This window comes from Perna viridis, chromosome 12, assembly GCF_037379345.1.
Source record: "Perna viridis isolate PV_CMFRI_1.1 ecotype Kerala chromosome 12, ASM3737934v1, whole genome shotgun sequence".
NCBI lineage: Eukaryota > Metazoa > Mollusca > Bivalvia > Mytilida > Mytilidae > Perna > Perna viridis.
This window is the reverse complement of record NC_142456.1, coordinates 5,222,209-5,294,297: the sequence shown is the minus strand read 5'-3', so window position 1 is coordinate 5,294,297 and position 72,089 is coordinate 5,222,209. Positions and strand designations below refer to the sequence as shown.

The window sequence follows — 72,089 nt, the reverse complement described above, 5'->3', positions numbered from 1 at the left end:
TACACGTACTTCTAATGCATTTCAAATTGCTTACTGAGACTGAGATTAAAAACTTTTGAAATAAAATTTTGAATGCCTTTATTAATTTGCATACTGATATAATTAATTAACTAATTTTGGACCCTGGTTTAGGGCCCGACTTGTAAATATCTCGATCTTATTAGTTAGTTCACCACCAAATTTTCAGGGTGTGCATATGAACCGTTTTCCAAAAATAGAAAAGTTGTCATACGGTGATAATTTGATAGGTCATTTAGAATTCAGAGTTTCTGACAGTTGTCCAAATAATAACTTCAACTACAGAGCTCAAACAAAACTCATTCAATTTTCTGCTTGCTCCACATGTCTGCTACATACACATTTTTAAGAGGAACTATATTCGAGTCAAATCGAGGCTCAGTCATCTCACGAACAATCCCCGAATTTTATTTATTGATATAAACAATAAAACATCAAAATTACATGTAATCAAATTAAAGATGAAGACCCCTACATGACGTTTTTTCCCAAATTTGAATTCCATATTTGGTAGAACGGTTCATATGCACACCCTGAAAATTTAGTGGTGAAATAACCGGTATGGTGACTAACCAACCCTGAAAGGTCTGTAAAAGCTTTGCCGTAGGAACTTTTTTATGATACCTTAAAGAGGGTCCCCTACATGACGTTTTTTGCCCAAATTGAATTCCATGTTTGGGAGAACGGTTCATATGCATACGCTGGAAATTTAGTGGTGAACTAACCGATATGGTGACTAACTAACCCTGAATGGCCTGTAGAAGCTTTGCCGTAGGAACTTTTTTTATGACACTTTGAAGAGGGGTCCCCTACATGATGTTTTGGCCAAATTTGAATTTCATGTTTGGGTGAACGGTTCATCTGCACACCCGGAAAATTGGGTGGTGAACTACTATGCTAATTGTGGTTAGGTAGCCTCTCACGGTTAGTTCACCTCTAAATTTCTAGCATCCAGATACGAACAGTCCTGAAGACGTCTCGTTTACAATTTGATAGTTTATGTTACTCAGGGGACCCTTTTTGATGTAGCTATAAATATTTCGTAGCCTTAAGCTTTTGTGGACAAACATGGGCTGAGTTTTCAATATTTTTGGCTAGTTAACCGCCCAATTTCTAGGATGTGCATATAGATCGTTCCCCCAAAATCGGGACCCCCCCAACACACACCTTGTTTTTCTCATTCTTGTCATGAATTAACTATTTATAGAAATGTTTTTGAGGTGTGAACTTTAAGAGTGACGGGTAATTATTTGTTTTTATGTTGGTTATTTTTTTTTCTATTTTTTTCTGTTTATGTTTTTGTTTCAGTGTTTTGACAAAAAAGGGGTGGAATTTATTTTTGTATCTATATATTTTGTAACTATACACATGTAGAAGTGGAATTGCTAATTTTCAACATTATTCTTCCTTTGTGTAACTGATTTGCATTTTAACATTAAAGTTAACGGAGTTATCAATCTCAGAGTAACAAATGAGGGCACTAACCCAGTGTCCAAAATAAAATGTATCAGTATGAAAACTACTTTCTAACGCCTACCTAGGAAAAGCTAAATAACGAATGAATTCAATTTTTCAATCTGTTTATACATGGAAAATAACACATTTAAAAATATCAATTAGTAGACTCGACATTCTGTCGCCTTTAGATTGAAAGTTTTTAATCTCAATCTTAATAAACCAATTTGAAACGCATTTGAAGTACGTGTATAAAATAGTAAAGTCAAAAATTTTATTACGAAGTTATCCAAATGACACGTTAATGACACAGTCCGTTGTGGGTTTGTTATGTTCTATGGTTTTTAGGTATTGAAGTTTTCCTGCGCTTCCTTATTGTTCGCTGCGTTATTGTTCGCTAGCATTATCTACCTTATTACTCGCTGGCTTATTGTTCGCTAGCTTGAGCTTGGTACCTCCATGTCGAAATTATCTATCAAATTATTCATACTTAAGCCACAATCATAGAAATGAATACATGTCCCTCTCAACTATCAACATTCCTCAGTTGATAAGCGATATATCTTTATAGCTCAAGTGCTACATTATCGCATAGACAATTTCTTAGGTACCCAGTTCCTTGAAGAGGGGTCCCCTACATGACATTAGTCGGTCACTTGAGTGCAAAGTATGTATTTTTAACACGAAAACGACAATTACACCCAAGTATAGAAACAGTCAGTTGACCGCCAGCGTCACTCATATCGTGCGTTTGATTCGTTAACACTGCCTTACGAAATAATATTTGGTGGATTTTTGTGATTTATATCCACAAAGACTGCAACATTCTCGAAGCTATGTTGTCTTAGCTTTATAAAGAACGAAATGAAGGGTGTAACGGATATACGAAAAGTTCTATCTTTTTTCAAAATTTATTGTTATAGTGTCATTTAAAAATGAAAACAAATATTTTACTTAAACCTAGAGCTTTTAGATTTTGAATTCCATACAAAACATAAAAAATAATTTTAATTTTAATTTCTAATTTTAATTTGGTATTATATAGTTTCATACTTTCGGCTTAAACCATTGGTACATGTATTTACGATGTAACACAGGAATGCAACATCAACTCATAAAAAAATCCGAGAGAACCAACGACAAAATAAGCTAGGCGCTGATCTAGAGATTCAGGAAAAAGGATGAGTATGATATCCCCAAGAAGAAACGAAATTAACAAAATGTTCAAACAAAAAGGGTTTTCCTACCAATGTGCTGCTCATATCAAGTCCTGTTGTTTTTAAAAGAGCACCACGTCAATGTAGAAATTAATGTTATCGTCACTGGGTTGATATGAAGCTTCATATCGTCCACTGCAGACCATTTAAAATGCACGTATTTCTATTATAATACTAAACAAACCTCTCATTGTACACATTCAAGACGGGAAAGGAGTCATGGCCATCACCACTATACGTCACCTAAGTTACATGATGTCTCCATTGATGGTCTCCTTCCTTTCATACAAAAACCTCTTGGACTTCATCACATTAGAATCAAACTTTATTCTATACCTCTCACTCTACTACACTCCTTTACAAAACAACTCTTGACACTCCTGTTTCTGACCCCACCTCATCATTATACAGACTTGTTGCCAACATTTTGGATATTGGTTTCCACAGACTCTTTAAACCAGTCTTTGCGAAAAGTCAAGATGAAGAAAGACGATGATTTCTCCCACTACCGTTTGTCAACAAAGGTATAGATGCAATTAATTTGGCTAACATCCTCCATCACAAAAACGTTACCAACAAATTCCCACATATTTCAAAGACAAATCCATACCAATTATTTCATATTCCTATACTTCACCCATTGCATCCGAAATTTTCAATTATAAAAGGCTATTGCAGAACATCGAGATTGAGGACTTCAAGGCTAAATCACCTGACTGTTCTTCCAAAACCTCTCCATTCAAATATGGTCCTTCTGGTCACGTCGTTACGGGAGATTTAACCATTATCGAAAACGAATCTCTGTGTAATATCCTTTCTAAAGGTCCCAAGTAACGTGAACCACGCTCCATAAATTGGAATTATAATTTTAAAGTTCTTATGGATGCCGTCGAGGACTATGCAAGAAAATGGATAAAACGAGAACAAGAAGACATTGATTCTCTGTCAGGGTGGTTAAAGGCCGTGAGGTCTTTAATTTTGAAACGAATGAAAATTTTAAGTAGGTCAATGAGTGCCAAGGCTACATCAGTTTTCAAAGACTCGATGTAGCAAAACATTGCCTACTATACATGACAAATATGTTGTCGTACCAGCAGACAAAGCCCAAAACAACATTGATTGTTTTTGTCTGCTAAACGTTTTATGTCCAATGTTTATTATCAAAGGTAGACGTAGAAAATAATAGCAGTGATAAGACCTATACTGCTACCACTCTCTCCAAAGAAGAGATTGTGGAAAACCATAAATCTGTGCTATCCTCTTTTGGTCTCTCTACCAAAGACGATGATTGTAATTTACCGTCTATGTACTGGATTCCTAAACTTCACAAGAATCCATACAAACAACGTTTCATAGCTGGATCTGCAAAATGTACCACCAAACCTCTTTCAAAACTTCTATACTTACAACTGTCAAAGAGGATCTGCAGTCCTACCACAACACTTGTTACTCCCGTAGTGGTATTAATTCAATGTGGATCCTGAAAAATTCGAAAGATTTTTTGGAGACAATCAGTTCAAGACTATTATCTGAATATAATAGCATTAAAACCTATGATTTTTCAACAATGTATATTTCTATTCCCCATACTCAGTTAAAATCCCGACTTAAAAACATACATCGTTGTTTTTTTCTTCAAAAAAGATGGTACACTTAGATACAAATATATAGTTCTTGGTAGAGATTCCTCATACTTTGTAAGAAATAATTCCAAATCATCCTCCAAATATACAGAGGAAGATGTTTACAAATTGCTAAAATTTTTAATCGACAACATATTTGTCCAGTGTGGTAGACGTGTTTTTCAACAAACGGTCGGCATTCCAATGGGAACAAATTGTGCTCCTTTACTTGCTGACCTATTTCTTCACTCTTATGAGGCTGACTTTATAGCTGATCTGATCAGAAAGAAAGAATATCGTTTAGCTAGATCCTTCAATCTCAGTTTCCGCTATATAGATGACGTATTATCTTTAAACAATCCTAATTTCGGGGATTTGATACATCGCATCTACCCAAAAAAATTTGGGATAAAGGATACTACAGACACTGTGAAGTCAGCCTCATATCTTGACCTACACATAGAAATCGATGGTAAAGGAAAACTATTGACCAAACTTTACAGTAAAACGTGATGACTTTTCTTTCAGAATTGTCAACTTTCCTTTCATCTGTGGCAACATCCCTTCGGCTCCTGTGTATGGAGTGTTCATATCACAACTCATACGTTATGCCAGAGCTTGCCGAAACTACGCAGACTTTTTGTATCGCGCTAGAACTCTAACAAATAGGCTTCTGGAACAGGGTTATGTTGCTAAAAGATTGAAGTCATCACTACAGAAGTTTTATGGTCGTCATCATGAACTCGTGGATCGTTATGGTGTATCTATCAGCACCATGAAAACTGATTTATTCAACGGGTCATAGTTTTCCGTTCCTCGTTTGTCTACCCCGGACTTGACTTTTTATGAGCAACTCGGTGGGTGTTTCTAGAAAAGCAGAGGACGCTTACCCTACCGGTGCACCTGGTCCATGCTCCAAGGTTTTAGTGGAGTCCGAGTTGCTCATTTACTTTTGTTACTTTGTATGTATGATTTTAGTTACTTTATGTTCTTTGTTGTGTATGTCTGTTTTCCATGTCTGGTCTTTGTCCCTTGATTACATTCTTTTGATTACCGCTATAACCTTGGTTCCCTTAATTACTCTTTAAGTACCGTTATAACCTTGGTTCCCTTGATTACTCTTTGATTACCGCTATAACCTTGGTTCCCTTGGTTACTCATTCACCAAATAAGATGTTCACTGTAATAGTGCTTTAATGTGTTATTCCTTCAAACTCAAGATTAAGATAAGAGAGTAATAGTTCAGACAATTCCTAATTGCAGTTCCTTGTTGCGGCTTTTGAATTTAATAATCGTAGATGAAAAGCCAAACCTCGTGAAATGTTTAAGAAATGTCTTAATTAGTAAGAAACTTGATGCTAAAAGAATACAAAAGTTCGTATCTTAACTGCAGTAATGTGCTATCGTCATCATCCCGTATGTTGTATCTGACGTAACTGTTATAGGCACAGAAAGAGAGTGGGTGGGTGGGATGTTTTGTTGAATTAGAAATATTTCACTAAAATAGTATTTTTTTCGATTTATCCAACAGCACGGGTTAAAACTTTAAATCATTTTTTAACATTGATGAGTAAATTTCTTTTGCCAAAATTTATCGTTTACCTGTTGACCCATTTACGAATTTTGCTCATCAACCATTTTGATGCAGACCATTCTTTTTTTAGAACTGATTATGAATAAGAAGTTTTTAAAACATTAATTTTTATCAGCAGCAGCCTCCTCTCATTAATATAATGGTTAGTGGATTAATTGATGTGACGATGTTATGAAAGAACCACAATTTGCACCGAACGCCGTGGTAAACAATGCTCCCTGAGTAATGAATTGCAGATTGAGTATGGACACTATAGAGGTACATGTGCAATGTAAAAAGTCAACGGTTTCACTGGCAGATCAATAACTCGTCTATCTTTCAAATCTCTGAAAGGATTCACCACTAGGCAAAAAAACAAGTCACAGTGTTACGGATTTTAGAACCACACGAAGCTTACTTCCGTTTATTCAAAGAAAACTGAAAAAAAACCGTCAATATTTGCATCTTTAAGGAGTGCATCAAATAAAAGATTACCGATAAAATTCCATAAATAGCAATTTCTTTGTTTTTGTTAACAGTTTAATCAGCTGGGTGTTGATTGGTTTTTACAGAAAAAACGCCTCTTTCAGTTATATATCATTAATTTGTTCTAAGGTTTCAACAGGAAAAACTCAATTTGTTGAAATGATGTTTCTGACTAATTCATTTTTTTTCTCGTTATGGGGCAATATTCATTGATTTTCTCAGCTTTTAGCAACGGTAGTATGGTGCATGTTATATAGAACAGATAGCGGATAGCACGAATAGCATAAAGAATTTACAAGGGCAATTTTACAAGAAATACCTCGCAAGAACAAGATATACATGTTCGTTATGAGTTCAAATAAAAAGATGTTAAAATCTATACTGCGTTGAAAAGGGTAAAATCATTTTGACAGTTATCTTTGATTTATTTGTACAAATTATAGTTTTGCTAAAATTGTTGAAATACCAACAAAATTGTTCTTCAAGACACGACAGAAATTCTTGACATCCGTTGTAACATGCTATATTTCCTATCAAATGAATTTCAAGCCTCAGACTCAATTGGATAAAATTTCATGAAAATCTGAATCGAGAATTCTAATTATTATTTTCATTAATTTCTTCTCTAAATTAATCTCTAATTCTAAACAATTGAATTAGAATTGATCAAGCTTTGGGTTCAGGAAAGATAAGACAATACCTGTAAGATAACTGAAAAAATGAAGGTTTATAATAAAATTACCGAACTGATCACATATTGGCAGTAGTCAAAAGAATAGTCCGTATTAAAAAATGGCAATATCAGGGTAAAAACCGGAAGTTGCAAACCACCGCAACGGTCCTGAGTTCAGCGGGATATACTTATACCAAAATTTCGGGGGATACTAATATCATGTTATTCCATTACCTCGACGGAAGGGTCTAGTATCCGCAGAAATTGGTACAATTATTGGACTTGTATGTCAAATCATTTCAAAACTCATAAAAACCGTCCAGATTCTCTAACCCTACTGGTACACGACAGGAAAGGCTACCGTAGGTTAGGTTAAAGTAAAGCTGCTTAATCACCTTGTTTCTTTTTTCTTTGCTTAATGTTTCTAAATTCCCAGGATTCTTTTCAGAAAGGCGCTTCCAGGCTTTTATTGGACAAATTCCTTGGCAAAATTTTGCACGAAATTACTGGATCGCCATAGATGTACAGTTCCTAGTTTTTTTTTGTAATTAGTATCGTTTGCAATGTAATTTTCGTAAAATCCACTTATAGACTTACGACTAACTTTGATGACTGGAAGAGCAGGTTTTAACTGTCATTCGATCTGCAAATCTTCACCTCAATTTTTTCCCAATATAACAATCATAATTATCAATCTATATCAACATTAAGTTCATTGCGTCTACAGTTCCGCGTATCGTTGGTAATATTCCGCATTTCCTGATATCATAGTGCGAGGAAGAAAGACGAGCCCCATGCAAACATTTGAATATTGTCTGAACTATTGGAATTACATTGTAGAAGGGTCTATAATAAAAGGATTAGACGGTATTGATATTGATAAGGCAAAAAATAGAACAGTATGCAGTCATTAAGATTCATGCATAGCGATCTTAAAACAGGATTAACTCAATTCTTACAGTACCATTCACTCTAAAGATCATGCACGTAGCGGCCGCAAAGTCGAACAGTAGAAATACTTCAGTTACCTAGTAATGAACTGTCTGAAGCAAGATGATTTTATAACGATTTGATGAGAGGAATTAGATTTTACTTACTAATTTAATGCTTCAAGATATAATGTTGGCAGGATTGAAGATGCCTCAAAAAGAGATTATCCGTATCCTAACATACTGACCTAAGGTACCGATAGCTCGTTATCAACATGACACAGCCTACATCTCGACTTACTTTATAATCGTTTAATTTTTAATTGTACAATTATGATGCGATTAAAATACCAATGAAACCACAAAACCCGACAAACCTCATATAAAGTCCGACTCATGTCAACTAAGCTGTCCAATATGGTCGAGATGTCAAATTCGTGTACCTTGTGCTGCTGAAAAAAAAATCACGTACGACTAACTATAAATCTCGTTTGTCGAATGAGCAAAACAGGACAACTTAGTACATTTCAATCTCGGTACATCAATGCCATTGACTTCATTTAGACTCGTAAAAATACTTGCTGGTAATAGAGTAGCGATTTTCTCAAATTAGGACAAAACGATTGATATGTATGATAAGTACATGGAAGATGGCTTTATGTCTTTTTGTATGTTAGAAGAAAAGTAGGGTGATTGTGATTCTTGGTAGAATTTATCACCAATTGTTGAAATGTGTAATACGGTGCATAAAGTTCTACTTGAAGAGTTATGAGTTTTTTTTTTTACAAATGTGTCAAAATGTTATGTATGTATATCTAATAAAAAATCATTGATCATCCATTACCGATCCTTAATAAACTAAGTTGATATGATTACACGTTAAGTTAGTTAAGCGGTTAAAACCGTACCATACCATTGAAGAATATGCATGAGATTTAGATTGACTTGTACTTCAATTGGAGGCAAATGAACCTTCTGGACGAATTTCAAAAATGATTTTTTAGCCAAATACTGTAGCGTTAGAATTATATATTTAGTCTTGAAAGGTTGCATCGATCTATCTAGTGAGAAGCTGAAAGTTTCACAACTAGCCCAGACGAAACGAAATAGATACGCGATCATTTATTTTTGCTGGCATTTAGTATTCAGCAGGAAAGATCGGAAATCGTATTATATCATTAAGTATTTCGTACTTTTTAATACAGCTTATCCGTGATGTTTCCTTAACACTTATGTTTAAACTAACATGACTGTACTATTTTTATATCCTTTTAAAAATTGCTTTTTGCTCTTTTTAAAAATTCGTTGGCAATTCTTCTGTAATACGAATTTAAAATGAAAACTTCTGTAAATACATAGTATAAGCATCTCACTGTAATATTTGCGGTTTTTCATGCATGACAAGATCATGATTTCAAATGCCATATCATGACCCGGTCTGATATCGGTTGATGCTGCTCTGATATAGAATTACTGTAAAACAAATAATATCGGCCACCGGTCTGATACGGATTTATGAGGGCCTGCTACGAATTGACATTGTACCTCAAGAAATCCGCAACTGCCTTTTTGTAAATATGTAATATATTTATATCTTTCACATTTTTTAAAAATTTTCCCATAGAAATGATGGCATAAGACGGAGCCTATTAGTACCCATAGCTGTGACATTTATTTGTAAATAATGGTCTCCATTAAAAATAAAGACGTTCTTTTTTAAACCATCGTGACCAAAGTGACTAGGCAGTCAGTAGGTGGAATTTTGACCTCCCTAGAATCCCATACTTCTCTACAAGTCTCAATATCTTCCTTTTAGACATAAAGGTCAGATTTAAAATAAAATGCCCCAGCGAACTTCATAATAACCAAACCTATCGTCTCTCAGTGAAGATATTAACTATGATTAAAATCTCCCTGTTCAAACAACTCTTTTCTTCGAATAATAAGCTATTTTGTACTGTGATTACCTTAATTATTTGGTATTATTGTATGATTAAGTAGAATATGAAATTACAAGGTTGGTATTAGATGAAATAATAATATACGTCATTTATTATCAAGGTAAAGAAGCTATATTAGCTATGTGTCTTTCTTGAATATCAAAAAATTGTCAAATACATACCAAATAACAACCTGGAACAAACACACGAAAAGGTAAACACGATCATATTTCTTGTTCAGAGAACAGAGCTAAATACTGGACGAAATTTTAATCAGTAGATGATACAAAGAAAAAGAACTTTGTAACAGTAACCAGAAAAGTCCTGCACTTATAGTTTTGAGTACTTTTGCCTGAAATAAATGATTACAATTACAGGAAAGTGGTTCATTTTGAAAAAAAAAATCAAGTACTATTATTACATGAAGATCAATGGAGGACATGGAAAAATTATTTCAAGATTGAATAGCAAAGAGCAACGAAAATCGAAACCGCAAAGATAACAAATCACAAAAGGTCTTTAAAAACACATGGGTGCATTAAGGAATTAAAAAAAGTACTCGATTAAATCTTTAAACCGAAGTCATATTTCACCAATCAGAAACCTCCTGTCCCGTCTATTTTTCTCAGCACACAACAAAACATACTCTGAGAAGAGAAAATTGTCTTTCCCCAGGCAGCTAGTGACATATATATAGAGCTCTGCGGTGTGGTGTAATTGTTTTATTTCGGAGTGGCGTCATGATCGAGACATTCAAAGATGTTGTGTATGGAAGAAAAACGTGAGCACGTGGCAAACTCGGTAGATTGTTGAATCCATGAGTAAAACTTGAATCAAAATAACCATACAGGTCCTTATATTCTGAGCATGCTCAGTTGGCACTTCCGCAAGGTCGGTGCCACACTTACAGAAAAGTGTAGCGTTTAATACAGAAGTACCTAATGAGCTTGCTTAGATAATTACTACGAAATTGTCTCTTCAAGAGATCTTGTACATGTATGCGACTTGACATGTTTTATGCAAAGCCGCTATATTTATATAATGCCGTACGTACGATGCTAAAAAGATTACCAATAATATATATGGCAAATTTCGGTATGTTGAACACGTGTTTGAAAGAGCAACCTCTAACAGTAGCATTGAAACTAAATACTAAGGAAGTTCACTATTTGAAAAATGAAATATATAAAAGAAGTATTCAAAAGCAAAAGTATCGAAATGAGAAGGCAAATTTAGCGCCGAATTAAGGACTTATTTACTAGTATGCTTACGTTGTTGGCCAGGACAAACTCGTTTGAAAGAAACACCGCTGCTTGTAGCATACAATAAGCAAGAACATTTACCCCAGAAACCAATGATACACTGGCGCAATAGCCTTCTTAGTTGCAACTTGAAACATGCAAACCCAACTAAATGTACTTCATAGTTATATAACAGTATTCAGGGACAGCAGAGTTTGATGACAAATTCTTCTTCCATTATGGAACTATCACAATATCGTAGAGATTCTGTTTGTGTTTTGTTTGTATATTCGTTCGTTCGTTTGTACACTGTAAGTCACAGCAAAGAATATTTACCATTCATTTTATTGTTAAAAGCAAAGAACCAACCGATTCTGTATTGTACAACCGGTGAACTGTACTGTAAGCTAAAAGGAACCAAAATAATTTGAATAATTTATGAAAATGGACGTACTCTAGCCTATTTAATCATTACTTTGTACTTTCATATGTATAATTTAAGTGTAAATCGTATGACATAGTTCTTTTCAGTGTGCACTGTTTCCATTTCCGTTGGCGGTAGTTTGTCACTGGTAGCAACTTATTTCATTGACCTTAATGCTTTGGTAATAATGTAATCAAAGTCATATTGAAAATGATATAAATGCAAACATTTTTGTCATATTATAGTATGATGACTTTTTCATTTCATGAACTTTTGCCAAAAATTAATGTAAAAGACCAAACTGGCTTCTAAAAGTAGGCAAGAAAATTAATGAAAACATAACAAGTTTAGTAGTTATGAATAACAATGTAACAAAAGAATAAATAAAACAGCTATCTATGTAACGGATACTGTTTGCAGAGTTTTGGGCTGTCCTGAAAATACTTAATTGCTTTTACATATGGACAACAGCGCCGTATGAAACGAACGTAAACCTTTCTAAAATCTCTCATAAATAAAGGATAAATAATTGGATTAATGAAACTATTACAATATCCAAGCCACACGAAGGAAATAAAAACCTTTCCTGGAACACACTCACAAATGGCTTCAGTAATATTCGTCACGAAAAATGGCGCCCACGTAAGAACGTAAGCTACAACTATAATTCCTAATGTCACTGTTGCTTTGTGGGTAAATGGCTCCCGTATCGTTTTTGATGTCATGTTTTTACCTAATAAAACGTTCGTGGTTACCATCAATGTCCCAACAAATAGAGCCTGTCTTTTTGCCTCTTTGGAAACTCTGTAATACAGGACTAATGCTATTATGATTGGTATTAATATAGTTATCGTTGATGCGGCGAATGCGTACGGTAAACTGACCACGAAAATGCACTGTGGTCTATCACTAATTAATGTCAAATTCTCCAGGGTTAAAAGAGACGGATTGTGAAGTCCATTTTCGATTGGAACGAAGGAAGAGAAAATTGCTATTCCCCAGGCAGCCAGTAACATATATAGGGCTCGGCGGTGTGTTATAATTGTTTTATATCGGAGCGGAGTCATGATCGAGACATACCGATCAATACTTATTAAACAGACATTTAAGACGGATGCACTAGTAAGCATTACATCAAATGAAACCCAAATTGAACAGAATGCATGGTGTAAGATCCATTCACCGAAAATTTCGTTCATGGCAGCAGGAATCATCACAACGGTTCCAACAAACAAGTCAGTCAGACTTAACGACAAAATAAACATGTTAGAAACTGTTCGTAATTTTTTGTTCGATATCACAGCTATTAGTACAACGACGTTCCCAACTATAGTAATTGTAATTATAAAAAATAAAACGCATCCTATTCCAATATTTGCAGACGGAATTACTGTTTTTACTGCGGTACTAATTCCAACGTTCACTCCGTAATTACTTCCGCTTGTGAAAGACTTCCGGTTTTCGAGTAAACACATTCTATTGCTACATGAAACGTTATGATGATCCAGCGTTCTGTTGAACACAATTTCGTCTATGTGTGAAAAACTAGTATTTTCTTCCATTCTAATTATAGCAAACGATTGGGCACAAATACATCAAATCTGTCACGGGATTGGTCCTAACGAAATACATTCTACATCACTGCAAAAGATAATAATACAAAAAAGTTAGTGAACATATGCGCTGAATGTGTTGTTGCTTAAAGAATTATTTCAAACAAAATCACCACCTGCATCCAATTTCATCACAAATTGAATAGAATCAAGTGCATATAGCATTATTATTCACAAAGAAAGGACACTGAACTTGGTGCTTGAGCATTTTTGGTTTCAGGCAATTAAATCCTATTTTTAATGTAAAGGATAAGAGGAAACATTCCTTTACAAAGTCTTCCTAAGACATTGAGAAAACATTCTTAAAGTTATAATATTCTTAACCTTGTCGACGTTAAAGTACTGACTTGCATAAGAATCGTGAAAATTAAGAAAAAAAAAGAAAATGATCAGAAAGACAAACTACATGTTAAATATTTCAGAAGTCTCATTTATAACAAAATATAAAAATGGGCTGTATTTTCAAGGTTAAGAATATATACAAAATAGTCACAACAGTAAAGTATAACTGAAAAAAATAATTTTTCACACGAGATTTCACTATGTATAGTTATACAACTATTTTTATTTGTTTCGACTTCTCAACCTTCATTACTACACATACTTCTAAATGTTCTCAAATCATTAATGAGACATGCATCTAACTGATGTATATACACAATTTTACAATATTAAGTAAGTTGAAAAAAAACATGGCTTTTATCATACATGATTCTTAGGTAAAACTGTAATCAAATTTCTTGATGTATTTTTATGTCGAGTGATAAAAGACGAAACAGCTTATGAGACCAAGAGATATTTCGATTTGATTTCGTATGATGAAAATAAGAAAGTCTCTTCCAACTTTTATCTTAGTCGGTTAGTCTCAGTTCCTGTAAGATAAGTGCATGCACACTAAGAAAAAAAATGTCTTGTTTTTCTGGATGATATATTGAAGTTAATTTTCTCTTAGTTTGCAATATGTTTTCAGGTTTTCATTATTCAGAACAACAAATCGCAATTTTTAACTTACCTTTTAGGATATAATATTGAAAATTCATTTCTACGCTACTAGTGATCCTGATAATTCTATAGCTTTTTAACTGTTAATGTGAGAAGAGTGTAGTTATAGAGATGTCAATTTTGTCGTATAATTCGTTAAACTCCTTCTTTTATGGCATTTTCAGAAGTTCAGGCAATAAAACATTAGGAAAATGTAGAATGAATTCAAAAATACTTGGAATAAAACAAATAATTTTTTTTTCTAATTTTTATAAATGTTTATTGCTTTAGGGGTTAGGCCAAAAAATAAGTCATCTAAGGAGGCACGTTATTACGAATAACTTCATTGATTGAAGTTTATGATGAAAGCAGTAAATTTCTCGTCAAGCGTTGATTATCTGCTTAGTTATTCTTTTTGATGTCACGTATCGCCTCAGTTAGAAAACTGGCAAAGTTCCATGCACCAAAAAAAAAAAAAAAAAATCTAAACTACATGTAGAGTGAACGTCGATTCAAAAACAAATCATGTTTTTTTTTAAAGTCTATTGAGTACAACATGAAGATCACTTCGCTAGGTCCTGACGTTGTAAAAATTGCTATAGCTATAAATTACTCTACAAATATGTTGTTGTCCATGAAAACAAGGCACCAAATAACATTGTTTAAAAGTCAATAAGTTGTTTCATAAGGAAACTGGGAATTTAACTACATACAGCAATAAAATGTATACTGTTTTAGCGCTTTCGAAGAACGACATAATAGATAATCAGAAATTGATGTTATCTTCCTTTGTTTTTTGTTCACGAAAGACAAAGTTTGAGATCTCCCCTTTTTTATACTTAATATCTCAACTTCATGAGTGTTCATACTGCGAAACAACAAATCTCTTTCGACTTCTTAGCAACTATACAAAATGGCTACCAAAAGTATTATGCTACTTGATATACAAGAAGTGGCATTAATCAGATCTTTAGTTTTACAAAATCCTAAGAACTTCTTAGATCAAAACTTAATTCTCTATGTAGTAGTATACAACATGATTTAAAAAAAAGATGATGTTGCAGTTATTTGTAGCCCAATAAAATCCCATATATTTGGTGATTTTTCATACATTTCGTAACATATACCGTTTTGAATTTGTGTTAAGATAATAATTTAGATGAAAAGAAACAATGAATTTTTCACCCGATTACTGGGACTCTTGTTGAATTCACGAAACAGCGTAATCTGAATAATTACCGTTATATTTCTCAATCCTACCATAATAAATTTTAATTTTTTTATTATTGATCAGAGTCAATGTAGCATTAGTTGTCTGTGATGTATGATTCAGAAAAGTGATATTGCATAATTTGAGATTATTCTCAAAATGACTATAAACCATATCATATATGTTTAAAGGTTAAATTTACAATGTTTGTTCTCTTTTTTTTTTAAAATCCTTTTCCATAAGTTATTCCTAAATGCAACAGTTTTGTATGTCAGGGATCGCTTTTACTAACACACACACACACACACACACACACACACACACACACACACATATATGAACTCAAAGATATCAAAGCATCAAAAATGAGTTTAAATGGGCTTTGAGACATTTAATAAAAATACCTGTATCACTAAAAAGAAAGAACATTTCAAATATTCATCGATCTCAGGTACAGAGATTTGGAAATGACATCTTAAAAAGGGAGGAGTTTCACATGATATTGTTTGTATCCTCTAAACACACGGAATTAACAAAATTTTCCAACCTCCCAAGTACTCCTGGTTCCGTAAATTGACCTTCGAATTATTGTTCTAGATATAAATTACATATTCTAAACACATGTGATGATAACCACCGTGCAACTGATAGTTTAAACATCTATAATATTCTGAATTGAATTGATTCTATATTGAATAGAGGAAGTTACTTCAGCAGTTGACCTGAAGGAGATTATATTTATATGAAACTAAACATTACTATGATGCTTTTAAAATTCTTATTGAAGTGTTTAAGAATACCTTGATGGCAACAATAACAACTGTATTTGTTGATGAAGTGATGAAAAGCAAAGGTATACAATATTTCGAACACCAAATAAAACTGAGTTGATGCCAATAATGTTCAGCTCAGCACACTCTGCCATTAATGACAAGCTAAACTGATTCTAGTTATAAAAATGAAACGAAGCATATGCAAAAATAAAGAATTTCTATATATCGAAAGGAGTAGAAATAAACATTGAACTTAGTATCAAAAACAACAAAAAACAATAGTTTGGATGTGCTTTGTAATATAAGGTGCATTTCAAGAATCGTCTATTTCAAAAGTATATCATCGAACTTGTACTAAGTAAACAAATGCACCCCCCCAAAAAAAAACAAACAAACAAACAAACAAACACACACACAAAAACACAAAAAACAAACAAACAAATTATTGAGGATTATGCAGATCTTAATGGTGTTTAACAAATAAAAATAAGTTAACGAACTGATTGTGGGAAAATACAATTTAAATTACATTCTTGTAAATTAATGCAGACAATACTCATTTTGATATTATTGAAATAAGTAATACACGACTGCCTTTTTTCCTCATGAAATTTTGCATCATATCAGTTTGTACTAATGGAAATGTCAATTGTAACAAAGTCCGACTTGATATCAATCCTAAGATAAAATTTGAGGCGCAAAAACAACGCAAAAAAGCGCAAATTCGTAGCAACGACAAAACAGCAAAACCCATATGAAAAACAATCAAAATTAGAAGTTCATAAGTTATTCCACAAGAAAAAAAAACATTTTATATTGATTGAATATTATATTTCTAATATAAAATGTCTTACCTTTACTGAGAGACCATTGATAACAATTGATATACCTTTCTAAAGGTGGCAAGATTTGTCACTAACAGTGTTGTCATTTTCAAGTATTTACGGAACTGACTGAATTCAGACCACTCTATAAGGACTCAATATTACAAATTATCATCTATTGGTAATTAATTTTCACTTGTTGTATAGGGTATTCCTGACCACAATCATAAAGTCCTATGGCGTAATCGTTAAGGCATCTTTCGCTTACTTCGATTTTTCTTCTATAGATTTTACAGTTGTGATGACACTAGCTTGCCAGCCAATAACGAATCAGATTCCTGAAAAATAAATCATAAAATTTAGCTGAGACAGAGGCATGAGAGAGTAGGAACGATATATTAGAACTTATGTTACATAATAGAATTTCTCTAGAATTAATGTATTTTCAATAAAAACAGATTTGTCTCTCGCAAATTCAATTATAGTTGGGCATTAGGTTCTGTCTGGAAATAGAGAAAGAAATAGAATGTGGAGTAACGCATCAAGACAACGCGTTTGACGAATTTAATATCACATCAAAAAGTTCAAAAGAGTAACTCGACGGGTGTTTTTAGGGAAAAAAAGAGAGAACGCTTACTCCTGGTTCACGCTCTTATGCGGAGTTCTATTTGTTCATATACTTTTGTTTCTTTGTGTTTTGATTATTCTTGTTCATTGTTGCGTGTGTCTGTTTTCCCTGTCTAGTCTTTATTTTTGGATTATATTCATGGATTGGATTTTCATTCGAACCTCGATTACTATGTACGTTATGTCGAAGAAAATTTTACTTTTGAACAATATTTAATGTACTGTTATTTATCGTGTCCTTTTTAATTTTTTTTTTTTTTTGCAATTAATAGCCTAACAATCTAGTTAATCGCTACTGCTTGCGGCCAATTATCTAAAACCAGTGTCACTGTCATCAAACAGTGTATTTAAACTACTATTTTGTACAATTATCTTGCAATAATGACATACAAGTTATAGTGCAAACCGGAACACAGCGATATGCACTTTTAAACGTTACAAAATTAAATTGTATTTAGAATGACAAGATACAAAAAAACATTATAACAAGAATTATATTTTAATCTTGCAGTTACCGATACCAATGAGATAGAATGTATTGTTTCCTCTTATTTTAATAAAAAAATAATAGTTATATCATTGGCATTATATGTGTATTTAATGCATATCATGGATCAAGATAGAATTGTATAAAGGGAGATGTAATGGACGTATAAACAGTGATTTAAAACTTCAAAGTGTTGTTTGTTTTTTTCTGTTGATGTGATTTCCAAATATAATTCATTTTCACAATACTAATTACAATCCAATATTTTCACATTAAGTAGACGTGAGAACCTTCATCTTCTTCGATTACTTGTCTGTAAAATTTGCATAAATACATAATTCAGATCAATTAATTACATATGACATTGGCTACATTTAACATGTCAATGAAAAATGGCCAAATAGTCGGAATTGAAGTTTTGTCTAGTATCTATCTTAGAAATACACCGTCTCATAGACAATTACAATTCGTTTTTTAATTTAAATGTTAGAGGTCGACATAATTGATGAATCGATAAGAACTTGAACAATCTTGCAACGTGCTTGCTCCGACAAACTGAAATTAAACGACCTACTGAAAACCGGCTGACCTTCACGGATACTCGTGCTTGCTTTTCGAGATGTCAATGCGACTGACACTTGCTCCACTGCGAATATAATAAATGGACTTATTTGCGACGAACTAGCTTAGTTTTTCTTGCCCGCGAAATAAGTGGGGTAAAATGCTCGTGAAAATGAGTTGATTAACAGTATGTATGATTGACTTACACTATTTGCAAATTCTTTGGACAATTTTATTTTAATGGTAGATCTAAATAAAATACATCCTAAATGTCAACGTATAGCGTGTTCTCTTCTGTTTAACCTTCATAATCATTTTAACGCAGAAATCGATACTTTTAAAGTTAATTGTAATAAAATTAGCAGCCGTTAGACACGCAATGATAAGAAACAAACCTGGAATGAAATTGAGGAACTCAAGTTTTATATCTGCTATTGAAGTCGACGATGATACTATCTAATACAAATGATTCGTGACAATTATTGTCACTAATACCGAATTTAACGACTTAGACACGATCATGTACATCAAAACGCTTTCTAAGAAAAAAAAATCATGTTTTGTGGAGGTATTTTTTATGGTTATTGGAAAGTCAAAATAATTCTGTGAATAAAATCTAATGCTTCCACAATACCTAAATTGTTTTTTTTTCTATGAATAAAGGCTGCAATCTGACTAATTCAGTTATTATAATACTGGTCATCCCACTAGTACCTTACCCTATGAAAGACCAAGCAATTTATAGAACGTACTGTACCTAAAATTGCAAAATATTGTTTATTCATTATGCTAATCACCTAAAGTTCAAACTCATTACTACCTCATTTACGTTACTAAGTAATAACCGCCTTTTCCTAGTCAGCTAAAATAATCGGAATACGTTTCACGGAGGATGAAAAAGGAATTTAATTCGGCTTAAAATTGCTTTTCAACAATTTTCACGCCAGTCGTTATAGGATTTCACCGTACAAAGCATTTATGACATCTTTCTTTTTGCTTTGATCAACAACAATAGAGAATTTATCATTTAAACATTTTCATGATATTTGTAAATCGTCCACATATTTCTGCGCTATTTTAAGACATTCTAAGTTAGTGTAGCATTTTTATTTTTTTAATCAGAATATAATGTCTAGATTTTAAAGTATATGTACTTAATAACGGCTGTGATCAGAAACCTCAGAAACGACTACAAGTATCATTGAAATCATATATACATATATTGTGAAGTTTTATTGTAGGTTCATTCACCTCAAATATCTAAAACTGGACGAAATAATTAGTCAGCCGTGTCATGCGAATTTTTTTATTTCTGAATAAAAAATTGTCATAAGCGAAGTACGACAAGTAATTCATCTTTTAATACTGGCAGAAACAGCCAGCCTTTTTATTCACTCAGTTTTGATACAAATTCTTCTTTTCTTGAAGGTAACGTAATATATTCCCGAATTTTACGTTATCAAATGACCATGCGACGCTTTCTCAATTCGGAATGGTTACAGATCTTTTTTAAAAAATGAGGAAATACCTTACGCAATTTGATACGTCTGTATTAGAAACATTCAGCTAATATATCCTGTCTGGATGTAAGTAGGCTTTTATATCGGTGTATCATTGTGAGTTTCACTTTTAAAATGCCCCTTTTGAATTGTAGTTTATCGTTTTCCCACATGATTATTCGATCTGCAGTAGAAAGACCCTTATTAATGATTATAATTGATATATGATTAACGAGAGATTTAGCTTGATCCGGTTGCAAATTAACCTTTGATTCAGTTCAAACTAATTTCTAAATCTTACATCTTCATTTAATGTTTGTTAGATGTTATTGTTGTAGGCTCGAATAGAACGATCAACAGGAGAAGTAAAAGTATCAAATGAGTTGCATAACGGCTTTTACTGATATTCTATTGATCTTAGATGCAAAAATTAAAAGTGGAAAAAAAGAGAATTTGAAAATGTTCCAGCTTTATTACAAACAAAAGAAACAAAAACAAGAACAAAAGAGAAAAAACAAACAAACGCAAAAAATAAAACAAATCAAAACAAAAACAAAAACAAAACAAAAACAAATAATAAAAAAAAACAACACGACAGTTTTGCCTCAACCTCACTGTAACCGATACCTTAAGGGTTAACAGTAAATACTGTGTTTTTTATACATCAGACAACTTCTTTCACAATCTTCATCTGCACCATGAAAACTGATTTATTCAACGGGTCATAGTTTTCCTTTCCTCGTTTGTCTACCCCGGACTTGACCTTTTATGAGCAATTCTGTGGGTGTTTCTAGAAAAGCAGAAGACGTTTCCCTACCGGCGCACCTGGTCCGTGCTCCCAGTTTTTAGTGGAGTCCGAGTTGCTCATTCATGCTTTTGTTACTTTGTATGTATGATTTTAGTTACTTCATGTTCTTTGTTGTGTATGTCTGTTTTCCACGTCTGGTCTTTGTCCTTGGATTACAGTCTTTGATTACCGCTATAACCTTGGTTCCCTTGATTACTCTATGATTACCGCTATAACCTTGGATCCCTTGATTACTCCTTCATAATTACACTCAATTAATTTAAGTTGATTTAAAATATTGAGAAACAATTAACAACGATTAACTTTGTACAAACCTGTTTACTTTAGTCAAGTAATATGATATCATTCTCTGCTAATTTAAATTTCAGAAAAACTGAAGTATCTAATAACGCTGGGTACATCTAGTCATTCAGATGATAAGACTAAACTTATTCAATTTCTGATTGGCAACAATATTACTTATACAACATCATCTTTTCGAAATCAATTTCAACACCAATTATCTTAACTATCCTAAATCTAACACTATTTAGTATCAATAACAACACTTATTTCAAAACCTTTGAAAATTATAGCGTCATTGCGAAGATCAAAATAGCAACGAACGTAGACGTTATCAATCACTGAATCCTCCCCCAACAACAACGGTGATTTGTACAATAATCCAGGAGTATTGATGGAAAGCCTCTTATGAGAGTGTGGTAATCCCTAATGGCCTGATGTAAAGTTGATGACATCTAATGATGACTTTTCATTTATCTACGTAGGCAAATGCTTGTATTGTTTTAATGTCGTGAATGCCATACTGCCAATATCTCATAATCTTTTGACCCACGCTAAGATGCAACGTTAATTATTGATGTTATCACGAGTGTGAAATTAGAAAATGATATTATTCTTAACGGTACAACGCTCAGCCGTTTTGGTAATTTAAGTACAACCCCCATCACAGCTTGCCTCACCCGAACTTATTTCTTTTTTTAAATATTTTGAGAGGTACTGAACATTATCAAGTCGCAATTTCTTAAATTGCCTATGGCAAATACATAATATTGTGGGAATCTTGACAGCTTCTCTTTATCTGTGAAACAATTTCACTTTCTACCTATTATTCGTACAAACGCATTCGTCATCAAAGATAATTGCACAAACAGACCTTACATCAATATGTTGATTTAATTCTTCCTCTCTGAAATTAATTAATTAATTAGGAAATAATCAAAATATCAAGTTTCTACAACTGCTAGTACAACTCTTAAACCTACCCCTCTCTCTATCTTTCTTTGTATTCACAATTAGTTTTTAAATGTATTACATGTTGTAGCCCTTACCTTGAATTGAGCGCACATGTACTTAGTTTTTTCGTTAAACAGTGTTTTCTTTTCGAACCATGGATATTCCACTTATCATTAGTAGTAAAGTTATTATCTGAATAAATAGAATGTGCTGACAGAGACAAAAAAGAAACAGTATAGTATAATTTTCGTACGGAATATGTGTTTATTCTTTTTGAATAAAAAAAGGAAAATCAGAAGATGCAATAAACATTAATGGAACATATAATGAAAACAAATTTTCCAAATTTTCCAAATCATGGTAGATGCTTAGATGCTGACATAAATTGAAACTGGATTACAACAGCTGTTTACAATATATTGCCGCTTTTGCTATCTTATAACCCAACCTTTAAGTGCTGTTGCACCATCAACACTAGTGTAAAGCAAATGGAACACAATTACAAGCGTTCATATGCAATTGGTTAAAAAAAAATCATTAAAGATGTATTGTAGTACAGCGACAGAGAAACACACTATCCAATGTTATAAACCATTATATTTGTTTAAATGAATGAGTAAAGAAAAAGTTGGTCCATTATGGTAAAATATAACTACGTCTTTTGTTTAGAATACATACAACGTAGACATAAACTACAAACGACAAACACAATACAAAACATTATTAATAGATTATGACCAACCCGGATTTAAAATGTAATTGAGGGGAAGAGGTTACCATAAAACTTGTGCACTTGGCTTGGGTATTCTTCCAGACTTTATACATGTATGTCTCGAAGAAGAACGTGGTTTTGGTATCATCATCAATTTACAAGTCTATCTTGTAAACAATCGTATCACGCAAATGTGTTATTTTTATACCAACTTCTTATAAGGCCGTGTATATTAAATGCAAAAATACATATAAAAGTGATTAGCGTAACCATTGCAAACACATTATAAACCTTCCTGTATCATGACGATCATGTAAATGTGCACGTAAAATAAAGTTTTACTTTCCTATCATTTAAAGTTCACCGAGAATATTTATGTTGATGAACAACAAATGGCACACTACCTTGGACTTATAGATGACAGCCTCTCCCATTAAATGGCTTTATCATTTAAAAGTATAAGAAATGCCTTCATAGAAGATTAATGTAATAGCTATGAAGACTAATCTTACCTTTACAATAAAATATATAATTAAATAGATCCACATTAGATGATAATTGATATAAAGTTCAAAACAAAGGAATTCCTACAATCGGCTATATTGTATTCATGTAATACCAAGGTTTTACAAAACACTTTTATATCACTAAACGCAAAGTGTCAATATCCAAACTAATCAAAATCTCCTTTGCATACATAAGCCTTATTTATATTCATGTTTCAGGAGCAATTTACATTGTTAACAACAAATGGGTTTCCAATTTTTGTAGAGAGAATATAATTCAAGACAGACTTCACGATGTTTCATTTTATGCATACATTTAGGCTATATTATTTAACAACGAGCCCGCTAATTACTACGTAACATATATGCATGCTGCTTTAAACATTAGGGTAGATATTATTCACTTGTGTTAATGAAAGAAAAAGCAGCATATATAAGCTTTCCCTGTGGGACAGAAGCTGTTTTTAAAATAATATGTATGATCACTATATATTCTCTGCTAGTTTTTCTATCTTAAAATAACGGAAATGACTTATACCATCAAGATCGTACCAAAACCTTCAACATTCCCTTCCCAACAAAATGCAAAAAGTAACGCATTATATTCGGCTCAGATAAAAGCGATATTTTACCCCTGAATAGTACTTCCTCGTTTATTCACTACATACAATAAAGTTGTACCAATATATAACTTATAACTTAAAATAGTAAGATAGTTCCACCGGTCGTCTTAATATTTTAGAAAAAATTAAATAGCACTCCTGCTAAGAATCATGCAAAATGTGATTCATGGTTGGAAAACCTATATATTTTTATTTTTGATATTTTGTTTAATTGTTAAAGTAAATAGACGGTAACATGTGGCTTTTCAAATAACCCGTGTTCATAAGAGATACCAATTATACATAATGTAAAGTAGAATTCAAAATAAAGGAAGACAACTCTGTAAATGACACTACAATACAATTGAAACTGTTGGATTTTCAATGTGAATTATCTCTTGCATTTTCTGGGAGGGCTGGCTGCAGCGTGTAGGGTGAATTTCGAACGTCAGACGCTGTTCGGAGCTTGTTATATTGTGTAATGGTTCGTGTTCAGAACTGAGTCTGATATGTACAAAATAGTACAGAGACGGCAAAAAAGTGAATTTTTTGTACTCACCGTAAACGATTGTCATAAGACGCTTATCTAAATAATGTTCTAGAATTTTGCAAGACTTGTTTAAAATGGTTTGCAGGGTAGGAAACGCATATTGTAGCTTGGTAGTGATTAACAGAATAATTTGCCATATTATGTTTAAAATATAAATCTTCAAAAACTGAAATGAAAATTGTTGTATAGAATGTTATTGATGTAAGTACTTTAAATTTTCATACTTACAAATAATTTGAAACCTGAGACATTATTTCTTTCATAGTTTGACGTATGATTATTGTTGAAGTTTTAGACAGTTGTGTAGGCGTGACTGATATTCAATTTTGTTCTCAATTTCTTTGAATTTCCGTCAAGCCAATGACTTATTTGTTGTAATAAATGCATTTTTCTGTGATAAATTGTAGATCAAGTGAACTAGCTGAAAAGTTTACTTGTAGAGATAAATTCCTATGAGATGACTACTGCATTAGATGAACAATAAAGTAAACCCACAAAGACAGCAAATATAACAAACACCACAATGTGGAATATATACATGCGAAACAATCAAGACCACATCAACGAAGGGGAAACTGTGTCGGGTTTCTTTGTCGGAAAACGCAATGATTGAAAGAAGCTAAAACATCATATGTAGAACTATTATATACATAAAGTGTTCGAATGTAAACGGAACTATTAATATCAGTCACCTATTCGAAAAGGGTTCTTCTTAGTTCGAAATAAATTGGCTACAACATGGACAATACTTGAAATTATGTACTAAATATAATGTTATATAAATTCGCGGTGTATTGAATTGACAAAACTTTGAAAATATATTATTTACTATAATTGTTACATGTATTTTCATTTTTTTTCCTGGAATACCCCCCGTTTTGTGTGCGGTATAACGTTATCATTAACACTATCCGCCCGTCCTTTCATTCGTTCGTCAACACTTGTTTGTGTCCAGTAGTTGTCACAGCCACTCGATATTCAAACAGAACTAATTTATACATATGCCATATCATGGGATTTGATTTCATTCTGAATCAAAATTAAATTCACGTAGTTGTAGTGTTTTTTTTTGTGATCATTGTCTTTTGCGAAATGCCTATGAAACACAACTTTCTTGTTTCCGTAATTTGAACGTCATTATATTAGACTATATTCGCATATCATTACAATTACATAGAATTAAGTTTAGATAAACTTGTTTCCATGGAAATTATTATTAATCAAAATTAAAATTATTTGCATGCATCCTTCGATAAAGCCGGTTTATTAATTTCTGAAAAATTAATATGATGTTCCTTTGACACTTTTTCGTCCCAGTTGAAGATATAACGTCAGAAAAAGATCTAGCTGACAGAAGTTATCTTCTTATATTAATGAATAACTGGCACGTTGATGAACAATGTTCGTGCTTGATAAACCTTTTAATGGAGTTTTGTTCACGGATTATAATAAATAAATTCCCTTTATCGACTTTGTACTGAAACGTAGACAAAACCGTGCAATGCCCTATGCGATAAAATGCAATATGGAGAGTTTAGCCTTCTGTATGTTTAATACTCATATATTTTTTTTATTTTCACGATTATTTGTCAAAACTGTATGAAATGACGAAGTGGCTTAAAGTCTATTCTGGAAAACATTACCGTTTTTCAAAACCTAGACAATTGTTGAGGGAATAGAACCTTTCAAGCCATGAAATTTAATTATATTCAATCGCTTTTCCCTACCTTATAAAATAAGATAGAACTGTTATGTCGGCGACACCCCCTTTTTAATCATACGGTTCGTAGACTTTATAATGAAGAACCCATTGGCTTTGACAACGAATTAGGGATTTCGAAATAGAAGAAAAAAAATAATCTGACTTAAAAGCATATACCGATAAAATCATATATTTTATATGAGTTATATGTGTTATATATATATACACATAGTTGCCATATATTCAGACAACGCAGACAAATTTGCCTAAATCGATTTTATCGGTATATGCTTTTAAGTCAGATTATATATATAACGTGTTTCGATATTATTGATGCTATATTTTCTTTGCTCTATGCTCCCAGTTTTAGTGGACTCCGAGCTGCTAACTTATTTATGATACTTTGTAAGTATTTTTAATTATTTTACGTCTCTTTTGGGTGTTTTTGTTAACGATATATGATATTTGTTCCTTGTTCTTTGCTTGCATTTTTAGTTCTTTTGATTACTGCACCATGAAAACTGATTTATTCAACGGGTCATAGTTTTCATTTCCTCGTTTGTCTACCCCAGACTTGACTTTTTATGAGCTACTCGGCCGGTGTTTCTATAGCAGATGACGCTTACCCTACCGATGCACCTGGCCCATGCGCCTAGTTTTAAGTGGCGTCCGAGTTTCTCATTTGCTTTTGTTGCTTTGTATATATGATTTTAGTTACTTTGTGTTCTTTGTTGTATATGTCTGTTTTCCGTGTCAGGTCTTTGTCCCTGGATTGTATTCTTTTGATTACCGCTATAACTTTGGTTCCCTTGATTACTCTTTAACAACTAAGGCTATCGAAAGTGATGAGGCAACATGATTTAGACTGACAGGGATAAAAACACGCGTTCTTGTAACTATTGCTAATAATAAATTGTGATATTTATGTAATTTTCAAGGTGTAGTTTATCAGTAATAGTTATTTTAACATTTATAAGATCAATTACATTCATTATTAGCTAACAAATATGTTTTTGCTGAAGATATGCGTATACTATATATGACCCAAACCTCCATCAGTTGTTTATTATGCGTTTGTGTTCATTTGTACAAGATGTTTCTTTCTATTTGTAAAAATATTTAATATCTGCTGTAAGTTTTGCAATTTCATTTGAAACTAAAATCGAGCGGAATATGTGTGACTTCGTGCAAATGTCGAAAATATAAACCTGGTGAAAATTCGTTACATTTTACAGTGTATTTTCAGGATAAATATAGTACTACGTTTTGGGGTGTAATGGTCAAATTAAAAAAAAGTTTCGAATCAAACCCTTAACAGGAGTGTAACGGACATTTAAACAGGAAATTCGAAAAAATGCGGAAGGGTAGCCATTAGTCAATGACGTTAATCAATTTTACAAACATTTCGTAAGTGTAAAATCAGTCGTAAGTTATGACGTCACAATATTATGATCTTTTTGACATCATACCTTACGACTAGGACTGCTGTATATGCGTGGAATATTGAGTACTTCTCCCTCTAAGAATCATGCAAAATGTGTATAAGGTGTGGCACATGAAGAAAAAAACAGAGATTTTATTGCATTAACAAAGTATTTATACCTGATTACCCCCAGAAGAAACCTTCAAAGTGCTTGTAAAAGTATCCTTTTTAAAACATTGATAGGTGAAATTTAGTTGAAATGCACTATGGAAAAATGGCGGGAAATTTTTTCCGCATTTGTTCTGATAAAACCAATCAAAAAATATCTACGTCACAGATGCTTAAGGGTAAATTTAAATAGCTTTTCAGTTGTTTTCTAGATTATATATATATTTGAGGCAAAATAGACCAAATTGAGAATCATGATGTGCCACTGATTGCCTGACTCTTACACAGAATGGTATTTAATAGGTCAGCAAGTGTTAGAAATAGTAATAATATGAAAAACAAGAACATATCAATCATTTTGAGTATGTTTTGCTGGTCACTTCACCCTGCTCGAGTTTTTAGATTAACAAGGTTTGATGAAGGAGAACTTAAACAATATACCGCCATCAAATAGAAAATAATAAATAACGATTGTCCGGGAAATTAATGATTATATCATGATACAATGTCGTCTGTAAAAAGTTAATTACATTGAGCAAGGATCACATTGGCAAGAATCCCTTTGCATGATATATTACCAAAAGAGTGCTTGATTAGCATTTTTCGTGTTTCACCAGATTCGCTTGATGTATTTTACTCATGTAACAACTCATCATGCTCCCTCCACAGAAATGGAATGTCCGGACATACTAGGAGGAAAAATAAACTTCATTAAGAGTAATCAAGGGAACCAAGATTATAGCGGTAATCAAAAGAATGCAATCCAGGGACAAAGACCAGACATGGAAAACAGACATACTCAACAAAGAACATAAAGTAACTAAAATCATACATACAAAGTAACAAAACAAGTGAGCAACTCAGACTCCACTAAAAAACTGAGCATGGACCAGGTGCACCGGTAGGGTAAACGTCCTATTGCTGACCTATTAAGTTTGTACTTTTGTCTATTAACAAATGAAAACAGCAATAACAATGACTCTATCAGTTATGTTTTACTATTAATCAGGTTACTATCACTCGGGTACCTATTACTCAGGTAACAATGGTTGCCCCACTTTATTTATGATATGACATGTATAAATGTAGCCCAGAAATAAATTGCCTCAATCAATGGTATTCGATAAAAGAAATGGGAAACATGTTTCATACTAAAAGGAAACCACGATATTCATAAAAAATGGAAATAAAATTGTAATAGTTTTCACATAAAAAGACATTCAAAAAGAGATAGGGGTTCAAACCAAGTTTTGAACTATTATGTGATATTATAATGCAGCATTTAACAAGCAGTGGGAATTCAATATAAATGGGAGAATTTATTGACCGAAGTAAGGTTTTTGGGACTTGGGATGGTATATGTTGTGAGGAAATTCATTCCATTAAAGAGCTGTCAGATGATACGTTTGTCCTTGATTGAACGTAGAATTGGTATTTTTAAGGAACGAATTTATGAGGTATGGTACCAAAATGTTTATAAACTTTCGCGGATTCAAATAGTTGCAGTCTACAGCGGCACTTAGGAAACTCGTCGATTATCTCGAGGTTATAAAGAAATAGATGCGTTGAAATTATTTTTTTACGATTTAAATATTTGTCGTCTCTTCTTAAAGGTACAATTATGCAAAAATCAGATTGTCGTGAATAATAATTTGGTTTTCACGGTAGGCAATTTAGTTTTGATGGGTATCATTTTTGTGATGTTTATTGATTGGATTTAAAATCTATAACAAAATGTTCAAAGAAATCATGTTCTTCAAATTTGAGTGTATACTAATTAAATACAAATGTAATAATATTTAGGCATATATCATCTAGTACGAATCATTAATTAACTGACGATAACGCATTTTTAAGCTTTGACGTTTGAGAAGATCTTCTTTTAAAACCATTAAATGATAATATTTCAGAACTTTTTCAACAGCAAACGTGTGAAGTAAAGAACATTAAAATAACCAAAAAATTATGTAACGAACATGATTTTAAAGATATCAGCGCGTAATAATGATAAATACCATATTTTTGAAACGAACAAATATTTTAAGAACAATTGATCTTCCTTAACGATCTTTCTTGATGTATTTCACATAGATTTATTACACACCCTTACAGCAAAAAATAACATTTATCTCTATCACATAAGATATGAGAGCCTTCAAAAACGAAATTGAGTTGTTTCCTGGCGTTTGTTTGAAGACAATGAAAAATGTCGACTAAACATCTTTGATATTGTTAGATTTACGGAAAACCCGTAACATAGAGCAAATGACTTAATTTCGCATTTCATTACAAAAATGTACCGTTATTAAACGTGAGAGCAATTCATCTTAGTATTACTGAATACATAAGTCTTCTATTTTGATTCAACGAACAGATGTACATGTATGATCCAAAACCAATACAAAAAAAACCCAGAGTTTGCAGTGTCAGAGAGTTGCGTTTTGTTGCTATAATATTACTTGATTACACTCACTTGTTATATGACGGGTACCACTAATAGAGCAGGATATGATACCTCACATCACTTCCGGTTTTTTTTGTGGGATTTTATGTTGCTAGTGCTTTAGTGTGTTACGTATATATTGTTTTATATTAAGTTTTTTTTGTTATCTATTTTGTTTTGCTACATTTTATAATAAGATCATCTTGGATTCCTGTTTTTACGTTCATGAAATGTTTTTTTTTTTTTAATTTTAATTGTCTCATTGTTCACACTTTGGTATTTATGACGATCGTTTTAGTACTTTAAACCGAAAGTAAACTTTGTATACATTTTTACTGTTACATGAAATATTTATACGCATCCATGCAAATTATTTCTTGAAACAAAACCTATTGAATGATACTTATGAAGCAGCTAAATTGTTATTTCAGAGAACATTTTGGAGATTTGTGTTTAAGCATTCTCAATTTTGTTGAAAGGTTTAAATGCTAGTGTCTCAATCCATATGCATTTCTCCCAGTAGCACCAGATATCAGAATCCCTTAGGCTATCTTTTATACAATGTGCATTACGTTCAAAATTGACATTATACAGTTTTGCGTCCCTCAACTTTACATTTTAATGTTGAATAATGCTTTAAATGTTGATGATAAAGCAGATGCAGGCGTTCAAAGGACAGGAAAAATAACTATGCTACCTTAACCATAGTGTTGTTAAAGTGCAAAAGTTAGAATCGAAGTAGGGCACCCCGATATATTCATGATTCATGACATTATTTACAGCCATTAATATATTGCTACTTCAACGTTCGAACTCTTCAAATGCTCGTTTTAAATTCTAGTTATATTAAATAAATAAGCAATATACAGTATTCATGCGGTATTTTATTCCACTTATAGTAGAATTTGTTTTATTAAATACCGATTGTAAAAGACAATTACATCAGAATATTGCGAACGGATACCTATTTTGTTGGTGGGTCAAATTAAAAAATAGTAAATCGTTCGATAGTCTGCATCGAATTACATTTAAAATCAAATTAGTTACATATTGTGTGACCAAACGTTCATTTAAAGTGTTTATTGTATGGGATAAAGATATTTGACAGCGAACATACTTGTCCTATAGCTGTAGTCAACGGCAACACGTTACTACATTTAAACACTCTGATAGTAGTTTATGCTTTTTATATTGATTTTGACTTTACAAAAATACAAAATAAAAACATATAAGGCGGTGATCCCTCCATACAAAAGTCTCATATTAACGTGATTGTAAGTGTAAAGGAGTAATCAAGGGAACCAAGGTTATAGCGGTAATTAAAAGAATGCAATCCAGGGACGAAGACCAGACATGGAAAACAGACATACACAACAAAGAACACAAAGTAACAAAAACCACACGTACAAAGTAACAAAAGCAAATGAGGAACTCGGACTCCACTAAATACGGGGAGCATGGACCAGGTGCACCGATAGGGTAAGTGTCCTCTGCTTTTCCAGAAACACCCGCCGATTGCAAGGGTAAAACTGCTTCATAATGATATTTCATGGAAATGTTATCTATCAAATACACTAAAGGGTAAAAGGCTTAGAAAGTATTTAAAATCTCATTATTTACAACGGTTGTATTTCAATGACAATAATGTAGCGACTTGTTCACGGTGTTAATATAGCAATATATAGACAGGTTGATATCCACAAAAACATTATCTGACCGAAGCGTAGCTGAGGTCTATAATATATTTTGGGGGGCGACCAACCGTTCTAAAAATTATAATTAGACCAGAAGTATCATGACCTATTCGCTTTTTTGTTCGTTCCAAATTTAATTTAGGACATAGTCACAATATGAATATGGTTCCATTTTTGTATTTGGTGTTTGGTGAGTCCAAATTTACAAATGTCCAAAAAAGCACGAAAATTTAATGTATCTTAATGTAAATTAAAGTTGTTATAAAGAGCAAAAAGCAGAGGAAGTAAACTTAGATTTATCAATATACCAATTTACGTCGTTTCCGAATTGTAGACATCAAACATTTTGCGATTTTCTTCAAGAAGTTCATTATGAAAAATACAATTTATCGTCCTTATTCATAGTAAGAAGTTCATTGTTCAACGGTCGGCATTCCAATGGGAACAAATTGTGCTCCTTTACTTACTGACCTATTCCTTCACTCTTATGAGGCTGACTTTATAGCTGATCTGATTCGAAAGAAAGAATATCGTTAAGATTGATCCTTTAATCTCCGTTTCCGCTATATAGATGACGAATCCTAATTTCGGGGATTTGATACGTCGCATCTACCCCAAAGAACTTGAGATAAAGGATACTACAGACACTGTGAAGTCAGTCTCATATCTTGACCTACACTTACAAATCGATGGTAAAGGAAAGCTATTGACCAAACTTTACGACAAAGGTAATTACTTTTCCTGTCATCTGTGGAAACATCCCTTCAGCACCTGCGTATGGAGTGTTCATATCCATAAAAACTGATTTATTCAACGGGTCATAGTTTTCCTTTCCTCGTTTATCTACCCCGGACTTGACTTTTTATGAGTAACTCGGCGGGTTTTTCTAGAAAAACAGAGGACGCTTACCCTACCGGTGCACCTGCTCTAAGCTTCCAGTTTTCAGTGGAGTCCGAGTTGCTCATTTGCTTTTGTTACTTTGTATTATGATTTTAGTTACTTTATGTTCTTTGTTGTGTATACCCGTTGACAAAAAATCAGCGAAAAAAGTGTCTCTCAGTTCACGAACATAACGTCATATAAATAACCAGGTCACTACACTATAATTAGTAACAATTACTAGACATAAAACCACGACAAAGCGGCTTTTCAAAAGATAAAGTATAGCAAGTGATAAAATGCATGTTACGTGTATTGGTGTCAAAAAGTTCCAAGACGTTTTGCTCGAAAAATGGAACATTCGTAGTAAATTTAATCGTGAGTACACGAACATAACGTCAAGGAACCGTATAAATCGGAAGCACATCGCATCAAAAGTTGACAAAATACGGCACATGTATAATACATGTGTAATACATAATTTGCTGTATTTGATACTTAGTGTAACAACATTCTATTACTCAAGATGAAAAATACAAATAATACCAATTATATAAAAGTTGCTACTTTCATACGTTGAACACGTGTTTCAAACGTACCGTCAACAGCATTATAATCTATATTAAAAATGAAATATATACAAGAAGTAATCAAAGCCAAATATATACAAAAAAAATGCAAAATCCTTCACCGATGAGTTCTACAAAATTATTTCAAAGGAAGTACAAAATGGTAGCATGTTTCAAACAATGAATGAAGTTTCAATATTTTGAATTTTGTACTGTTACAATAGCAAGCAAATGTTTTTTAATCACCACTGGTATATTCTTGTCGCAATGGAAGAAGAGGTTTAAGCGGCTGTAAAATCTATATTTAACCCACCATTTTGTTTGAAATGCCTGTAAAACGTCAGGACCATTGCAGAACCAGCTGCTCCGATGGAGTAATATCTATTTTACTAGATTTATTTAGGACTTAACAGTGGATCGAATTAAAGTTCAATAATTTTGTTGTTACCCTTTTCAAAAGATAATTTAACGTTGCATTATCATTAACATTTTCCTATAAAACCAACGAAATATGTTTAATTCCATCTGATCTGATTGATCAATGTGTCAATTATCTCCAATGGAAAAAAAATCAAACTGTTTTACATAGTTTGTTCGTGGCATCACATTTCCAATGCTCCTTTTCAATGAGATATTTTTTTAGCAACAAGACTTTTGCATTTTCATTACTTATAAATCCCGTGTCCGTATGATTAAAAAATGTGGCGATTTCATGTACAGCCTTGTTGTAACATCCGGGTTAATTTCCATTTTGTTAATGAAAGTTTTGTTTTTCAGAACTGTTCTTGCTGTGACAAAATTACTTCCTTATTGCTTCCCATATCCCCAGATGCGTACGAACAGAAAGACATGTAAAGTTGTGGTGCTTAGTGGAAGAGTAAACAAGGGAACAAAGGTTATAGCGGTAATAAAAAGAATGCAATCCAGGGACAAAGACCAGACATGGAAAACAGACATACACAACAAAGAACATAAAGTAACTAAAATAATACAGTAACAGTGTATTGACTTGAAATAAAACAATAAACGGATGACGCTAAGAATCAGAGAAACACAAAAGCCCAGTGATTTTTTTTTCTTTTGATTCGTGCCAAAATACATATCGTTTTATTGTAGTCAATACAATGTTATTTTTTTATTGCAATCCTACATAATGACTTTTGTTTCCAAGTCTAATTTAAATCAAACGAGTTTATAACTTTTCTGCCCATTGTTGACTATGATAGTAAAACACGTATTTCGTGAAAAAGTTGGAAGAATTAACCAAGGAAACCAAGATTCTAGCGGAAATCAAAATGTAATCCAGGGACAGAGACCATAAAGGGAAACAGACGCACACAACAAAGAAACATAAAATAACCAAAATAATATGTACAAAGCAACAAAAGTAAATGAACAACTCGGACTCTGCTGAAAAATGGGAGCATATATTAGGTGCACCGGTAGGGTAAGTGTCTTTTGCTTTTCTAGAAAGACCCGCGAGTTACGCATAAAAAGTTAAACCCGGTGTAGACGAAGGAAGAAAACTATGACAAATTGAACAAATCGATTCTCATGGTGCAGTTGGATCCACTAGTTCATTATGACGACTGTAAAATCTTCTGTAGTGATGACTTCAATCTTGTAGTAATAAAACCCTGTTCCAGAAGCCTATTTGTCAGAAGTCTAGGGCGGTACAAAAAATTCTACATAGTTACAGCAAGCACTGGCATAACGTATGAGTATGCGATACAAGAACTCCATACGTAGGTGCTGAAGGGATGTTGCCACGATGAATGGAAAGTCATCGTGTTAGTTGAAAAGTTTTGTCGATAGTTTTCTCTTTATCATCGATCCCTAAGTGCAGAATAAGATATGAGGCTGACCTCACATTGTCTGCAGAATCCTTCATCTCAAGTTCTTAGGCGTAGATGCGATGTATAAAATCCACGAAACTAGGATTTTATAAGGATACTAAATAGCACACTTTGTTCCCATTCGAACGCCGACCATTTGTTGAAAAACGCGTTCACCGCACTGGAAAAATATAAATAGATTAGAACTTCCAACCCGATTTCAAAGTTGTACCTCATAATAACAAAATCTTCAGAAGTTTCATCTACCAAATTATCTTACAAAACGTATGACCATATGAGTGTTTTCAGTTCAAAACAATCCGTGTTGCCTTTTGTTAATGAAGCTATTTTTACGACACTTCTACACAGCAGTAACTAAAAATTTATGCCAAGTCATCCGCGTTACAAATCTACTACATAAATATTATTACACATGAATACATGACATTCGTCTCCTATCGCATGTCTACACTTACAACATTATCTATTTACCCACCTAATAGTCGAGGTTATGGTATTGTCCTGTGTCAAAAGAAAGGATATGGTAAATAGCAACATATACACTAGCGTAAAACGTGAATTAAAACCAATAATTACCTTTTATTTACATTGATATCAAACATTTATTCGAACATATTCTTGCCATTTTTCGTTTTAACGAACTATAAAAACAAATACAAACATCGAGATATTATACCTTTACAAGATCTCAATGACATAAAGGTGGGTGAAAAGATTTCCTTAACTTTTTATATGACAGTTGTTACTGTGTCGTTATGTTTTTTGTTATTTATCTGTTACTTGAATTAAGATTAAGAAATACTGTGAATTCTTGACGAAAAACGACCACTATTTTATTCATAATATCGTCACGAAAAACAATGACACATTTCACTGTCTGCACTAAAAAAGAAACATGACTTCCACTGTATTTCAAATTGAATAACATGATACGTGATTAAGTAGCAGTATTTGTAAGAATCTTGCAAATTCTGTTAATTGTGATACACCCCAAAAAGGCTACATATTTTAATTTTTCTTATTAAGTCTCTGTGAAAGCCTCTATGATGAAATGTGTAATTATTTATTCCATTTTGTCTGTTATTAGGAGATAATTCATATCTAAATTCTAACCGTTTTTATTGTATTTCAGTGCCCTTTATAGAGTTACCTCCCTTAATTTTAAATTCTACAGTTCATTCTTTACCATTTATATCTCTTATGAACAAGGGAATTATGAAAAGATATATGTTATTGTCTGTCAACTTGAGCATTTTAAACAAAATATCAAAAATAAAAATATGTAGGCGTTCAAACCATATAACACATTTTGCTTGATTCTTAGCTAGAATACTACTTAAAAGTTTAATTTTTGCTTTGGTTTCAACATGATCTGAATTTACACATAAATGGGAATTTGATGTTTATAGACAAATTACCGTTGCAGTACTCCAGTTTTGTTTTTATTAAAGTGAGAAACCGGCACAAACTTCTTTAAGTTGACAAATGGCATTGTATTTTATCCTGAAAATACCATTACGCGTTGGTAGAAATTTAAATAGTCTAATCACTCTATCTTGTACATATAATAGGAAATTTATATAGAGACAATGTTTATGAAGAAAGTTTATGAAGAAGGTCGTCAGCATTACCTTTTATGAATGGTTACAGCTATATCAAATGCAAGTGGCCCCGTGCAGGTCCTGGTGTTAAAAGAATAGGCCTGCAGCAGCGCTAAGCTTGTAGTAAAAGGCGACTAAATAGTGCTCAGAACCTTAGCCGGGGGCTAGGGCGCTCCGCCCACAGAGCAACTGGGATGTGTGCCCCAGGTGGTGGAATGGGGTACCCCTGGTGTGTTACATGCTTGGGTTGTCAGGCTATAATACGGAAAACCTGACCGCAAACCATAGTGGTGCACCGTGTTGGGAAAGATGCCACGTTCCTCGCACGTTAAAGAACACTACTGTGGTATTCTCCCGGAGTAGGAACCATAGGGCTCCGCCACAAGAGGCTAAATTGCCCGACCCTACCCACCTCTCCCTATTTCCAGTGGCAAACAAAATTTGTCGATCCCATTGTCCTTGTGTCCCATCCCTTTTTCATTTCATCATCATTTCATGTTCATTTTGTCATCAATTTCATGTTCATCGTCTGAATATAGCTGAAATATTGCTGCTCGGACGTTAAAACCCAGCAAACAAACAAATGCAAGTAGATTTTAAGACGCCTAAAGACTGGCATTATCACCATTAAAAGAAAATCAGCCATCATTGACTTGTCGACTTATGTATTCCTAGCATAAAAAATACCACTCGCTTCAAATGCGGGAGATCAAAGGTTTGAACTTCGAAGACATAAAAGAGACCAAATTTACAAGTCCCTGTTTCTTCTATTATCGGAAGGAATAAAGGAAATAGTGGTTGATACGAAGTCAAATGTGTTCGACTGAGGGAACGTGCTTATCCACAATCTGTTGTTTCAATGGGCTGACACGGCATGTTGGACTACTACAGTAAACCTGTCCTAATGAACCCTGAATAACCTGAAAAGTTGTCTAAACCAGACACATTTAAAATCCCGTTATATCAAGGTGTTCAGCTTAGAAACACTTTACAGTTTAAGCAAAGTTTTTTCGGTTGAACAAACGTTCTCGAACTGCATTATATATCTGCGATACGACTTTATCCACAACCAATTTACCATTTTCAAGTAAGTATCGTCCTATATGTAACCTCATTATTTTTGTACACTATTGTACCTTAAATTGAAATTGGTGTATCACAAAATGCTAACCCTAGTACAAGAAAGACACTTGATGTTTGATTCATTTACTTTCTCATTTGGTTCTCGTGTGCCGTTTTTTGTCTTAGTTCCGAAATGCAGAAATGTAGAAATGCATTTTTACGGCAGAAATTTTTAAACGATATATGAAAAAATCTATATAAAATAGGTGTTATAAAAGCTAGTTGGTACTTTTTTCAAATTTGGTTATAAAAGATTTAGATGCTTAGGTTTATATTTTCAAACGCATTTATTAAATCGAGTTGACTTTTTGAAAAAGTGTTCATTTTTAGTCAGCGAAAACTTTTTTCTGCAACGATAAACTTTTTCTTGAATTAAGAGGAAGAAGTTGCAAAGCTCGAAATCAATTCATAAGAATTGGAGTTTGAAATGGTTTTTTTTTACGTGGATAAATAGATAGAAAAATGTTATCAATCCTTACTTGGAGACATGTTTAATTAAATTGCTCTTTCAAATTACAACTAAATAAAGCCATTTTCTGCAAGCTATCATGTAATATTGGTTTTATTGAATGACAGGTTTAAAACTTCCCAATTCAGCATTTAATTGAGTTTTTGTGTTTGAATGACAAGCGGAAACCTCACAATGCCCTAGCTGGTGTTTCATTATCGGCTTTGTTCTAGTATGGGGTTACTGAAACTACCTGCTCCGCTGTGTTTTTTTTTCTTTTGTTTTCGTGCCGATTACTCGTAGCGAGCGTTGCTTTAATAAAGGGGGTTCCATGATTATAATATTTCAACTGAACCGGAATTATATTATGCATTTTTGTCGATAATATTATGCGTAAATGTAGGAAGATTGTCCGCTGAATGAATTATTGCTGAAATGTACTTTAAGCTAAAAATTTCTTATTTACAATTACCAACTGTTTCAATGAATTTGTCTTCTGTGATAGTTATTCAAGTGTTCAAGATAGAAAAGTCGATAGTCCCTCCATATTCATGTAGATGAAAAGTAAAATCAAGAAAATGATAAGTTTTGTCCCGATTTTATATCAAAAGACTACTTCAAATGAAGACGGAAAATTAGATTTTTGATAAAGCTGGTTGACGTAGCAGTTTTGATGAAAATCAAACAGGAGGCGATTCATGCATTTCAAAATCCCACTGAACTTTCTTTTATTTCTCATTCAAAAACAGTTACAAACCAAACAACCAGTCTTTACATTCGGTTGATGTATTTTTGAGATAAAAATATATAAATTGTGTATGAAATTTGCACGCTGCAAGAGCCATCGTCCCTAATTTCGTATGTCTGGTTTGACCAATACTAATATTGAATGTGTGTTTTTTCCCAGTCAGAATACAGAAAGATTTATCGTTCCGTGTATAGACAGAACACGCTTCGTTTGTGCGGTTGGTTTTTCTACACATTGAACCACATCTACCATACGGCGTGTCTACATTTTATATTGACTAGTACTTAATGCTCAACTTTGTAAACTCAGTCGTAATCTTTGGTCATGATTGCTTATGACTGAACCAAGAATTCGGCAACCACTTGAACAACTTCTATGATAACGCGAAAAATGTTATACAATTTTGTTTCATATTACAAAACAAAGCAACCGTCCCAAATATTAAAAAAAATTATTCAAGATGTAATTCAAATTAAGTTTGTAAAAAGTTCGAAAACATTGTCAATTAATTGTATGGGTTTTTGTCTTTCTAAATATAACGAAATATGTAAAAGAGACAATCCCCACCGGGATGAAGAAGGCCGTTCTTCAATGAACGACGAGGAAATCCTCACACAACCGGACAGACTGTAGCTGACCCCAAAAACAACATTATAAACAGGTACAACGAAATAGTTGTCCCCATTATATTCCAGGAATATATTACAAGTTGCTAAATGTGACAAATTAATTATTTGTTCCCTAACAAAACTAATTGCTTCTGTAACATTTAACAAAAACAATTTTTGCATCATTCTTGAAGATAAATAATAGTGTGTCTTATAACAGATACAATTAAATCAAGGAAGTTTTTATGACTCAAATCTTGTTTCAAATTACATCATGTCTTGCATCCGCAAAATTATGTATAATCTAATTACTTGAATTAACGGATCTCCCAATACTGCATCAAGTACATATGAACTTCTTTGAATTGACAAATATCATGATAGACTGATAGAATGATATTCGCAACTATTAGTACAAATATAAGTACATACAAACCAATTCAGTAATTATTATTTAATTGTGACCCCCCCCCCCCCAAAAAAAAAAATAAATACATAAATACATAAACACCATATCTTCTTTTGCACTTATTGATATTTTAATCACGACATCAATAGTCAGAAGAAAAAGAACATAGCTATGTTATTTTGTGTTTAAAATAAGAAAAAGATCTCGAGGCAGAGTCCTACTTATTACTGCTCCATATAACCATGATATGACATATAATTTAAGTACCAATCTATGTCTAATACAGACAGCCATTTGTAGAAGTCATCCACATTGTAGAAAAACTCGCCAAACAAATGATGCTTTTCTAATCCTTATAGCCACATTTTTTTGTAACAATCCTTACTGTATACAATGTCATATCTGTATTTCGTAAAAAATTATTTAACAAAAAAAAAAAACAAAACAAAACCTCAACTATATATATTCATTTCCCCGTTTAATAAAAAAAGGAAAATTATGAATGATAAATCTTGTAAAGAGTACAAATGCATGTACATGTACAATCTAATCTAAACTTAAATATACAGCAACCGATTGAAAAACTAAGTAAATCAAAGAGAATCCAATTATTAAACACAACATTGTAATTATATGACAATGTCTATTAAAATAGTTAAAACAAACTACATTGTCATTTTATGGAGATTGCCAATTACTAATGACAATATATGTCAAGGAATAATCAAAGGAACCAAGAATCAGTGGAAATCAGACACACAAAACAAAGCAAATATATTTAAAAAGTAATACGTACTAAGCAACAAAAGAAAATGAGCTCGCTAAAAACTAGGAGCATGGACCAGGTGCGTTGTTAAGGTAAGCAATTTCGATTTTTCTAGAAACATCCACCGAGTTGCCCATAAAAAACTCAAGTCCGGGGTAGACAAAAGAGGGAAGAAAAATTATGACAAATCGGTTCCCATTTTGCAAATGGATACAACATAACGATCCACAGTTCATGACGACCACAAAAATTTCTGTACTGATCACTTCAATTATGTATCAACATAACCTTTTTCAAGAGGCCTAATTGTATGAAGTCAAACGGGGTACAAAATATCTTTACGTCAAGCTCTCGCATATCGTATGACTTCTAATATGAAAACTCCAAACGCAGGTGCTGAAAGGATGTTGCCACAGATGAAAGGAAAGTTGACAATACGGGATGAAAAGTCATCGCGTTTGTCAGAGTGTTTGGTCGATAGTTTTCCTTCTCATCGATCTCTAAGTGTATGTTATGATATGAGGCTGGATTCACGGTGTCTGTAGTATCCTTTTTCTTTAGTTCTTTTGGGTAGGTGCGATGTATAAAATCCTCAAAACTAGGATTCTTGAACGATAATACATCATCAGTATAGCGGAAACTGATATCAAAGAATCTGGTAAAGGCTGTTTTTCCTTTGGATCAGAACAACAATAAAGTCAGGCTGTTTTATAAATGACATAAACAGCCAATATCTCTACTATGATTTAGTATTCATCCATCGAGATAGTACTATATTTGTATTAAAGAGTAAATCAAGGGAACCAAGGTTATAGCGGTAATCAAAAGAATGTAATCCAGGGACAAAGACCAGACATGGAAAACAGACATACACAACAAAGAACATAAGTAACTAAAATCATACATACAAAGTAACAAAAGTAAATGAGCAACTCGGACTCCACTAAAAACTGGGAGCATGGACCAGGTGCACCGGTAGGGTAAGCGTCCTCTGCTTTTCTAGAAACACCCGCTGAGTTGCTCATAAAAAGTCAAGTCCGGGATAGACAACCGAGGAAAGGAAAACTATGACCCGTTGAATAAATCAGTTTTCATGGTGCTGATAAATACAGCATAATTTGAATTACAATGTCTATTATCAGATTGGTTGTGAAGATTTATATATGGCACCAACTTTACATTTAACGCGTCTGAGTATGACATGCTGTTGATATCAATCGTCAAGTTCCATAGAACGAAGCTAATGGATGATAAATCAAAGAACGGGTTGTTGATAGCGGTTTTCTTGTCTTGAGGAAGATATCCGTGCCTATCAGGACGGACGAGAAAGTTTAATCAATCGAGCAGACCCCGCTTTGGGCTTGTCCGATACAGTGAACCGTGGAACTCGCAGGTAGGTTAGTCACCACACCAGAATATATTATTCTGACTCTTAGCCAACAATTCGTTATTTACTCTACTTTGCTATGTTTGTGGGGAAGAAACTATAGTTTCCAATTTAAAAGTCTCAGAACGGAAGAAAGCTTATGATTAATTAGAAATATTACTTTGGAATAACAATGAGAATTAAAGATGTGGGTATTTGATTACTCCGATCCAGGGGCGATCTCTATATTTTGATAAGGAAACGTGGATTTTTCAGGGGGTACCTGTTGAGTCTTAATTGTATACTTATTTCATAATAAAACAAAATAGTTTGCTATTACATTTACTTGAAGATCATGAAGTCGAATGATATGGTTCTTCCTTTGAAGATGGGTTAAGGTTATTTATTATGATACCGTCCCACATATACAGACATATTTTTGTTAGAAAGAGGTACGATGCATTACCGGTCGCATTGGCGTTCTTAGATCTTAAATGAATATTTATGCCAAAACTGATAACCTATAATATTGTTGGCACCACTCATTACAATATGAATAATGATAAGGTACAATTAAACGTTTATAATTTCTATTATTTAAAATGGTTTTCCTACTTCCTGATGAGTAAAACTATTTTTTATCATTGTAAAAATATCAGGTTGTATTTAGCTACTAATCACATCTATTTTATTTTACTAAAATTTAAATGTAAGTTTTAAACGTACTCTACCGTAAACCTGATTTACTTTAAAAGTACTTTGTAGAAACGTTTTTCGTAAGTCACCTTGGTGAGGGGAATCGTACTGATTTTGTGATGGATTGCTTCCTTGGAACGATGGTAAAAAAGTAAAAAAATATTGATTTAATGTGACAAATAAGTAATTAATTAACGCAACAAGAAAACAATCATTCAAAGTGGTATAAACAGGAAAACACCTTTTCTATTGCTATACTTTACAGAAGTACCGCACTTTAATAAACTTTCCAACAAAAACGTGGTAAACCCGAAAACGGCGAAAAGGGACACAGTGCTGAATGATAAATGTTTGCGTGGACAGGATATTACAAAATTATATGGCAAATCGCCAATTAAATATATGACAAAATTCGTGCTCTACTGTACCAGACGAGGCAGATATCCTCCCAGGGATGCACACTTGGATTTCTAGTAGGGTATAAGCACAATGACTTCCCAGAACTTTTACCCAGTATAAATAAATGTTTTTACCATTTATTTAAATTGCTTACCTGTTAGCGTAAAATATGTTACTTCAAGCTGAAATAAGTTTTCATACTTTTACGGTCGCAAATATGTTCATCGTTATCAACGAAAAAATCAAACAAAGCAGCGACAATATTAAAAAAAATGATTAGCTTACCTTTGTTTTCCACGAGGTACTTAATATTGCGATCAACTGAGAAAAATACCGGTGGCAATATAAAAGATTCACACATAAATATGGAGATATCTTACATACTTGATAGTCTCATATTTATTCCATTTAAATTATAATAAAAGGTCAATAAGAATGACCATCGTTAATTACAGAGCAAAATCTATGTTTTTATTAGTATTTGTACTAAATCCTCAAACGTCTAACGTCACCAACAGATCAATAGCCCAGTCGAGTCAAGTCCAAATCATAATTAAAAAATTGCTTCAGGTGGACAAACCAGTAATGACAACAATCGGAAAAAAACCACCTATGTTGTTTTTATAAATTAAGACATATGTCTCTGGCTTTTAATATGATTACTTTTTACTAGTCATGGAATGGGATAGTTTAAAAGAATAAATAAAAATTCTTATATTATATAACATTGATTTATCTTATGGCTTTGCCAATATCTGGTCAAAGTTTTTGTGTTTGAGTTGAAGATTGAAACTTAATAATCAGTTAAAACGTACATGTAACACCTATAAGCTGAACTCCCATTTGGAAACTTTTGATGAATAAGCAATTGTAATTTAACGTTATGCATAAATTCATTATAAATAACCTCGTATTAGGTCATCCGACTGGCATTTACTAGCAACTGAAAGTTTTAACGTTACATATTGTTTTAGTAAGGATTTAAAGTGTTTGTTTTCTGGTTAATACAGATTAAATTTGGTATAAAAATATCCACTTGTTTATATGTATAGTTAAAATGAAATACGATTACACAACAAAACATCCTCGATATGTCTAATTATAAAACTACTGAAATAATCTTTTAAATACAATTTATTTACGATGAATTGTGATACAACATTTACAATGGTTGTGATAAGATTTAGTTAAGTGTCTATTGTAGGCCGTTAAGTCGTTTTATAAAGTCATTCTTCTGAGGTTACAAACTGTTGAACCAACTGAGAATCATCCTCAATACTAAGTATAAGAATATCCATTTACTTATTTATTATTATTGTTAAGATAATAATAGGATTACAAAACAAATATACTCGAAAGATTAAAATTAAGAACTACGAAAAATAACATTGATTTGCGATGAATTGTAATACAACATGTATATATAAGTCAATGACAAAAAAAAATAGATTTCGTAACATGTCTATTTTTGTGCAAAAAAGTCGTAAGAAATCGTCCTTCTGACGTTCCAAACATTAAAACAGTTAAGAGGCATCCTTGATAACCAAAACCATTACTCGAACGAGATTTATTGAGTCGAGAAGCGCAATATTACAAAGTCCCATTTTAGATCAAAATTAGACATTACCTATGGTAGAGGTGATTCATTATTCAAACGATGCTTTTTTCGATCTACATATGAAACATTCTTTTGATAACGGTAGTCATATCTGTACTGGCGAACAAAAAAATCATTTATTTATATAGATCAAACCAAATTAAACCATATCAAGTACGATGAGGCCCTTGCAAAATACCAATTTTATACACAATTTGTAATTTTTTTTCCACTCAAAAGTGCAACAAGCAAGTGTCAAACTATGAGTATTCTGAATAAGAAAAAATAGTAAATTTGGTGAGTTTTTGACAACCACGAACCATCTCCTGTCTGATTTTCATTAAGACTGATACTTAACTATTCATGTAAATCATGGCTATTTCGTCATCAATTTAAATTTGTATCATTGTCCAAAACTAATAACCCGATGAACATGGCAAAAGTCACAAAAAAAACAGTGCTTGTGGTGCATAAAAAATTACTTCTTTAAATGAATATTAAAGGTTTAGATTAAATAAGTATGAAGAGAATAGAGGTAAAACACATTACTTTATTGTACAGATTTCCGTATACATATCCCCGATTACTAGAAATTACATGCCATAAATAACATTTCTGTGAATGAAAAGATCAGACGCAGTTGCTACATCTATTTCAAAGTATTGTGGCATACATCAAAAATAAAATGTAACGTCACTTTTTCAATCTATTTATGGTTTTCACTTACAGCCCAATGATATTTAGGGCTAATGAACAAAATGTATTGGTTTCAATGATATCGAGTGATCCATATTACTTTTGCCACCAATGACCCCAGTCGAATCATATCGGGAATGGCTACTTGCAACGTTGTCCGTCTTGGCCAAAAGGAAATTGAATTAATTTTCAAGTTCGTGTGTCAACAGTATCCACAAAGACTACGTACCAACGAATATTGGTATCCAGCGATTATTACTTCCAATACTGTACATTAATTACAAGCCATATTAAAGTGCAAAATATATTGATTTTATGTTTATTTATGGACATCCCGTGCTATTTAAATAACCTTTATCTTTCAGTGGCCAGTGTCTCGTTTCATCAGGTTCGCATACTTCACTTTTTAAAGTGAGGGTTATAATCTTACACATAAAAATCATAAAGTGAATGGTCTGTGTCGTCACAAAGAGTAACAAAATTAACGAAAACAAATGCAAAACCTCCAAATTTGAAAATAAGCCGCAGTGGTCTTGCCTTTGTACAGGCTTTCCCTGCAAACTTCCTGCTTTCATTTGTTACATGTTTCCTGTATACTGGTGAACAGAAAGTGCAAAGTAGCCATGGACCCTTTTGTGGTAAGTTGGTGAGAATGCTCAATATATACTTCCGGGAGGTAGGGCTTGGGTAGAACAAAATAATTTTCCTCGCGGAAGTATACATTGAGCATGCTCTACCCATGCTCATCGACTACCCCACTGTTAGCACAAAAGGGCCTATTGAACAAAGCAGGTTCTATCAGTAATTATAACATTACAGAAGCCACTATATAGATATAATACAAACATCTTCTATAACTAAATTGTCAGGAAAAAAAGTGTATTTCTGAAAAAAAGAATAAAATAACTCATTTAAGACTTTTGAAAATATAACCCTATAGTACAAAGTAGAACACAACCAATTCTGTTATCTTGTATTTCAATATGAACTATTATGTTACATTCATATATTGATTATCAAATTTTAATTTTATCTTCATATACCCCTGCTCCAAATAAAGAAATTCGAAATATATTTGTTATAACATTTAGTTGTTATTATCGCCGACCCCACCGTATACTTCGTTTAGTTACACGGTCAAACTTTAGACTATGAATTTTAAGCCTTAGATAGTTGTTATTAATCCAGCCTTAAATGTTTCAGTAAAATTGCAGTTTTTTTTTTTTTGCATATATAATTCTTCATTTTTAAAATTGTTTAGAAACAATATCAGTAAATACCATGCAAAGCAGTCAAGATATGAAACAAACAGGTCTAAGTCCATTATCAACTTCAAAATTCCATTTACATGTACATGCATGAGATGCATTGTGGCTGCATGTACATCTACATGTATTGTAGGTAATGACCCTTCAATCCTTTTCATTGTCACTTTGTTGAGAACTTCAACGTCGATACCAGTGTAGTATGTAGACAATTACTTCTGTAAGTAGTACCTGTTCAGACCACATATTAGACATACATTGAAGCCATGTGCTTAAGATGGAGTTTAAACCTGTTTGTCCAAATTGAATGTTTAAAGGGTATTGTTTCCTTTGTTGCGATTTGCGTGATAAGTTCAAATAAAAGTACGCTAAGGACTTTAGACTCCATTGTTATGAAATATTTTTTAATAAGCTTAAATAAGGATATGTTGCGAAATATTTATTAACTGCCTGCATAAGATGTTTATTGCATCAAGAAAATAAATCAGTTAACGCCTTATTTCTTTTAAATTCAAGATGAATTTCATTTCACTACATTTGAAAACACCAATAAGCCCTTGATACATGAGCATGGGTAATTTGACATTCTTGCCCTATTCCGAGAACGATTGATTCAAGATAAACTGCCTACACAACACGATATAATGAAATAAATACATCTGAACTGTCCAGAGGTTTTAGCTATAATAAGCCTATATTGGACGTTTTTAAGTCACTAATTAGTCTATAATACTAAATCACATTTCATCAGCATTCCGTCATTGATTCGGAAATTAGATAAGTTGTCCTGTCAAGCCACGCGGATATGGATTTTTTGCAAGTGAAATTTTCCTAAAATAGCAATATTAAAAGACATTCGTACTAAATATGTGATATTAGCTTATTAAGACTGATAAATTAGTTTCAAGGGAATAATAAATCGATCCCAGACAAAAGCAACGCACGGGTAAAGTGGGAATGTTTGTGTAAATACGAACAACTGTCATTGTATTCGAATCTTTAATTCACATTGGAGCATATTGTCTTCTGTAAGCCCTACAAACTGTTTTAATTGTGTTAACTATTACATGAAAGTTATCTTTAAACACAAAACACCATTGGCATACATAAATCATTGTTTGTCCTTACGCATTCCCTGTTTTGGAATTGTACCCAGAAGAACGTCTTTTACGGGACAAGTGAATTCATCTTAGCGATGAACAGTTATAATCCATAATAATTTTTAGATATCGTATGAATTGGATTGTTTACGCAATCATCCCTTATATAAAACATCTCGATTCTATCCATTTTGACATGCATCGTCTATGCATATATGAAATAATATAATTGTTGTAGCCGTATTTGTGTTATGTGTGTCGCGCTTAATATTTTAAGATACAAATTGTGTAATGATACTCAAATAACCGTTTAAAGTATTAACGCAGTCGCTACCAAAAAACCCACTTTTCATTGTAAAGTTAACATCTGAAAATATTATACATTTTTTAACACAAAAATCACATATATCTTTTTTTGTAAGTATGTTATTTTGGTCTATTCCACTTGCTTAGCCCCTTAAAATGATTTGTAGTCACGACATATCACCCTCATCACGATATATAATTCCGTCTTGACCGGAAATGTCTTTCCTTGTCTATATGCGCATCTTTTTCGTTTTCATTTTAGATGACTTTAAATAGAAAAATGAATAGTGGAAGTGTTCAGTTTTGTTATTTTACTACTGTTGATTTATTTAAATGTTAAAATACTTGGAAGTTTCATTCCAGTTAGACATTCGTCTGAGGTATTGCAACAATAACACATGAGTTTCTTAAAGGTTAAGGACATGTGCATAAAAGTGTGATGTATCAAAAAGGGTATTCAGTATAATATCAAGAGTAACACACTCGGAAAATATATTATGCTCGACTACGTCTCGGGTGACATATCTACCTCGTGAGTTACTTCGACCTATCACCCTCTACTGCAGGCTATATGTGCATGATATCAACACATTCATTAACCTAATTATGGGACGCATTTTTATCTGTAGTGATAGCTCATCATCCTTTTCCCCAAGGGTAGACTGAGGCGTACTGTGATGTGATAGAAGGATGCCTGTTATACCTTATATAGCCATTTAAAAGATTTAAGATCCACGGAATGCCGAACAACCTTTCTAGCATCTCCGACATAAATATTTTATAGAATGGTAAATGGGAAATATTGAGAGATGATGGTGTGTTTATCTCACCTTGGTGACTCAATGTTTGTTTTATTTAAATTTCACATTTGCAAGAATCCTTTTAGATTCTTCACATAAATAATTGTATTCAACACTTATTTTCATATTTGCCAAATACATCTAATATTGGTTAGTACCATTTAAAAACTCCAACCCCTTTATCTTAGAAAACAAAAGGTTCTTTCGACATATAAATCCTTCTGATAGGTAGAATGGTAACATCACTCATGTTGAGGCAAATATCTTGCATAATTGAAATGATCAAGTAAATGGTCGTAATTCAACATTGGGCAACCTGCTTTTTCTACATCTGATTCACTTGATTCTAAAGTTATTAAATATCAAAAATGATATATATAAGGTTAAACATTTAATAGACCTTCCATGTAAAAACAGTTACTTCAATATCGGCAGCGCAGAGTAAATTATTTTTTCCCAACATTTCTTTTCATTCTATTCTACATTTTTCAGTTGATTACAAACCAGCATTCATCTCCTAACATTTGATGAACATTTTTAGTAACAACATTTGGCATGTGACACTCTATATCCGAGTCTTCCAGGACAGCCTTTTTAGATTTTAAAAACTAAGTGTATAAAAGCACACACACAAATAATTTTATTTACAACAAATATGCATAAACAACCACTAGACACATCTGAATCCTATGACAAATTTGTTATTTACACTTCTTGCACTTCATTATATAAAACGGTTCCTGAAAGGTATCAACGTAATTGGAAAATAAGCTTTTTCCGAACAAGTAAGTCTGCAGGAATTAATAGAATCGGTTTTCAATTAAAATATTCATGGATGGTAAGACAAAACCCTTAAAATAAATCATACCGATATAAATCTCATTGGAATTAGTCACATTAATTTAGCTGTCGCATACTGACTCCAACGTTAAAATCTAACAAATATATTCCTTTATAGTATACACAATATAAAAACGAATAAGTAAAATATCAAGTAAAACAAAATGCTATACTTGAAATTCAAAGTGCTATGGACGGAAAACCTTAACGAACTGAACACAAATCTAAAAAAAAACAAGGTTCAGTTAAGAAAACAATTAAAACAAAACATTGTTGACAGCCTCATTGTTTGAAAGAAACTTAACTGATAAGTTAATAAACTGCTTTGATAATATTTTGTTGCTTTCCATAACCTTGGTATAACTTTTCTATAACCTTGGTTCTTGATTACTCTTTTCATACAATGGAACAGCGCTTAGTCATGAAAGTTGCAAAAAATATTATGTCAATAGGAAATAAGGGTAACAACAAAATACGAACACTAATCCGATTTATAATCAAGTCAGGTCCAAAATTAATTTGTAAAACCAGAGTAGCTGGTGCTGCAATGGTCCTGACTTCGTACAGGCACTTCAACCGAAGAGGTGGTTTACACCTAGGTTTTACAGCGTTGAACCTCCCTCTTCCATTGCAGCGTGACTATACCAGTGGTGATTAAAAAAAACATTTGCATCCTATTGTAATATTCAGTAAATCAGCGGTCACATACCATTGTACAAAAAACAAATATTATTCATTTTGTTAGAAGAAACTGAGTATTTTTCAACCAAGGACTGATATCTAAAATGAATTTGGTAAGAGACCTTTTAAGACGCATTTCTTTATAGCCCTGATTCAGATATTTATGGCGCTATAGGAAATCAGAGAAGTTAGTACTTGCTCTAGCGTACAAATATAAACACCATATGCAGGAGATGAAGGAATATTGCTGCACAGTTAAGGAAAATTTATTATATTAAAATTAAAGTCGTCTTTTGTTCACAGTTTTAGTGTTGAGATGACCACTGTCATCACAAATAGAAAGTGGGCTTCTTGATTCTACGGACAAAATCACCGATTGTTTAAATAAAAAGCTAATTTCACAGCTATATCAACATATTTAGATTTTAGATTGACAACAGTGGGATAGGGGAGGCTATTATAAAAACTCCTGGAAATGTGACTGCTTGAGACTATCCTTGAGTATGTATGGTACAAACGCCTGGGTAATATAAATGGTGGAATATACCTGGTGTCATTCGGGTTTATTAGAGAGAGATTTTAGTGGTCACTTTTGCTTTTGTTCGCTTGAGGGTTTTGTGGATGTAACGTTTTCTTGTTGGATGAAATAATAAAATATTGTTTTGCATTTTTGTGAGAACTTCATATACTAGCTTGACAAAAATAATGATTCTACGATTTATTTATTATATTTAAATAGTATGGTTGGATTTTACGAATCTGTATATTGAAATGCTTGAATCTTTTTTCACAAACTGTGTATAATTAGTAGTACTTTATGACGTCATAGTATTTCAAAGTTTTATGAGTCATGTCTTTCCAATAATTTTACGGTTACGACTTTTTAAGAAAAAAAGGACTGCAGTGTTGTATAAATAACTTTTTCATTTCGATTACGTAAAACAAGGGCAAACTTTCCCCTGAATCATACCATGAAATATTCATTTTAAAAACTACTGATAATCCTACATTTATACACTAGATAATTTAATTATCAATGTATTCAGCATACTAATTTATTTGCTTGTCTATCTTATCTTAATATCACTTTATACAGATCATTGACATTCTTAGCCCCCATATCAAGGCCGCTCTCTGATTAAAAAGCTCTAAGAGAGAAAAACGATTACTAATCGAGTGCATTTCAATATAAAACGGATTACTTTCCTATTTCAATGCTAGGGAATTCAAATCAAATCATTGGTAATTATTATATACCGGAAACCAAAAGTACAAGGGTTATTGTACTGAAATAGGATAAAACAATGACACTCATAGGATATTGAGTAAAGAAAACAATAGAATTGATTCAAAATTTGAATATCTAAAGTTTAACTTAAATTGAGACCGACCTTGAATATCACTACTATTACATGTGATTGTAGTAAAGCGAAGTGATTTAGTAAGTGCGCGGCAAAAAGATATTGCAAGCATTTGTTCAAGGCACAATTTAATCAAACGGTTAATATTCATTGGCTCAAATTAGTTATCCTGTTTAGTATGTTGAATGATTTATACTTAAGCCTTTTGCTGTACTTTTTGTTTTTTGTTTTTGGTTTTGGTGCCGTAAAATACAGAAAGAAAAGTAATCAAGGAACCACGATCAAAGCGAAAATCATAAGAATATATGCCAAGGACAGTGAAAGCAGATATATACAACAATGAACATGAAGTAACTAAAATAACACGTACAAAGATATAAAAGTAAATTAGCAATTCGGGCCCAACTAAAAATTTGGATCATGGACAATGCAACGGAAGATAACCATCCTTTGTTTTTCTAGAAACATACACTGAGTTGCTCATGAAATGACACGCCCGGATAGATGAAAGAAGAAAGGAAAATTATGATACGGTGAACAAATCGGATGTCATGGTGCAGATGGATACACCATAACAATCCATGAGTTACTGATGCCGGCCATACCAATTCTATAATGATGACTTCAATCTTGTAGCAATATGACTCTGTTCCAGCACAGTACAAAAATGCCACAAAGTTTCGACAAGCTGTATGAGTTACGAAATCTCCATTCGCAGTTCCTGATGAGATGTTGCAACAGGTGCAAAGAATGTTGACAATACAGAATGAGAAGTCATCACGTTTGTCGTATAGTTTTGTCAATTATTTTCCTTTTCCGTCGTTCTTATAGTGTAGGTCAAGATATGAGGGGACATCATAGTTTCTGTAGTGGCCTTTGTCTAAAGTTCTTTGGGGTATATGCGTTGTATACAATCCCCGAAATTAGGATGGTTTAACGACAATACGTCCTCTATATAGCGGAAACTGAGATACAAATAAGGCTAAACGTTGTTGCCTTTTTTGGATCAAGTAAACAACTATAAAACAGAAATTAAGGGAACTAAAATTCTAGCGAAAATCAATAGAATGTTATCCAGGGACATAGACCAGACATAAAAGACAGACATTCACAACAAAGAATATAAAATAACCAAAATAATACATACAAAGTAAATGAGCAATTCGGACTCCACTCAAAACTGGGAGTAAGCGTAAAAGAGTAAAAGATAACCTATGACACATTGAACAAGTCAGTTTTATGGTGCAGATTGATACACCGTAACGATCCATGAGTTCATGATGACGATCATAAAACTTCTGTTTTGATGATTTCAATCTTCTAGCAACATAACCCTGTTACAGAAGCCTAATTGTGAGAAGTCTAGCAAGATACAAAGAATTTGCGTAGTCACGGCAAGCTCTGGCATAACGTATGAGTTGTGTTATGAAAACTTCATAAGTCAACTTATAAATGAAGGAACAACAAAAAAAAAAACAACAAATAAATCAATTTGAAATATAACCATAGAAAATTAAAACAAATATTTTTTTCAAATTTGAGTCCAGCAGCAACTACGCGAAACGAAATTTGTAAAACGTTCATGTAAAATGCAATTTATATTCTCATACAAATTTCAATAAAAGCAATTATAAATTGACATATTCAAGTTTCTTATTGACTTTCTTGATAGTTCATTCCGGTCATTTCGTTTGTTTTCTTTTGATTTGTTTTTTGGTTTTGTGTTTTGGTTTTGTTTTTTATTGTGTTGATTTTTTTTTAGCCCAATAGTTCATTTTAAAAATTTAACTTTAAAGTTACAACACTTAGCAAAAATGTAAAATGATATTGTAAGCAGAATTCTGGTAAAGTAAATGGTATTTACGCATAATTGCATAATCAAAAGCTTCTGAAATTAAAAGAACTAAAGCATTAATAGGAAATGTGGTACATCCTACCCTTTCAGTTTTACATAACCATATCGAAATCTCCGGAAATAATTGCAAAAATGTTTGATGATATCATGTCTGTTTGAGATCCGTCCGGATGGAAAAACCGAGATGACAACAATCACTGAATAAAGTATACTGCACCAAGCAATCGTAATAATGCAAGCATAGTTATGCCTATATCATCGTTGAAACAAAGGTAATATTATATTATCTGCGTTCTTCTACGTTATTACTATTTTAAGCAACAGTTGTCATTAACAGCAGACAGGAGGTGATTCGTGCATATCGAAAACACACCTAATTCACTTTGATGTTAATTCAGCCGGTTTTCTAAACCACTAAGCACCTCTTTCATATGCTTTGGCTAAATTTCATAGGGTTGGTTACTGAAAATGTTGTAAAAAAATACATGTGTATTCACGTGGGAGTGTTTGCCTTAAAGACCTGAGAGATTTAAGTAGATAATACGGTTTTGAGCCTCTAAACGGCTCCATCTTTTGTCAAAGCTATGGTAGCCATGTCGATTATGATATGTAGATGAAATTTACACTGTTGTAAAAAACAGTCATCGCTGAGGTAGTAAAAAGTGAACACCTAATCATAATCCACGAAAAAGGCAAATGTTAATTAGATTGGAATTATTACTAGATAAATTCTTAATAAAAAAAAAGGTGGTGAACAACATTTGTGAGCACATTACCCTTTATAACGACAAAAAAAAAATGATTTTGGTAGAGGTATCTTCTCTTCCACGGACTACATTGTCTTGAACATAAGACATATAACTTATAATACGTTTACATGATATAAATCGACTTTCATGCCGTAACTGCCTTGTATGTCATAGACATTCGAAATCAATTGAAGTCTTTTGTGGTGAAACTCTTAAAGGACGATAAATCACATGAATGTCCACTTAATATTTCAATCACTCAGCTATCTTTCATCTATGTGTAAACAAAATCGTATAGAAAATGCCATCATATAATGACGTATTAAATGATGATGTAAATTATGGTACTGTTCTAAAAAACGAAGGTTGATCGTCGGGTAGGCCATGACTAGTAGAGATTGTTTGCTTATATATTAAAAACAACTTTTAAATGTTCGTGCGTTTATGGTTTTGAACTGAAATTACTACAGTGCGATATATTTTTAATATAGATGTCTTTGTCTGAAGTATAGTGCGAAATAATCGTAAGGCAATAATTTCATTTTTAAAATATCTCACAAAAAATTCAGAAAAAAACCATTCCAATGCATTGTCGTTTCGATGAATTATAAATTACTTCTGAATGCCACTTAACATGAATTATTGTTTCAATATTCATCAAAACACTTCATAAAATCAATTCGTTAAACATAAGAGAACTAGGGTTAACTAGTTACCTATCATACTTCTACTGACCAAAGTTTTGATATGTTTTTTCAATACAATCAGAAGATCGAACCTATTATTTTCAGGAATATATGTCTTTATTGCATTACACCATAACATTCTTATCTTTATCTATTATACAACAAGTCTTCCTCCAAAGGGATGCTTCTGTGATATAATATCAAGATGTTTCAATCATTTTCTTTCCAATAAAGCGATTATAATAAGGCCAATCGACATTTCAAAGTTAGGAGAATTTACAGGTAGGATAGCAAAATACGTTATGGAAATAAGAAAATCTTATTGTATGATTCCAATTACTCGACATTCCAATAACAATACCCGCGTAAACATCCGCTTAGTTCAAGGACATTCTAAGTAGAACAGGAATGAAAATCAACCTTGATCAAATGGATGTCCTCAAAGTCTTTACATCAAAAAGTAATTATCTGTCACCTTCAGCCTAGTCAACGGTATATCACTGACCGGTTTGTTGTGATTAATGCTGCATGAGTGGTGGAAAAGATAAAAGATAAACCGGTCTCAACCAAATCTGACTAAGATATTTGTTCGATATGGGCGTTATTCGGTTTACATAAGTTAAAAATGATTTGAAAAAACTGGACTTTGGAAATTGTCATAAATTATCAGATTTCTAAGGTAATACATAATACAATGGTTGTAACGTTTTAGATGAAAACGAGGCTTGTATTTCAGTCTGTAATTTAAGTAATTAAACTGATTTTTTTCTGGAAAGTCACTGAATACTTTCATTCATGAGGTAAAGTTGAGTGTGCTTAATATTAACAAAAAACCAGCAAAAATACCATTTTTAACAACAGATGTAAGAGGAGTGTAGACAAAGTGGTGTGGGTAACAAGACAACGCCCTTCTATATCATTTTCTTCCATACTTAATTTATTTCTTTTTCTCTGAATAAAGTGTTATTCTTCCTTTTCAGCTTTGCTGTTGAGTTTATGAGCAACTCGGACTCCACTAACAACTGGGAGCATGGACCAGGTGCACCGGTAGGGTAAGCGTCCTCTGTTTTTCTAGAAACACCCGCCGAGTACTGTTCATATGCGGTTTTTTTTTAACTAAACACTGCCAAATCCTTTTTTCAAATAGTCACTCGATACCTTGCTGTCTTATTATCTATATTTATTATCTAAAATCATATGACTGGTATTTAAAGTTCCTGACAATTTTTGCAATTCTTTAACAATAACACATAGAAATTGTAAAAAATAAACCTGACGTTATTCTATTGAATGATTCTCAATTCAAATGTTAGTAAAATGTAATATAAATTTGATAGATTTGTAAATGTTTTTGCTCATACATACAGTCCTTGAACCGATCAGCGCAACAATTTGACGGATCGATGACCGTTGACTGATTGATTGCTGACAGATCGCCTACCAATGACCGGTGACTGATCTGATCGCAGTTTCGTTATGTTAAATGACAGATGGCCTGTTGAAAATGAGAAATGTGAAATAGAAGTATAAATTGAATCTTAAATATATTGTATTATGGGAAAATGTGTAAAATTGGCAAAGAAAACAACGAAAACCATAAAATATAATGACCGCTCTGTGGTCAAGTGATGCGATCAACGGTTTAATGGGTCAGTTTGACGGATCGATGACTGATATGAAACTGACCGGTGATTGATGACCGATCGCAATTTTTGTTGCACGGATCGGTTCAGGTACTGTATACATGATATTAGTCTGGTGTAAATGATATTGAAAATATTCAATACAAATGTTGCATAAGGTTTCCTGAGTGGGAAAAAATATGTGGCTTGGCCGATCAAAAAGAAATATTTCACTCCTATAACTATTGTCATATATTTGTGTCTACAATAGTCTAATGCATTTTTGTAGTGCTTAAATCCCACAACATGATGAAATGTTCCATTTACATATGGTAATAATTACTCTTGACAAACGTCTTATGACGATATTGAAAGAGTAATCAATGGAACCAAGGTTATAGCGACAGCCAAAAGAACGCAATCCAGGGACCAAGACTGACATGGAAAACAGATATATACAACAAAAAGCATAAAGTAACTAAAATCATACAAACAAAGTAACAAATGCAAATGAGTATTTATAAGTATTACGTGTACTACGATTCATTCACTTGTTTTATAATATCATTCTACATGTTTTAACAGAAGAAGTTATTAATGAAATCAATTGATAAAAAAGAAAATACATAGATGCGAAACACTGTCAAAACAATTTTGTAACACTGGTTCTGTATTACAAAATACATGTTCACACGTTAAATTTATTCAAAAGATAGAGATATTCGTGTACTTTACCATTATCCCCTTTACGTATTTATCACCTTGTAATCATACAGACATTAATTTCAGTGTAACAAGCTCCAAAACAGTGTCTGAGGTTCTCTCTAGACTCTGTAGTGAGCTCTCTGAGAACATGCAAAAATTAGTTATGTTTAGTGTTGAAATCGTTCAAAGACATTTCTGATGTCTTACATTAAGTGACATTTTGTTATAGAAAATCCATTTAACCACTTTTATATAGATTCAAAAGAATAGTTTTCCAAATCCAGAAGTTATTTTCAGTGTACAAAAGTCATTGTAAATAAAAATGATGCTTAAATTTTGACAACACTTTCCCTTTTCTATTGCTTTGTCTAGCCATAATTTCCTAACTGGTTCTATAACAATTAATTTGATCCGAAATGGCAAATGAAGTCAGGCTTTTATGATGATGATTTCATTCATTTCTGTCAGAAATAGCACTACTAAAAAGATAATAGCTCGTACAAGTAGTGACACACCTTATGTTCAAAACATACCAACACCACAAATGTAGTTAATGCCATAGAAAACTGATGTAAATCAAATATACTTAGATTGATGAAACTGATTAATTGTTGTTATATATAAAATGCTGTACCAAATTATTATTAAAAGACTCTTTTATTCAAACCATTAATATTTCAATGTTCATATAATTTACCAAAGAAAATACTAGCATTAAATTTCCTCAGAAAATCACTTTTCTTAAAAGTTGGGTTGAAGTAAGGTATCTCAAATGGGGTTTAAGACTATTATTGCTCATATTATTATTTTACTTTAAATCAACAAATTCTCAAACAAAAGGTAATTCCAACTCCCGGAATCATTTTGTAGATTAGCCACTGCATATACAATAGTCAGGCGAAAAGTTATCCGATGACAGTACTGGTCAAAGACTTCTCAAAATGCAATGGGAAGATTTCGTAACTCTGTAGCTGATCAGGGAGGTTGATTAATTTGTGCCGAGTGGTCATATGAGCAACAAAACATTCCGAGATCACATACTCGGAAGTTACTTCACGATTATAGAAGCACCGGGCATACCTAAGTTGATATTTATAGTTGCCAGCTTTGCTGGCATATTAAAAAGTTAAAGCAAGTGCAAAAAGAAATATCGCCTTGCTAATTACTGATTAAAATGTAAATACAATTCATCACTTTAAAAAGGTTTATTAAACACCCAATTGATTTCTATGATCTACGCCCTTACTGTGCGTGTATTATAAGCCTCTTTCGTTTGCACTTCGTTTCTATTAGTTTCGATATTCGTTTTTTCCCTCTGGTATTTTCCACAATATAATTCATATTTATAATACACGCTTAATCGTATCGATATATATAAAATGACATCTGATAAAAATCTGGAACATAAGTTCCCTCAGTTTCGCCGAGTATCAGTATATATAGAACGGTACGGTTTATTTACCATACTCGGCAATAGTGAAACTTTTTTTAAAAATTCACCTATTTAAAACAAAGACGGAGCTATAAACTGACTTTTTCCAGTTATATCTTCATTTTCCTAACTACAAATGTGAGCATAACCGAGTTTCAGCACAATTTGTCCAATCACAGTGTTCGGAAGTATTTACTAAGGAAGGGTTAACGAAAGGCTAACCAAAATTAATGAGAAATAGTACCGTTCTAACTATAACCCTGGTCATAGTGCCTTATCTATTGGACCTGCGTGTCATACTACTCAAGCTGAAAGCCATGAGTCTAGTATCGCGTGTTTTCATGCATGATAAGTGAGGTCAAATAGGACGGATACTTTTCTTTTCTTTTGTTTTCTTTTTTGGTTTTGATAATCTGTTTCACTGAAATTAGACTCGCGGTGACTTAAAGGTCACAGGTTAAATTCGTATAGCTTGATTAGCGTTTTGACGAGACTGCCCTCTATAAAAGATATGACAAACATTCACGTGCATATATAATATCAAATTATTTTAATTTTTTATCATTTTTCTATCTTGATTCTAAAGCAAATATATATAAAATGCTTATATATCTATATATTTTAGTAATTGTACAATGATATTCTTGCACTTTTTGTCAAATTTTGTTTGTTTGTTTTGTTTTTATTTTCTTTTTGTCATGATTTAGTATATGTAAAATGGGATTTTGTCTGTAAAAGAAAATATTATCAAAACTCACTGAGCTATATCACTAAAAACTGCAAAAAATGCAGAAGCGTCAACAGTGGGATATTCAAATACGTCAAAATTAAAAAAAGAGATACTTTATCTTCAGTTATTAACCAAATTGTGCAGTGAAAATTTCAATAACATTCTATATTCCTTATAAATACTGTTGGCAGATGCAGTGTTGTAATGGCTAAAAAGTCAAAAATATGTCAAATATCATGCAAAATATCATATAATTCTAACGTTTGACCGAAGGGGAATTGAATTATTATGAAATTGCGTAGAATATGGGCAAGACTATCTATAGACATAAAAGCAGTTCAAACGAAACAAAAGACAACTTAGGGTAAATTAGACATCAGTCCAATCTTCTAAACCCCACTTTGATCAATCAAATATAAGATAACGAAAAGTTAATATTTAAATCTCTCGCGACGAAAACTCATTATAAATTATGCTCCATTATCATTATCAAACACTTTTTTTTGTCTTTTGCCGTTATGTCCTGTATGCTGAAACATTAGGAGGTTGCTAATGAAAACTGATTGAAACAACCGATTAATATAGTAATAATACTATAGCATATTCCCTATCCTTTAATATAAAATGCACAATAATATTGTACCATAGTTATAAAACCTTCAAGATATGCATCTTGTTCAGAAAAAAAAACCAAAAGCATCTGACAAACAATGAATTTATTAATTTCCATTACAAAAAACGACAAAATTAAACAAAGAAATGAAACAAACGCAATATCAAATGCATGCTAGCCTAATCAAAGGTAAAGTTTAACTTCTACTTTATTAACAAAACCTCATTTAAACCAATCGTATTGTATGATTTGTATTAGATGTCAATGTTTATGAACAAGACTAAAATAAAAGACGCCACAAATTGAATGATTTGACAAAAACATTCTGAACTTAATTGAAACAGTAATTCATTCTATGTACTGCCACATTCACTGTTTTAACAATGGCTTTTGGTTTTAAAAAATTAAAACTATGACTATCAGATTATTGCACACTTTTTTGGGCCTGCTGTTAAGTGGTTTTCAACTCTTCCTAATGTGTAAAGATGCCATAACAACAATCTTACTAGTATTTTAAATTGTCTAACCTTTTTTTTCCAATTGAATGTAATGGCTGGCTAAAAACGTGAGGTAAACATCATTTTTAAAACAAGAGCTACCTCCTCATTTGAAATAAACAACTTCCTTGTTTTACAACGATACATAAAGAATTTAACTGATGAAATGAATTCCAGGAAAAACTCTTCAATTTAATGGTAATGTAAAAAAATCTGTTTAACTCTTAAGCGGTCTAGTCGTTTGCCAATAAGTCTGATCTGAAGTATCAAAAGTGTTACACTGTGGCAAACAATCACGAAAAACAAATGTAAGAGATTCTATAGGACACCCAATGTATAGGAGTATGCATTAATGAGACAAAATACCAAAGCAACATATTCCGTATGCAAACCAAAATGACGCTTTGAACCCAAAAACAGAAACAGACGAAGAAAAAATTTAAAGTACCAAACGAATTTAAACAGCAAACAAGTAAACAATAATGAACAGCATGCAACTCACTAGTAATTATGACACACTCAGGTGCTTTGGGGTGTAAGCATTTCCCGCTTCTTGCGAGTCAAACGCCATGCTGATCGTTCAAAGTCAAGTGATTAAGGAAAAATATAGCAGGTTTAGATATTCACTGCAATTTTTTGCAGTAACAAAATATGATAAATTGTAGTAGAATGTTCAATCTGAAATGTTTATGTATGAAACAATACAATTTCCTAAAGATTACTACGTTTATCGACTAGCATGCATATAACATTATCCCTTTAAATTCAGTCTATAGACCCCAATGGCTATATGTATTTACCTTTACGTTTTATTTAATAGAGCAGATTAGAGTCTTGTATTTTTGCAATGAAAAAAAAATTAAATATATCTGACCTTTGTCTCTTGGACTGTTTAATTATATAAACGTTCAGTGGAACAGAACTCTGGAAACTTAAAAATGCGATTCAGCAACTTTACCATAACTCAACCAGGCTAGGGATCTATCAGTCTTGATGCAAAGGACAAAATGAGAACCAAGATTCTAGAAGAAATCAAACAAATGTAATCCAGGGACAAAGACCAGATATGGAAAACAGACAAACACGACAAAGAACATACAGTAACTAAAATAATACATACATGTACAAAGTAACAAAAGTAAATGAGCAATTCGGAATCCACTAAAAACTGGGAGCATGGACTAGGCGCACCTCTGCTTTTCTAGAAACACCCGCCGAGTTGCTCATAAAAAGTCAAGTCAGGGATAGATGAAAGAGCAAAGGAAAACTATGAAACGTTGAACAAATCAGTTTTCATGAGAGTTATGGCACCATAAAAAATTATATTAAAACATATTTTTTCAGTAATTTTTGTTAATGCAAAGACATTATGTTATGTATATATGTCATATCAGCACTTGTCAAAGAGTAATCAAGGGAACCATGATTCGAGCCGAAGTTAAAAATTCCAATAAAAGAGATATCTAAGCAACATTTGGAATATGCAGGTGACAGATGTAAAACACAATGGCTGCATCATATATAACAATTCTTAACAATTTCTTTAGTTGTACTTTCTTTTGTTCTTAACAAAGAGTTATCGAGGGACCCAAGATTCTAAAAACTGGGAGCATGGATCAGTTGCACAGGTTGGGTAAGTATTCTTTGCTTGTCTAAATACAACCGCCGAGGTGCTCATAAAAAGTGGAGGCCAGAATAAAAGAGAGAAAATAAAAACTATTACACATTGAACAAATCAGTTTTTAAGGTGCTGATGGATACACCGTAACGATCCAAGGGTTCATGATGACGACCATAAAACTTCTATAGTGTTGACTTCAATCTTGTAACAAAAGTAAATGAGCAACTTGGACGACTCTAAAAATGGGAGCGTGGACCAATTTGTTTTCGTGGGTATCAATGCTCCGTTTAATATTTGTGTTCGTTTAGAATGTTCGTTCCTTTTGCTGGATTGTGAATAACGCCTATTTGTCCCAGATACAAAATGTGTTCGTGTGCTTATTTGATGTATGTTCTTTCATTTTATGTAGTATTACTATACCTAAGTTGTCCCAATAAATAGTGCTTGACTGTAGCCTTATAGCTTTAGATCTTAGTTGAAGTGTTATCATTAATGATAACATTACTACTTAATTTAAATTTCAATAAGAAACATGTTAGTTCTTAAGTTTTGTGTAATTCAATATAATCTTGCAATACAATATTGTAGGCGTCGAAAACAGGAAGATATTTAGAAAAGCGGTATAGCATAATTCCTCAAGGTCTTCAAGTTAAGTCATTGACATTTAATTATTAAGACAAATTGGCAATTACACAGTGATATATCCAACAACACTCAATGATGCAATGAAACATTGACCCATTTAAGATTTCAAGATTTCCTAGCCTAAGGCCAATTACAATTTCCCTGAGCATTGGAGAAACAAAAACTAAAACACTGTAATATCATTCTTTTAAGAGACTATCTACGTAGAAACCAGAAATATGACATAATATATGGGCGGAAAGTATAATATCAGGGAAAACAGGAATTTAGCTGCATAAAAAGGTGACTCAGGAGATAATACAAAACGTTTGAAATCGATACATAAGGACAAACGTGATAATTTTTACTTCCAAATTGTAGACTTTCCCCTTTCTAAAGGACAATACACTCCGGCCTATGAAGTATACGTTTCACAATTGATCCGTTACGGTGGAATATGTGATCTGTACACGAACTTTCTTAGTAGCGCACAGATATCATAAACAGAGGTTCGTTCAACCTCACTACAGACGTTTTACAATCCTCATCACAACTTAAATGACCGCATTTTAGTTTCTCTTTTACAGGTGAGTGAAAAAAACTTGAATTAGATTCCACGTGTTACCGGATTGAGAACGTACAGAACTTGACACTTACTATTTGTACTTGTAGTGGTGTAGTTCATTTGACATAACTGTATCGGAGCAAGTCAAAGGAGCCAGGCAATGTACCTGTATTTTGACATATTTCAGTTGTCCTATTATTGACACTTCTGTATTTGTTCGCAGATATTTATATATCAAATAAGTTATCAATAGAGTAAAAGGGAATATTTCTAGTGCTTTCTATGTTATTTAGTTCATGCGTGCTATTTCAGTATTTTTTTTTCTTAGGAAAACATGAGTTATCCACTCTTTGGCACGTGCCTTCCTCTGCATGGGTATTTCATGGACACTCCATTGAAACTACAAGTTGCATTGTATATATAGAAACACTGCATATTAACCTTAAATATGTATTTCTTGTTCACTTTACTCAATCTAATAAATATTTCAATAAAAGAAGCATTGGCACATAATTTTCTCATAAAAAATCAACTTTACAGGATTAACAAGATTAAAAATACTTTTTTCAATTTAAAAGATACAGGTCTGACATGGGGTAAACTCAAATTTAATGGGACATACTGCAATTAGGAATGGGACATGTACAATGGGCATGGGGCAAGAGGGATAGGTAATCGATTTTAATGAGGCACTTATTAAGGAGAAATTTGTATTCTAATTATAATTGTTAAATATTGAATCAAACAAACAGCAATAATATTATTTTTACATGTACAATTCGTGTTTATTACGTACTGGGGACTGTGACATGACAAAAGGGGCAATATGGGATGGGCTATGTGGAATAAGACATTACAAACCGGGCAATTTGATATGTGCAATAGGGATTGAGACATAGCAAACTGGGCAATATGGGATTGGCAATGTGGTATGGGGAATGAGACATGGCAAATGGGTAAATATGGGAAAGGCAATGGGGTATTGTGAATGAGTCATTGTAAATAGGGTTATATACGATGGGCAATGGAGTATGGTAAAAAGGGCAATATGGGATGGGCAATGGAGCAAGGGAAGTAAAGAGAATTTGAATTTACTGTGTCAAGAAAATCGAAACAAATCAATAATAATATATACAATAACGAATACCACTAAAGTATATACAATTTTTATACTTCAGAAAGATGTAACATATGTGTTTGCAACGGAATTTGCAAGAAATAATTGACGGAATAATTGATTACAGATTTTGCTGTATTAACATATAATGTACTGTTTACGTATTACAGAAGGTTATTGACACCACTTGATTTATCTCATTCAGACATTACATCCCATATAACACTGTTTACTTCAGTTTCATGGATATCATTACTTGAATTCAAATGCCATTCATCGCGTTGTTACAAGTACTGGTAATACCTAATCATCTTGAGTATCAAAGAAAAATATCAATTTTTATTAATGGTTTTCTCTTTAACGCTTAGAAACGTCATGAAATAAGGCTTTTCCACACGCACCTCACAAAATTGGAATGATTTGGCGACTAAGTAGCATGTTGTAAGATAAAGGTCTGATGCATTTTGCTGACGTCAAAGGTTATAATTTATTTATGTCCCATTTTACATATTTCTGCTTTAATCACCAGATCCCTAAGAATTTGCACTTTTATATACAAAAATAAGGTTTGGGTATATATTGTTGGTTTAAATATGGCACAACTGTCCAGTTTGAGTATCGTCGAATACTTCATATTTAAGTGTTTTCCAAATTTAGTCGTGATTTTGCGTCCTTTTCTATTTATACTTTATAAAATATACGTACAGAACAATTTTCAAATGCACACTGCACGCGACTTCATGTTCTGTTTTTAATATTCATAGATATAGAACAGATGTTTATCAGAAACTTTCTTTGTTCTTAAGACATAATATATCATTTTTCATCTCAGTCTTCTTCTGTAAAACAGAAAAATATCTGCAATTTCTCATTAAAGATTGTGTCACAAATCAAGTGTGATTTTACAGATAAACAGAACTTATCATAGCTCTTACACTCGACAGAAAATCAGAACTCTGTTATGATTTTTGTCTAAACATCAAAAACTACAATTGAATTGATTGTCATTTCAACAGCTATTCAACTTAACGTGTATTTAAGAGCTGCTTGTTAAATAAGTTTCAAATTGGTTGAATACTTCACTTAGTTGTTGAAGCAAAATAAAAGCAATATTTTCATTACAAAAATATAACGTAGCTGCGTTGGAAATTATTGCAATACTATATTCAATGACATACCATTGACATTTAATATCCTATATTAGCGTACCGATTTCACATGTATGTTCTAATGGAATATGATAAAACATATTTCGAATCCATTTTGTACTTAATAGTCACTGGGTCAGTAACAATGCTTGTGGCCCCAAGGGTCCAGAAGGTATTGGCCTACCCAGTAATTTGACTTGTCTGGCCATGTGTTATATCATATTTCATTTATTGTTTTTCAAATGGAAGAACACTTGGTGCTGGATTTGGCTTCGTATTTCATTTCGGTTCTTTTGACTTTTAGTACTTCTTGTAAACAATTAATCATTAGATTTAGATATTCCTTTAAATTTAATTATAATACTGCTTATAAGAGGTTACTACTTGAAACACATGTATAGCATTTCGGGATTTGTAATACTAATATGATTTGAACTTTTGAATTCAAGTAGGTTTCCACCTCTGAGAACTATGCTCGCAGATTTCGTGATCAAAAGATTGCGTACTTTATTTTCACTTGTTGATATGATAATTCAGAATATTGATATTAACAAGTGTTCTTTACTCTAGAAGCGGAACAAAAACATCAATGAAATGCACCATCATTTTCATTTAAGGGAGGTAAGCCATTCTTTTCATATTTTTCAAAGCAATGTCTATTTCTTCAGTAAATTGCCTCAAGTTACCTCAAAACAAATTTAAAAAATAAATGTGGCCTTTTTTGACAGAGCAATCAAGGGAACCAAGATTCTAGCGGAAATCAAAAGAATGTAATCCGGGAACAAAGATCAGACATGGAAAGCAGACAAACAGAGGGCATAAAGTAACTAACATAATACATACAAAGAAACAAAAGTAAATGAGCAACTCCGACTCCACTATAAACTGGGAGCATGGACCAGGTGCACCGGTAGAGTAAGCGTCCGTTGCTTTACAAGAAACACCTGCCGAGTTGCTCATAAACAGTTCAGTCCGGGGTAGACGAAAGGGGAAAGGAAACCTATGACGCGTTGAACAAATCAGTTTTCATGGTGCAGATGGATACTGAAAGAGTTACTTGATTTTAACTTGCATAGTCCTTAGGGAGACAGTTACGAAAAATAAGATAGCTAGGAACATGGATAATCAACACCCATCTTAATAAATAGACAAACTTTACAGATTGGTTCTAATTACATTGTACATATATCAAAGTCATGTTATCGCCAGTTTCAAACTTTACGATGAATGGTCGTATTAATAAAAATACAAGACACCATGACTAGTGGAAAATTTGGAGCAGTAAAATTAAAATTAGTATGTATAGACGTGCAATAAGATAATACAAATGCTTTCAAAGACACATTCAAACAATTAATGGACACTCACAATATTCAAACTCTATAATAACAAACAATTATGCCACAGGCACAAAAACAAAACAAAATAAACATAAACTTGTTCTTTTAAAGTAGATTTTGAAGGGTTTTAAAGCACTGAATAATCTATAGGATTACCACCGAGTAGATAAGAACTTTAATAGTATGTTAATTGTGGGAATGGAAGATTAACGCAATGAGATATAATGTCATTTAAATAGCATCATTAACTCAATAAACAAACTCTCGCCGACTTTCGCTGACAAGGAGGTACACGACATTGTAATTTTTTTATATTACAGAAAACACTTACCTTCATTAACAAAAACTTGTCAATAACAAAAAGCATTCAAATCACAAAAATAATTGAAGTCATGGAAATCAGGCTATCCTAAAATGTATATTTCGGTAACATGCTAAACACCATTGATGTACATATAAAGATTGTATTACTAATGTCATGGTGTGTAAGTCAGTATGAAATCTACACAGCTGTGGTCCTAATCATGTTCAATTATTACAAACTTATCAGGTGTAAAATACCTTTTTACGTTTGTATTTACAGATGTGTCCGCACGAAGCGATGTTACATCGATTTTCAATGCATTTTTTTTTACATTTTTTACATGTTTGTCGTTTCGTTCCCTTGTCTATTTCTATACTGATCACCGTAAAAACTGCACCACGTTTGGATTGTACAATCCTATTAGTATTTGTCCACAATATAAAAGTACTACAAAGTCAATTTATATATAAAAACTGTTGCAAAATATCACAAAAGAATGTATGCAAATATGAAGAAAGCTTATGTTTGAGCGAGTGTTCGGTCAATTAAAGAAAATTTAATATTTCAACGCGCTTTCAATTTCTATATTTTATTTGAGGAAAGGTTATCAAAATTGTCATCTATATCTAGAACACTTGTACAATGGAAATGTTAGCAAAATACATTGAATGAAATATCAACCAAACTGAAACAAAAGTCAAACTGATAAAAATAAACTACTGTGAAGACTTTTTAAAAAAATCCATAATGAGGGTTTACCAAAATATACGTTAGAAATTTGTTAACTTTATTGGTTTAATTAATTTCGTTAAAATAAGATAATGGTAAATCCTTCTAAATGACACAAACAGAATCAAAAGTTAAAAGTACTACATGAATAATGTTTGTCTTCCTTTTTACGTTTGATATTATCATTCAGTGACAGTGATTTAACCGAATTTCTTTTGGACTTTTGGGTTTCTCCTGTTTGAACAGGTGTTCTGCATTACTAGCCACTCAGAAACGTCGGTTTACACATGTTTTGGGTTTATCTTTTTAGCAATGTATGGACAAAATTAAAATGATTTATGTTTTATTATATCAATTTACATATTTGTCCGATCTGAACTATGTTTTATACAAGCATATTATTTACCGAAATTTTCTGTAGCACAAAATTCAAAATGCCTAAAACACTATATTCCTTTATCAAACATTAAAATAAAATGTTGTAGGATCCTGTCATATTTTAGTAGACCTCATAATCGCTAGATTTGGCTTCCCTCTTGACATGTTGTTTTTTGAGTACTTTTTTATATGATCAATTTCTTAATCTTCAACGTCCGAAGTATTTGTTTTCAATACTCCTGATAAAAGATTATTCAGTGAAACAAGTAAAAATAGCATTCGAAAATTGACAATATGTTTATGATGTGTATTTTGTATTTACAAATGAACTGCAAATAAACTAGCTTACCCTACCGGTGCACCTGGTCCATGCTCCCAGTTTTTAGTGGAGTCCGAGTTGCTCATTTACTTTTGTTACTTTGTATGTATGATTTTAGTTACTTTATGTTCTTTGTTGTGTATGTCTGTTTTCCATGCATGTCTGATCTTTGTCCTTAGATTACAATTTTCTGCTAGGCGGGTATTTCTAGAAAAGCAGAGGACACTTACCCTACCAGTGCACCTGGTCCATGCTCCCAGTTTTTAGTGGAGTCCGAGTTGCTCATTTGTTTTGTTGCTTTGTATGTATGATTTTAGTTACTTTATGTTCTTTGTTGTGTATGTCTGTTTTCCATGTCGGGTCTTTGTCCCTGGATTACATTCTTTTGATTACCGCTATAACCTTGATTACTCTAGAACAAGGAACTGTTGTGAAACATGTAACCTTTGTGTTGGTCCATGGAATGAATATTAAATTTTATTGTATGTGGTAAGGATGTATCGAAATAGAAGAACAATACGTAAATAGTATTCTTATTTCTTAAAACGAAATGTTCGAGTGTCCCTTAATGTATAAATTTATTGTTTCAAATATATGAACATTGTTTTCAATTTACGTTTGATATCTTTTTTTATTAGTTATGTAGGAAATTGTTTGTCATTGGTTGTCTATTATTTTTACAAAGTTGTATTTGTTTAATCTTCTCAGTATGCATGCCTGCCTTTTTACATATGTGTCTGAAAACAGAAACTAAACTTCTAACAATTTAACACAAAACTTAATCTTTCTCTGATTGATTCATTTCTACCTTAAACCGACCTTTGGTGCTCCTCTCTGCCACTTATAAACTGTCTCTATCTGATTAGTTGGCTTATAATAAGCAATCATTTCGAATTCGCAACAGCAATAATTATAACAAAAATCGTTGCATCTTCTTTGTTCCTGAGTATATCATTTCGCTGTTTCATTCCGTTTAAATACAATACCATAACATTTAATCAAATAAAGACGTGATGTATGCCTGTAAAACGAAATCGTACATTTTATTTTATCAGAAGCTCAAAACTGCCGATACAATTCTATACTTTCCAATTCTTAACGCTTGTCAGTTACATAAACGCTAATTTCTATCATGTAACAAAAGACAATTAAATCGGATAAGACGTTTCCACAGAGATTTTGAAAGTGTTATTAAAATATGCTCGATTTATCTGAGCCACTTTTTATCGCTACACATTACTATACATGACATGATGTTTGACCCTATACTAAGGATTTTCGTTTATAATGGCAAAATGAAAACTAATAGATATATGATTGATCATTGTATTGCTACAATAATCATATCCAATAGAAAAATATAGCTATTGTGTAAATACAAAAAGACAACACAAATTAATATAGCATATTGCAAACTATGCTGTACATGTGTTTCAAGGAGTTACTTCTCATCATGACGATTGAGTATTATAATCGAATACATAGGAAGATCTCAATCTCGAAAAAGTAGTATACAAGCAGCACTCAAAACAAACAAAAAAATCAAAAAAGGAAGTCAAATCCAGGTTAGCAAAGTGTGATATAAGGAATGAAGCCTCATTGTTTTAAAGCTTCAGAAAATGTAAAACGTACATTTAATGTAGACTACCGATAGTTAGATTGTCACCCCTTAAGCTTAAATATTGCACTACTAGTCTCATACATTATCTTTCTAAAATAAAGGACGCTTAATTTTAACAGAACGTTTTACAAGCAGAGGCTTACTGTACACATTGAAATTTAACAGGATGTGATTTTATGTGATTTGAGCATTTAGCGTGTGCGGGTTTCGTAAATTCGCCACTCGAAATTTTCAACATGTACAGTAAGTCAAATATCCAAATGTTTTGTTGCTATTTAAAAACGGTGTAATGGTATAAAGAAATCAACCTAACTGTCAATGAACATTAGAGCAGAATTGTTTTATCGTTTAAAGACACATTGAAAGACGATTGGGCATCAAACATTGATTTTTATGGCCTGATGCTCGCAAATAGATACAATCTATCCGATGTGACATTTTAAAAGCAACTCGGTGGTGGGTGTTTCTAGAAAAGCAGGAGACGTTACTCTACTGGCAACCTTAATCCATGATCCCAGTGTTTAATCGGCACGGGTTGCTTGTTTTTGTTGTTTCTATATGCGTATTTTATTACAACCATGTTGAAAACAAACGTCTTTATCCGGGAAAACATTTCCATAACTAAAACAAATCATCGGTAATTTAATGTTTGCAATTTTCCTTAAAGTTGAAACAAAAACAAACCCATAGATTTTCAGAATAAAAATGAACTTTTCACACTAGCTCCTACAATAGTATACAAGTTTTTAAAACAAGTATTGCAAAATTTTAAAGCATATCTGAAAAGAAAATCAGCAAGTAATGACAGTTAGATTGAAAGCGGCACAGGGATTCATATATGGCTTTACTTGCAATTTGTGAAGAGCATCTTTACTAGACCTTTCACTGTATTCTAGTATCAGCATTCTTTGTACTTGTACTTTTCCTCTTATAATGGCATCAGAGATGTTTTTTGTCAATAAATCGTCGCCATGTAGCCGCGTTAAGAGTTTAGTGCAGAAAGTTGAACGGTATATTATAGTAATATAGCCATTAGCACCTACTTTTTTACTTTGCATCGTAATAAATGTGGATTTGCAAAGTACGCAGTAATCAGCATGCATGCATTACGTCATTTTAGGACAAATACACTTATCTATTTATCATCCTACATTTTTGTATTTATAGTATACGCTGGTGAATTCGTTGCGTTTCACGATATCCATTATTTTTTCTATAGAAATTAATATCCGCAAAAATATCGAATAATCATTCGATTTCCCTATACAGAAAGAGTTGAAAAATGGAGTAAAGAAGGAAATAATTTCAAAATTGATATTTTAAT

At 32.5% G+C, this 72,089-nt stretch overlaps 1 protein-coding gene across 4 annotated transcripts; it reads right to left on the bottom strand.

Annotated features, from left to right (window-relative positions):
- Nucleotides 1–11,905: 11,905 nt before the first annotated feature.
- LOC148600957 (5-hydroxytryptamine receptor 6-like) lies at nucleotides 11,906–67,886 on the bottom strand. Of its 4 annotated transcripts, none has more exons than XM_088556199.1 (3): nucleotides 67,746–67,886; nucleotides 17,248–17,317; nucleotides 11,906–13,219 (listed from the first exon to the last, which is right to left on the bottom strand). In XM_088556199.1, exon 3 carries the CDS (start codon nucleotides 13,138–13,140, stop codon nucleotides 11,971–11,973), a length of 1,170 nt encoding a protein of 389 aa, XP_088412325.1. In that variant the 5' UTR covers nucleotides 13,141–13,219; nucleotides 17,248–17,317; nucleotides 67,746–67,886; the 3' UTR covers nucleotides 11,906–11,970. The 4 variants fall into 4 exon arrangements, with proteins under 4 accessions (XP_088412325.1, XP_088412323.1, XP_088412326.1 ...); XM_088556197.1 differs by having other exon boundaries at nucleotides 17,010–17,317; nucleotides 67,746–67,884; XM_088556200.1 differs by lacking the exon at nucleotides 67,746–67,886 and adding an exon at nucleotides 23,422–23,587.
- Between the last annotated feature and the right edge of the window lie 4,203 nt (nucleotides 67,887–72,089).

Coding starts and splice junctions, on each gene's coding strand:
- LOC148600957 (XM_088556199.1), bottom strand. CDS start 13,140: ATGGAAGAAAATACTAGTTTTTCACACATAGACGAAATTGTGTTCAAC.